Raw genomic sequence first — 66,535 nt, forward strand, 5'->3', positions numbered from 1 at the left:
AGCCTTGTCCAGTGATGTGTTTGTTTGTCTGTCAAAAAAACTAAATAACTACCAAAAACTAAACTTGGTGGAGGGATGTGACGTGAGGACAGAAAGAGACCATTACACTTTGGAGTGGGGTCAATCCAGGAATTGCACTTTCTATAATATTGCAGGACTTCCAGGAATAATTCATGTGTCTTGATGGAAAAAAATGAGGCATGTTAAAGCGACTGCTTTCTATGTTTGTTTAAATTTACTGTGGATCCGAACAGAAATCCAGATCTAGTAGATTTAAATGTGTGGCCCGGGCCTGGAAAGGATCCATTAAAGTTGTGGATACAGATCCAGCATTTCATTTTTTCAATTAATATAACATTAACAAGGCATTTTAATTTTCGATTTTTTCAGGGAAAGATTCACAGATCTTATGATAAGATGATTGTTATGAGTGTGTAGGAAGGCTTGTCCTTGGTGGAGGTGCGTACTGTACTGAGTACCTTTCAAGCTTTATATATATTTTATAGTTTGTATAAAATGAAACTGCTTAGTAAGACACTGTAAGCTTTTGATTTAGGTTTTAATTTGAACTCAACAGTTTTTCCTGCCAATTAAATGGAAAGTGAAGATTTTACCACATTATATATTCTAACAATATAAACACAGTAGGCCTAGTGCTGTGGTATTGTCAATAAAAACCCATTTCATACCTACACTCCATGGATTTCAGAGTGGGCGAGTTTCCGTATTAACCATTGTTGACTCAAGCTTGAGACTATTTGTGGTTTTTAGAAATATGTCAAAGGTGTCCTCACATCATCTCCGCTCACTGTCTGAAGCCGTAATTATCACAGATTTTCCAGTGCTGCTCTGACGTTGCCGACCAGCCGTGCTTGTTATCCTCCGCTGGACGGAATCAAGGCCATCATTTCTTAAGTACACAGCAATTTGCCAGTAAAATAACCAGCTTCTACTCGCCATTCAAATAAATCACTTTAAGCTCCTCCGACACGCCACTGGCTAGACAGTCCCTAATAAATGCTTCAAGTTAACGCACACTCAGCAAGGGATCTGGGTTGCCACACACATCAGACACATTTATACTCATAAGCACATGGGCAGAGACAAGTACACACACAGTCTTCCCCCATCATCCTGTATGGCGTCTCCCTTGATCCCCTCGGCCTAAGCCAGTCTGCTTCTCCTCCCTCTCAACCCAAACAAGCTCACGTTTGGAGAAGAAATTGCTCCAATAAATCAAAATTGAAACCGACACCAGCACCACGCCTGCGTTGCTCTGTCCCACTGACCCCAGGAGCCCCATTAACCAGCACCAGTAAGGCCCACGGAGGAAACGGAGCAGCCTCACCTCCTTCCTCACAACACACGGCGCAGCACGTTTCCCACACACTGTCGGGGTTCACCTCTGACCCCCGACCCCATGCGGCAGGGGGGTGGGTTGGGTTGGGACGGGTTTTGGGGGGGGACCACCCAGTCAGAGCTCTTATGGGGCCCCCTGGGGATGGGAAGGCCGAGCGGTGTGGGGCAAAGGCTTTAGGGGACGGCAGTACGGCAGGTTAGGGAAGGGTAAGAAGATCAGAGACATGTATTTGGAGGTGAGGGGTTGAGCGGAGGATGGGAAAGAAACAGTGAAAGAGGAGGTGAAAGGGGCTTTAAAAGTTGTGAATGGGTGTTGGGGGGGGTTCTCTAAGTACTTCAGTAAAGGACCAGAGGACAAAGAGACAAACACGGGTTAAACAATGACATCTGGGGAAATGCTCTTCCTGAAGCTTATATCTCTCTCGCCACACCTGATGATGACGGTCTTTCATGATTTGTGTGATTTCTCCGCTCTTATCTGAGAGATGAAGAGCTGCACACACTGATGAGAGTTACAGTCGGTGCTGCGGGGCGAAGTGACAACGTTAGTGCAGAGGTGAGTGGGACTGATGGAGTGAAGATAGACTCATTCTGTCCTTCGGTTGTAAATCTCTCTTTATCACCCACCAAATGATGGTCCCCGGGGGGGTTCACAGAGGCAGAGAGTGGCCCAATAAAGCTGCCACATTGTGCCAACACTCCATCAGGCTGTGGGGCTTTACTGGTGTTATCCAATGGTTAGTACAGTTGCTGTCACTCACAATTCACTATTGTTTTTTTGCTGTCATGCTAAGAAATGCTCAAATTCCACCATATTGCTTTCCTGACGTCAGTGTTTTCTCAAGCTATGGACAAGATCTGAGTTTCTGTGACAGAGTGTTAGAGCCACTTACAGATAAATAAATCATAACATTACGAGAATCAAATAATAATTTAGGCTATGTGTCATTTTCTAGAAAAAATTATATTGGTTATCAGGATTTTGAATCCAAAATGAGTAGAACCTTTCCCGTTGTTGCTTATTCACTTGAATTTCCCCATTAAATTAATACTAAATTTTTGTATATTTATGATTTATGAAATTTTTAATATTTTTTGCCATATCGATCTCTACGTTATTTCTTGAGAACAATGTTGAAAAACACCAGAATTCACAATATTGAAGATTGGTTAAAAATTCCTGGATCAGGTTGCTGCGTTCCGGCCCTAATACCATTGTTCATGAAAATTGGCTCAGTAGTGTTTTGTGTTATCCTTCTGACAGACACAAGACAACAGTGACGACAACAACCTTAGAAAAAATTGCTAACTGTTTGATAACGCTCAGTCCCGTTTCACCAGCTCCTGCAACACAGCTACTGTCATGTTGTCCTGACTGTGTGTGTGTGTGTGTGTGTGTCATGCTGTGTGGCAGGTCAGCGGTGGAGGGAGCATAACAGATAACATGAGCAGGAGGGGGGGGAGGAAAAAGGCAAACAAGGTAATGAAGAAAGAGTGACAGTGGAAACAGAGCAACAAAGAGTGTGAACACAAAGAGATTGGACAGGGCCGCGGCAGGAATGTGCCGGCAGGTAGAGCAGGGGCCCAGGAAGCTGCTGGGAGACATGGGAACATTTGGAGAGTGGAACAATAGTGGCGGTGTGTGTGTGTGTGTGTGTGTGTGTCTGTGTGTGTGTGTGTGTGTGTGTGTGTGTGTGTGTGTGTGTGTGTGTGTGTGTGTGTGTGTGTGTGTGTGTGTTTGTGTGTGTGTGTGTGTGTGTGTGTGTGTGTGTGTGTGTGGTTGGGTTAGGAGTTGGAGCGTAGCAGAGCTCAGGGGTAGATCGGTTTACCCACCAGCACCACTTACCTGCTCAGCACAACACTCACACTGGGCCCAGGCCTCAAAGGGAGTCCCATCAATGGCCGCTATTCATATCAGCACAGGAATGTGTACGTACATTTGTGTGTGTGTGTCGAGCTGTTGATTAATTGATGCATAGATAAGGTGTGGAGGAAATCCCGCAGACTTGAGTCAGTTGCATCCTAAAACAAACACCGATGTTTAAATGACGTGTGTGGTGTTTTACAAACTCCAGGTTAAACTCGATCAAACCCTCCGCTCTTTAATTTCTCTAAATCTCAGCGTGGATTAACACGTCTGCTGGCACAGGCACAAAGAGAAGATTAAGTAAGAATGTGTTGTTGAGTTCCTCATCATACACAAACACCACAGTTAAACTTGCGGGTAATGATGCTGGTGTTCAGCTGTGCCCTGCCAGCGAGACGCCTCAGCCAATAATGCGAGGGAATTTGTTTTTCGGGATTTTCTTGAAGAAACAAGGGGGATTTTGGTGAACAACAGAAAGATATTATGTTCCTAATATCTCTCAGATTTGTAAGCAGAGCTGATTCAGATTTTCTTGTATGAGGGCAGCTGTTACTATACAACTAGTTTACTCTAGTTTCAAAATCCCCCTGAAGAAATGTTTTTTTTAGTTTTGTGTCTCATGCTCGTAAAACTCTCCGGATCATTAAAAAACAGAGAACTATGATTTCATAAACTGACATAAATAATGTGTTGAGGAGTTGAATGTGTTGAGCTGCTTGTATTTTCTTTTTTACACTTCGTTATTCCTTTATTCGACTGCGTTTCAAATGGAGTCGCTATCAACTTTGCAGATTAAGATTGTCCGAGGATCATCATTTTTCACATTATAAAATATGATGCATTGTTTAAAATACCCACAATATACTGTATATATCTGCCCAATATCTACGGATTCCTGATTGATTATAACCTAATCATGCATGCTCTTGTTGATAAATGGAATCCAAACATCCAATGGAGATCCTTCCCACCCTGTTTTGGTGTCCATACACTTTTGGCCATGTCTGTATTTTCTCTATGGCTTCAACCAGAAGTAGCTGAACGTGTTCTCTTCTTCTCATTGAGATAAATTGAGACTCTGTTTGTGTGTGTGTGTGTGTGTGTGTGTGTGTGTGTGTGTGTGTGTGTGTGTGTGTGTGTGTGTGTGTGTGTGTGTGTGTATATGTGTGTGTGATGAGCATCCAATGTGGCAGATGTTTGAGAGTAACTTGAACTGAGCTCCAGTTTTCTCCCAAGCGACAGACGACATGAGTCACAGTGACAAAAACAAGTGACCCACGGCAGCTGGGGGGACGTGGTATGTGCGTGTGTGTGCTTTTTTCTTTCTTCATACATGTGCACGTGTAAGTGTGTTGCATACATGTGTGACATATGATAGTGCACCAGGCAGATGCCCTGACACAGAGAGAGCCAGTTGTCTGGGATTCCCACGCTACATCTGAGGAGGAGAAGGGATCGATCAGCGTTCAGTTTGAGTCTTGGCTTTCCCCCGAATCCTTCGATAAGGTGCAAGGAGCTCAAGAAATCTGGGTATCACAGTTGCACAAATGCAAAATCAATGCATTCCTCTCCTCATAAGTCAATGTGAAATGTCAGGATTGTAATTGGATGATCAGTCATGACCAGAAAGACAAAGAAAAAGATTGATGAAGAGAGATGCAGCCAAAACCCTTTTAACATCTCAGATAATAGTGATAGTAGGTGGTCTCTGAGGCACCGCAGTGCTGAGTCATGCCGTCCTGAGCACCCTGCTCCAACACAAACATCCAGTTACACTCCTGCGTCTGTGTCTCCCTGTTTGTGTGACAGAGCCGTCAACACGTGCTTGTGTTTGTGTTTCCGCGAATGCAGCGCTTGCTTGTCCCGTAAGAGGAGGTCACACTGCAAACAGGACGGCGCTGACGCAGTCTTTATATTCCAAACAGAGCACGGAGAGAACAGATCTGTTGAGACTATGTTGAAGAGTGTGTGTGGGGGGGGGGGTCATGGGGCCAAGAATCATTATAATTACAAATCTGAAAACTTACGGGCAGTGTATATCTATCTACAGGACAGATACAGTTTTGGTCGATATCAGACACGTGTCAGTGTTGGTGCCAAACATCAGCCTGAAGGATACGTAGAGCAGAGGGAATATTATTCAATTCAAGACAACTCTATTTGTCCCCCGAGGGCAATTCTAATGACATATAATAATTCTACATACTTGGCCCTGCGATACACCAGAGACCTGTCCAGGGCGTACTCTCGTAATGTCAGCTGGGATTGGCTGCAGCCCCTGCGTGACATTCAAAGCATTAGCGGTATGAATGATGGATGGATAATAATATTCACTGTGATTTATCAGCCTCCCATTGGCAGCTCATCTGTCTGTCATCATATCTAAATCATAGACCGTGCATGAGGATGGACGAGATGACTCTTCCCCTAAAAGTGAAGGCAAAGAATCTGGATCGCCCCCTTGTGGATGGCTGCAGTAAAGGTTGAAAGCCCAGCCTCCTCCATGTTAGTTGATGGGACATGGTACAAATTAAGTCAAATACATTTTTTTCCAGAGAACGCACGTATCAGTGAGACCTTGTAACCTTGAGCTCACTGATTCTTCTGGTTTCCAGGCTTACTATTTTGTAAACACTAAATACAGCTGGACATTTCCCACTTTGATCTCTTCTCACTTTAGACAGAAGTGATATAAAAATATGACTTCACCCTGCTGCCACCGGGACCTCTGGGCACCAACGAGATGAAAGCACAGAGCCCATGTGCTCAGTCAGATGTACAGTTTGTCCTATGTAGACTTAAATCTGATATTTGGCATGAACACCGATATGTGGTTAAATCCCTGAGCCGTGGGATGGAGCTTTAGAATTGGATTGAAAGGGGTCTCAGCATTGTGACATGTCCCTTATTTACCCAGCAGGGGTGTTTAATCTCTCTCCGGCCTCCCCTGGCTCACTACGTCCTCTTCTCAAGAGAGTTGGGTGACAAATGTGAAAGAGTGACGACTTGTGTAAAGCTCGTCCAGACTGAGCTGGGCTAAATTTGAAAGTTTAGTCTGCAGCAGGATCAGCAGCCGACACGACGCCCGGACTCTGAAATTATCACCTCAGTCGCCTCAGCAAGAGTCTGTCCTTCCCCCCATTCTTTTTCGGAGTCTCGTTTTCATTTTATTGTACTGTAACGTCAGATGTGTCGTAAAACTGTGATTTGAGTCGGGTTACCAGCAGCCACCTGTTAAGCGTTCAGGAAACTCAATCAAATCACAATTTTTTTTTTACCTGTTGACCTCAGCAAAGAAAGAAAATTTGTTAAAAATTAGTTGCCAGAATATTATAAAGTAGAAATTTAGACATTTTCCCCGGAACACCCAACATTTTCCTACCTCACATGTATAGAGGCTAATGCTGTGTTGACCCCAAACACAAATTAAATTCTCCTATGAACAGATTACGTACAAAGTCGATAAAATGACGCGAACAGGTGCGATAATTTGATTAACGCCAGACGACTCGAGTGGCAGGACACGATAGAGGCAAAGACACAAAGTTCACCTTTGACCTTTGGGATTTCGAACATGCAACTGCTGACCTTTTACATCGGCTATACATGTCAATGAGAATGGTTTAAAAATACATTTCAAGAGTTTTTATTATATATTATTATTTTAAGAATTAATAGGTGATATGTCTTTGGAAAATAAAGTATTGGACAGTGGGACATCAAACCTACTTCTACATGTCCACACACTAAAGCCTATAGTGGGTGGGATTGTTTGATTATCTGTTTAGTGCACGATGAGAGACAGACTTTCTTTTACAAGCATTTTATTTTTGAAGCGTACTAGGGCCGTTAGTGTTGAAGCAGACACTGATCACTCACACCTCCTTGGGTCGCGCCAGTGTCACTGTGGTTATTCTTGACACCATCTCACAGCACACACACACAGACTCACAAACACACAGCACACACACACACACACACACACACACACACACACACAATATTTACAGTCCAGGTAATTTGTCAGGTTGAGTTGAAAGTTGAAATGTGCCACCACATCTCTGTGGTCACTCAGGTGTGCTGCGTTCGTGTGTGTGTGTGTGAGAGAGTGTGTATATTGTGTGCGTCAGTGAGCTTAAATAAACACAAATGAGCATTGACAGGGATTCCGGAGCTGCCTTTATGTCATGGTCCCATGATCACACTGACACACAAGCCTCTCTGCTCTTATCTTTACCACTGGAAGGAAGGGGCTCCCTCTCTTCCATAGAACAAAGTCCACTGGGTTCACCACCATAACTCTTCAGAGGGAGAGGGAGTATGTGTGTGTTTGAGAGAGTGCTTCCAGTAAATGACCATAGAGTGCCTCACAGCAGCGGCAGCTATGGTAAGCAGGTGTCCTTTGTTCGGCCTAATCCTCACAAACCTCTTAATGAGAGACTCTGACGTCAGAGCTGCTGAGGCCCAACCGAGGCTGAAGTGTTTATTTCACAGCGTTTCACTCTGGGGACAGTTTTTACAGCCTGTATCTGTTTCACTAACACAAGATTTATGCTCAGTTCTCTCTCCCCCGCTCGCTGCTCTTCTCAACACCCAACTTTCCACACAGTTTTTTTTTTTAACTCTATCTCACCTCCCTCCCTTATCTGTCCTCTCTGCCTCCTCTCCTTCGCGTCCCCCCCCCCTTGTATCCGATCCTCCTCTACCTCTCTGTCACACCCCTTTTCCCCCCTCGAGCTCTGGGTGTCTTGCACCACTGTGCTCATCATTTACTTTTTCTACATCCCCCTTGTTATGTCATCCCCTCCGTCTGTAGCTCCGGGGCTTCCGTCAGTCAGCAGGCCATAAAGCAGCACTCATCCGACCCCGCCCTCTTTCCATCTGCTCATGGGCACACACGGTCATCACGCTGTTTTTCGGACCTGTTTTCGATATGTTGTTGGAGTAGTAAGTTGTAAGTGGCTGCAGTCTAATGTCGGGTAGAGAGATGAGGCCTCATTTGCATCAGCCACCAAGTTTTGAATTGGCCGTTGGCTTTATATAACGCAGCAGCGTCATCCAGCAGCTTGTCAGCTCTGTTTATCTCACTGTATTTATGTTTTGCAGGTTGTTCTTGGAGCCTGATTCACTCTGGAGCTTGTGGAGTCCGAAGCAGCTGTGAACACTGTTAATAGATAAAGGAAAGATACTGAGGCAGTTGACATTATGCGGAAAATTATGTGTAAATGTTGGTAAAACACGTAAAGCACTGTATGTACAGCACGTCTGCTTTTGTTTGAAAAAAGTGTGGGTTGTTTTCCCATCAGTCAGTCCATTGTTCACCAGAGTGTGTGTGTGTGGATGAAGTTTGGGGTGGGTGAGATAACGGGGGGGTGATGGAAGGACAGAGTAACGCATAGGGGGCAGACTGAACGCCGTCTCTCCATGCAGAGACATGTTTGGATGAGAGAATGCCGTCTGTTGTTTATCTTTCCCCACAAGTCATCAGTGAAGCTCTTTGACAGAGACACAGACACGCTGTGTGTCGTCCGTCAACCTGCCGCTCACTCCTCCCACCGACCCCTGCACCCGGGGCGCGTCCCACCTCCATTAAACAAGACAAAATGTCCATTCTCAAACCCGCACATACTGGGAATAATATTTTTGGTAAACAGCGTCCCACCCGTAACACGTAGGAGGGTCCTGTTGTTCTACGGTTTTTTGTTCCACAAACTCTCACATGTTCCACTGCCTGCCTGTATAATTTTAGATAAGAGATTATGAGCCAGTTTGGTTGAATAGAGACACATTGTTAGTCACACAGATTTGGCTGGAGCGGCAGACAGTTACTGTGATGACAACACCTTTTAAACAGATGTCAGGTGCCACTTGGACTCAGGTTTTCCACGCAGACAGAACTCCAGCTCGGCAATAACTCACTCAGTGGCAACGTGATACTAAAGAAAACAATCAGGTTACTATGGCATTCAATACCGTGATGTACAATCTGACTTCATGCATGACTCTGACTGTAGAGTTATAAATGGTCAAGTGACAGGCCGTGGAAGCATGCACTCATGTTTTCATGTGCCGTCATATGGAGTATACCCCCTGACTGTGCAACATTTCTGCTGTGTGTAGCCAGTCGCTGATTTCAGCCTGCGGGTCCAGAGTGATTCTATCTATAGGCCCACGAGACATCTGCAGCAGCCGGCCAAAGCAGTCACCAGGCAAAGATTCATTTTAGGCAGTAGACAGATCCACAGACAGGCAGGACGTCCAAATGAGAGAGAAGGAGTAGACGGGAAATTGTTCTGACTGGGGGAGACATGAGACGTGTGGAGAGGTAAAACCTACTGTTAAGGCAAACAGGGAAATGAATGAGATGGAGAATGAGCCGCAAATGAGATAATTCAATATAATTAAGCCAACTAAAAGGGTGAAGACAATGACAGGAGGTGTGTGGAACTTTTTGTTAAGAAATGCCCAGTGATAAATAAAGGAAAATGTAAATTAAAGGGAGGTGAAGCAGCACAGTGAACAAACATAAAGCACTACCGAAGCAATCCTCACAATAACATGCATAGAGTGAATCTTGCAATGTTGAAGAACGTTATAATGAATTCCTGGATCCGCCCCTTCGTCCAGATCCATGCCAAAATGAAACGGCCTCCTTCTTGGCCCATGTTCCATCCTTCACTAAGATGCAAGGAAATCTGATCAATAGGGCTAGGGTTATCTTGTGTAATCCTGGTGACAAACAACAATCAAATCCACCCAAATAAACAAATAAACAAACAAATGGACATGGGCAAAACACAACAAAGTATCAACTTAAATTCAAACCAAATTTTCTCATTAAACTACAGAAGAGCAGCTGGTTTATTGTGTAACCTCACAAACTAGTGTTTTTAAATGAAGAAGTGAGTCAACAATAATTATAGCTGGGATTTGATTCCATGCAGCATAGTGTCATTAGTTTCCCAGCCAATAGCAGGACACATTTAATAAAGTTGGATCCGTCATACCTCAAAACATCACTGAAGAAATTTACAAAAGTAACTAAATTAATATAGCATACAGATGTATACATTTGCCTGATAAACCTCACACACAATAATCAAGGACAAAGATAAAGGTGAGTTGACATTGAAAACAGAATGACTGTTTCATTCAGAAAAAGAGAAACAAGAGCCATTAATAAGAAAGAGAAAAGAAACAGGAAGATAAGAAGAAAGAGAAAAGAACTGAACAAAGATGGAGAAAGATGGATGGATTTTGTGATGGCCAGGAATGTTGTGAATGATGTGTGATTGCAGAACAGTTGTTCATGCTGGATTGAAACAGCCCGAGTTGTGTGTGAGCCGGGATTGGTGACCGGCCTCGGGGACCAGCCAGTGTGTGTGACAGCAGAGGAACAAGCTGTACAACTGCATGGTGCACACTGTGTTCCTGTTGTCGCTGCTGTGGTGAGGAGGAATGTGCATTTGTATTTCAGTGCTTGAAGAGAAGGAAGATGTACAAGTTACTGTCCTGAGCCTCAGTCAGTCTGGGAAACATACAAATGTTTAATCCAGTTTTCTAATCCAGGGCTCAGACGCCAGATCTTGTAGTTTTCATTTTAAGAGACACACTGGACATGGAAGTAGATTCTGTGTCAGTGAACCAGGTCCATGGTAGATGGATCATCTCAAACTCCCACAGGCAAACTCAAAACATGCTTTCAGAGGTGCATGATGAGCCGAGGATAACACAAAACAAATAAATATGCTGACAATGAAATACTGTAAAGTACATTCTAAAAGCTATAATAACAATCAAGACCATATTCAAAAATAGTACAACAAACAGAAGGAATAAAAGGTCAATTAAATGGGACACGAAGATGATACATATCCAATGTCTGAGTTTGTTACTCCAGACATTTTCCAGCTCCTTCATAAAATGTCTGGAAATTGTCAGAGTGGTAATTACACAGCCGGGACGTGGGTGTGTTGATGACGTTTCAAATGATAGACGCAAAACCGGAGAAAACAAACAGAATACAAATATCTCAGTATGAAAAAGAGGAGCCACACACGTAGACGACGCAGATGAAGTTGTTATCTTGGAAAGCCGACAAGATTCGAGAGCTTTTGACAATAAGGGCCGACGTACTTGTTGATGTGATGTAAACAGAAGCATGTGACTTCCACATCATTTCCGACTCCTGCTGCTCTACCCATGTCCCCCCCCCCTCAACTGATTGTTGTAAATGTGTCTGACTTGGACAATAACCTTCTGCGTTCTTCATATGTGAAAGGCAAATCCCCGAAAAAATGTCCAGAACCCATTATAGAGACATTTTACAAATTAACGTCTGAAAACCACTATAGAAACCCAAAAGCACAATGAACACACTGGTTGACAGAGAGAGTGGTTGTTCCTCCTTGTCCTCCCTTGGCCCGCAGCTCTGAGATGCCATGGTTCTATATTTCAAAGGCCAAGGTCAGAGCGGCCCGCATTCACCAGGAAGTTACAGAGTAATGAGAGCAATTAGGAGGCTGCTGCAAGGAGGTATTCAATCTCTATCCTCCTCCGTCTCACCCTCTCTGTCTCCATCCCTCGCTCAAATCCCACCAGGGATAAAGCCCCACTTTGTCCTCGGAAATGATTCCACATTTTGACTAAAACCCTAAAAACAATAAATACAGCTTCTCCTTGAAGTTTGGCAGTTGGCTGTGGTTGTCATGTGACTCTTTTCCCACAGCCGGGCAAAATGGCACTGCTTTCCATTCACTCTCATTTTTACTCTCATCTCACTCCCTCACTGTCGGCTCTGCTCCGTCTCTCCCTCCCCTCGGTCTCTCCCAGACCTTACCTCCCTCTGTCCTTGTCTCTCTGTGCTTCACTCCCATCAGCTTGGTGTCCCATGTGAGAGATCACACCACACACAAACACACACACACACACACACACACACACACACACACACACACACACACACACACACACACACACACACACACACACACACACACACACACATACACACAAACACCATTAACAGCCATGTGTGTTCAACCTTGAGTGAGACAATGAACTTCGGTCACTTCATCAACCACAAGTAAAATACTAACAAAGCTGTACATGGACTTCTATTCAAATATTTATACCACAGTAAAAAAAGTATCTAAGTGTTTAAGTTAACTTTAACAATTACACTTAAAGTATACTTAAAGTATTCAAGTTTAAAGAATTTGACATAAATTTTATAGCAAAATGATCACTGTTATTTTATTTTCATTGAAGATAATTATCTAGAAATTACCTTATTGATTCATTAGGGAAAAAAATCATGAAAGTTAGCAATATTCTGCCAAGAGATTGATCCATACACAAACTAAAGAGTAAAAGCAACAACTTTGGGGAATTATCCATTAACTTTATAATCCATTTATTATCCAATTATGTTCGGGTTTGGTTAGGTGTTAGGTTGCTGTGACTTCCTCAAGTCATGTTGGTCGGTGAACTGCTCATTAAAGTCTCTAATGGAGAGGGGGTCAATTCAATCCTATTTAAAGCCTGTTTAAAAAAGGTTGCAACAAATTATCCCTGAATATCACTTGCAGACTAATTACACTGTTTACACTGCACTCTTTGTAGAGAGTGCAAAACACAACTAACCCATTAGCAATACAGGAACATAAATAAAGTGAGGTCTATGTTGATAAATTCTATACTAATCCTACTTTCCTACTAAAGCGCTTTGAGGGGTCATCAAGACTAAAAAAGCGCTACATAAATAAATAAGTAAAAAATATAAATACTATTCTCAATATTCATGCAAATCCTTATCTGCAAAGTAACAGTAATTGTCAGATGCAGGGGTATTAAAAGGTACAGTTCTTCCCTATGTAAAGGCAATAGAAGAGTGGAAGAAAATAAAAATGTATTAAAACTTGTTTAACTCAACGCTGTTCAGTAATACCAGAGTAAACATGATCGAATCCCTTCCACAACCATCCCCAATTCATCCTGGATCTTAAACTGGATGAACTGTAAAAATTGAATTAAACTGGACTCTCCTTAAAAACTAAACCAGAGAATTAAAAAGAACACAATCCAAAGATTTCACAATATTATCATCTGGACCTAAACTAATCCAGGGGATTGGTAATGCTTCCATTACCAGACCAACACATGAAGTTATCTAACTGTATGGACTCCTGCAGCAGGTCTTTGTCCTCATTCTTCTGGTGGTGAAAGCAGCTTTACTGCTGACACACACCAGACCACGTTCCCAACATGTCCCGACCCTCGCCCTGTTCACAACAACTCAGCTCTTCCTGATCGTTTGCTGGCTGATGCTCTGCAGCCCTACAAAGAAAAGGATCAACAGTCCAACCTGAAATGCAACGGGACAAAAACATCTCTGTCAAAGGCATCAAAGCCGTTTTCTGAGCTGAATAGAAAAGCATGGATGTGGGTTTGACAACACGTCGGTGGTGCACTCCGAGGAAAGCCTTGGCTAAATAGAGAGACAAAGGCAAATGGATGGTGTGGATTTGCATTCACCATAGGCATCACAAAGAGAGTTTGTTCTTATAAACTTTACTGGCAGTGACTGGCTACATTCATAACGTGGAGGATGGGAAATGGCAAAGAGTGGGTGGAAGACGACACTGAAAAGAATAGAAAACAATGTGAGGGTGAGAGTAAAGGTTACAAAACACAAATATGATGAAAGTTTATTAGGAAACAAAAGTATGTCAAAACCTACTATACACTTTAGATCTGTTCCACATATAGTTAATGCTCCTACTCTGTTCTCACAGATACAGTATTAAATAAAGTCCTGGTGAAGTTGTTCTCATCTCTTTGTCTGTCTTCAGACAACAGATCAGGTAATGAAATAATAACTCACGGCCCATTAGGACAAAATGCTCCAAGCTGCTGCTCTGCTCGAATCACATCCTGAGTCTATGACCGCAACGTTTGCCTGACAAATTCACTGCACGAGGCGATTTGGTTTAATTTGCTTGTAAATCGATCGAGAGAGAAAGTTTGCATCTCAGTCAGCTGAGGAGCTGTCGATTGAATGAGAGAATAAGAGTTTTGGAAAATGCCTGGACGTAGTTCTTCATTCATGGATCTTGATTAAAAAAAAGTCTGGTATATCTAGGAGACTGATAATAGTGAGTGTTTGCAATTTGGTGCCGATCTGAATACAAATCTTGAGGTAGTGAATTTAAATGTTGTTTCATGAAGATTGTTGGGCCTGGGTGGGGATTTAGTGACATTCTAGTGCCACATCTGAACATTTTCAAGGCCCAAAGAGGTTAAACGACAAAGCAAGGAATGGAGCGCACAATTATATATGTAAACCATCTCATTATGTGATTCATGAACCCATCGGGTTTATCATGTGACCCGGCAGAAGGTCGCGACCCCCAGGTTAGCAATCCCTGACATAAGACACAGACAGGCTGGAACGAGAGAAGATGTTGCGTTCATGCAAATAAACCCGACACATTCTAAAAATAATCAATCGATTTTAAAACAAAAGTTACTGATTATGTTGTTGACACTCAACTAATCAATTAAGTGATCGATTCAGTTAAACAAGATAGGAAGTGAACAAACACTGATCGTTCTTTCCTTTATCTGAACCTCTTACATCTTATTGTCAGTTTGTGCCTTCACCCTGACGCTCTCAGATCAGGTTGGTCCAGACACCTAGTCTGGACAGTGTCTGGGGTCAAGGCCCTCCTACAGAGCTCCTCTTATAGGTCACATCCTGTCCGAAGGGGGAGAGAGAGCGGGCTCCTCTTACCGTGGGAGGAGGGAGGCTGGAGGTCGGAGGTCAGGGCTGCTTTCTCAAGTTTCAAAAGCTTGTTGGGAGCTGAGGTCACAGGGTCACACTGGGCATTTCAGCTCTAGTTAGGGCCGCTGCATCTTTGTGAATCCCGGTAATGGCTTCCGCAATCAAACTCAAGAAAAAAAAAATGGAAGTATTTATATCCTCTGGTGATGATTGTCAAACTGCTGTTTGGGACAATCAGGTGATCTGTCTCTGGGGGCTCCTTACCTGCTGTGCAGAGCCGGACACACCAACACACTGGCTTCAGTGTGCGTTGTGTTGTTGCTGTGGAATTACAGAGCAATCAATCATGGAGGGCAGCTCTCCTTTTGACTTCAGTGGACAAACACAGTCTCAGTGTGAGTTCACTGTTGAGAATAAAATGAGTCTGGCAGATTCCGGAGTGTGCGCACGTGTGTTAGTGATTTTGCTGTTGGTGACGGAGGATGGAGTGATAATGACTATTGTAGTTTAAAGAAGGGTGACAAGAAGGAATAGGACAACTGAGAGTGACAAAAAGTTTAGATGAGTGAGCGATAAAACAATTGAAAAAAACATTAAAAACATTTGTGAACTGGACAGAGCGCCTGCCTCCGCCAAGGCCCCTCAAGTTCAATCAAGCTGCACCAAATTCCACAAACTCATATCAGACCTCTAACTCTGTCTTTTTTTCAAGATCCATGAATTTCTTTCTGGGAATTTTGTGAAAATATCAAAAACCAATGATAAATAAAAAAATCTGGATCTATCCTTTTGTCCAGATCGATGCCAAAAATGAATTTGAATTGTCCACCCGGTTTCAAGTAAAATCGGGCCAGTAGTTCATGCATAATTTTGCTAACAAACAGCAATAAAAACATTACCTCTTTGGTAGAGATAAAAAACCCTGAAACCTGAAGAAACCTTGAGCTGGAGAGAAACAAAAAGAAATGGAAAAACAAGGGGACTGTGATGGTGGAGAGGGAAGGTAACGGTCCCTCTGGGGGCCAAAAGAATAAGTCTTTGTTTTCCGTGTTCGATTGGGGAAGTGGATGCAGATATTCAGAAGTGGGATGAAGTGCAACATTAGAAAAGAGAGCAGAGTGTGGGGTTAAAGACGGAGATGCGTGTGGAAGAAACAAAAGAGGACAGAGGAACGACTGCCAAGTGTGAGGAGGATAAAGAGGGTGAGACAGAGTGCACGAGTACACAAATCAAAGAGCCTGCAACAATGTGCAAAAAGAAAAAGAGGGGAGGACATGGACGTGCGTCAAAAGCACAAGTTGAATCTTGCTGTTCTTCAGCGGGATGTAAATTTGCTCCACTGCGCAGGGACAGCCAAGTGGAACGCGTCTGCAGGTGTTATCTCAGTTACCGATAAAGAGGCTTATGCATAGCGTGGCGTGAGGCGAGGAGCCGGGTCTCATAGGGAGAGAAGAGACGGGCTTACATAACTGTCCCTGTTCCTGTCAACAGCTGGATCGGACTTGGCTTATATCACGTTTAAAGCCTCACAGGGGCCCAGATCCAGATTTCATGTGTCCAACAGATTTCATGCGTCCACCGGTTAAGTAGCCTGCAATCGAGTGGAGAGGACAGACCTGGTTCTGTTTCCTGTCGAGATGAGTCTGCTCAGTTTGAGCAGGAGAGCATATGTGTTGATCTGGAGCCAAGAACTGAGTCTGAGACACGCACAGCCACTTGCACTGATCCACTTAGTGATTTCAAACAGTTTGAAACAAATAGCAAGGCGATAAAACACTTCTCAGTTTCAGGTTATTAAAATGTATGAACTGTGCATCTTCACTGCATCGAAGAAAGATGAAGAAATGAGGATTCAAGGACCTGAGGAAAGGAAAAATGATTCCATCAAACCTGCATTAAAGAACAAGAGTTTCCACTAGATATTAAGTTTCAGTTAATAACAGTTCCGACAAGTAAAAAAATATAATTTGTGGTCCAGACCAACACATGCAAGCGTTTCCTGATTGGATGCTGCTACGGTTAGGGATTGGTTAGGTTTAGGCAGAACACACGTGTGGTAAGGATCAGGGGAAGATCGTGGTCTGGGTTATAATTACTGCTACTACCGCTAGGGTCAAGGTTAAGGAAACATCAAGGTTTGGTTTTAAATCACTTTTATTGAGGTTAGAAGACCATTATCATCATGGTTAGACAAAACCGGTGTCATGGTCCAAAGTATTGGACAAAGGTAAACGTTGGATGGTGTTAAATGAAAAGAGGATCAGAGATGTGAATAGAATTCACCCTGAGGGCAACAAACATATCTGAACCACGGACTGTAAATCAAGATAGACGCCCAGTCTCCACTTCTTTCTATTTTCCAGAACTGAGGCCAAAATATCCCTGAGGCAGGCTCTGCAATCTTGCTCCAGCGCTTTCATTTTTAGCCAGAATCTGTGCAGTTGTGATCGTGTTGTTGAGCTTCAGTATCGAGGTCCAGCTGGTGCATGTGCTCCACCAAATGAGAGTCAGTCTCAGCATTTTTCTTTAGCTCTCATTCTTTCTCTCATGCACACTTAAGGGCTCGATTACAATGCCGCACAATTTCCTCGTTTGCACCTGATGCACAAAAGTCTGAATCCTACAGCCGCTAGATGGTTTTTGGGATTTGAAATAGTGTCACTGTTTCTCTGAATCACAAGGCTCAGTCAGTCTTGCATGTGTGGAACAAAATGATCCACCATTACTTTTACAACCAGGAACGCTTTGGTCCATGTGCCCTGTTGAACTGAGGCCTCTCACGGGTCACAGGGGTCAAGTCAATAATCAGCTCCGACATTATCGCTCACCGCTGAACCTGTGGACTGATTTCACCGCTGTTTGTTTATTTAAGGAAAGAAAATGGTACTTTTGTTGATAATGCGAGTCCTACGTGCGGATGTTTGAATGTTCCCAGTCAGTGTGAGTGATCGATATTGAAACCTTTGAGTCACCTAGGTGTTATCTAAGGTGCTTTTGTCCTTTGTAAATCAGTCAACCCGAAGGCTATTGGATTTGCAGTCCAAATAGTGGTAAAGCACGCAATTCATGAAGGCCAGCGGAAAACAGGGCCTAAATGAGGGTGTAGGGATAAAAGAACATACACACACACACACAACCTGAACCCTTATCTGTTCCGTGTGAGGGATCAAAGCATCTCCGGCTGTCAGCAATCAAACAGAGGATGGAGGGAACACCAACAGAATCAACTGATAAACAGAGAGCAAGTGATAACGGCAGCAGAGAGAGGGGTCGAGCGATGGATATAAACAAGAGCGACAGGGGGGGGGGGAGGAGGGAGGAAAAGAGTAGAAAACATTCACATACGTCCCAGAGCAAATGAGGTCACTACAGCCAAGAGCCATTGCTACACAGAGAACAATGCACGTCTCAGGAGGCCAATCAGATAACATCAGCCAAGTGGGCTGCAGCTGTGAGCCAATCACAGTCTCCGTCAGTGACATCAGACGTACAGTTGGATTCAAACCGGAGAGAATATGATCTGCCGAGGGAAGAAAAACTTTAGAAAAAAAAAGAAATCACATCCTTATTGAGTTAGAGCCTGCAGCCTCTCCTCCTGTGCTCCAGTTACATCAGCCATATCGCTTTCTATAGAATCAGAGAAGCACTGCTTTTCATGCCCTGGATTCAACTTGGCACTAAATGGGGAAAGCGAGTAAAGTGCCGGCAACTTGAGACATTACGCAAGCAGCAGATGCTCTCTCCTTATCAACATCTGGTTAGTGTCTGCTGAAATCCAGAGAGGATAAATCCCAAAATATTTACAGCTTGAGCCTCAGAGACAACATGTGAAGTCCTGACATAAGTGGAGCTAATTATTAACAGCAATCCTCAGTGGAGTTTCTATTGTGCTGCAGAGGTGCAGATAAGGAGCAGATATGGAGCCACGTCTGTCATCTCCATCCATCTGTAACAGCTCAATTATCGTGTCAGCTGTGTGCTCGACCATAAACCACGAAGTTACGCAACCTCCTTCCTTGTTTACCTCTTTAAAAACAATGTATCATAAAAGGTACATGTGACAAGCTCACACATGTATGTGTGTGTATTCGGGCATGAAGCAGTAAAAGGGATGAGTCCTTGGCATGTTTGTTTAATCCTCTACTTTCACAACTCAGAGAACATGCCTCTCCCAAAGGTCCCCTTATGAAACCACATTTTAATTCATTATATCGGGATTTTTATTTGGATCTGCACCAAATTGCATACAGTCCTAATTAGAATTCCCCTAAATGTGTGTGTTTCATCAAGACCCATGAATTATTCGCTGAGAAATCAATGAAAATAGTTGGAAAACACCCTATTTCACAATACTTCACATCCCCCTCTGATCCAGAACCAAATTTAATAGATTCCCTCCTGACCCATAACATATGCTTCAACCATATTATGTAATAATCTATCCAGTTGTTTTTACATGATCTGGCTACAGAGGGACAAACAAACAAACGCAGATGAAAGGATAACCCCCTTGGCTGAGGAAACTTATTGGATCAAAGAGAAAAGCGACATTTTCTGACTAAAACAAGGCCGATGTTTTTACATTCCATCTCAGAGCAATTGTTTTTAAGTCAAGCTACTTTAAAGGAGGAACATAATGGTCATATTCAGGTTCATAACGGTTTACATACTCTAATGTTAAGAGATCGATTTCCTTATACTGTCCATTACTGCAGATCCTCATTTCAGCCTCTGTCTTAAATGGTTGGTTTTAAGTCCCTGTCTCTTTAAGGTCTTTAAGGTCCCCCTCCCCAATAGTCTGCTCTGATTGGCCAGCTTGACCACTAGGTTCTGATTGGCCAACAGCTTCCAGTGCATTTGAGAAATTCCTGCCATCACTTTACCTGCCTTTGGAAAGGAGCGTGCCAGACCGGCAGCTACAGCATGTATCAGAAGTATCAGCTGCACTACTCACGAGGCGTTTCAGGAGCTTAACTTTTGCATAACTTTCACATACCAGAGGAAAGAAAAAACGAATAAGCATAATTTGTCTCCTTTAAAAGCCAGCCAAACTATAAGTTATATAAGAGTGGTACTGAAGCCGACATTTCTAATATCGACTAATACCATTTATGTGATGACTGCAACAAGAACAGAGATTACCTCTGAATGCCAGCAAAGGTCATACAAGGGACGGGCAGTCGGCTATTCAAAGGTTTCAGGGAATGCACTGGGAGATATCAAAAAATACCAAAACTAAAACCAGAACAAGGTGGCAAACTTACAGGGAACAGGCCGTGTCGGAAACACAAAAACTGTGGTTGTGTACACGAGGAGTGAACCCCAGACAGCTCGACATCACAAAGCCACAGAGACAATCTGTCTGGGACGTCGTGCGTGAGCAGGTGTATTTATAAATACTGGGTGATCTATGATAGGGTGCGGGTGAGATGAGTACAATGACGGGAAACTGAACAATGGGAGGAAGTGAAGCTGGAGTCCATGAACAGAGTGAGTGAAAAATACAATAAAACCGGAAGTGAGAGTTCAGTCCAGATGGCGATGAACTCCCCACAGACGACCAGGAGCTCACACGGTATTCAAGGACGAGCCAGAACAAGAAGATTTAGATTCAACTTCCATTTGTTCAGAATCGCAGAAAAGATCGAGTTTAAAAACATTGTTTAGTTTATTTTCGTCATGTTGTGACTTTTAAGTATTTAAATCCTTAACATAGATAAAAACACAAGACAGTAACACAAACAAACTGATAGGATATAACACTATCCTGAGTGTTGTCAGACACTGCTAATGGGAGACATTGATTTGGATGAATGCCCGGTGGTGTTGCAGAGTTTTCAGGTAAACAATCCAGATCAATAGTGGACTTTTTGCAAATATTTGTCCCTATCAATCATTTACAGATAAGGCTGAGGTACAAAACTCCTGGAACTATCATCTAAACAAGACCACGAGTCATGTGAGTCAATATGTCAACCAATGCTTGGAGCTAAGTGCTAATGTCTCCATGCCAACATCTTCATGATGACAATACTGAAACGCTGATTTTACTGTGGTTAGTCAGCACTTAACACAGAGTCAGCTGAGGTTGTTGTTGGTTATAAGTAAAAGTATTGGTCAAGTAGTGTAGAATTCAACAAATGTTCTACTCCCCCCTACTCACACCTATGCCGATGAAGGGGTGGGTGATGTGTTTGAGTCCACAAAATACTTCTGGAGTTTAAGCAATGATTAGTTTTGCAGCCAAATCCAATACACTTGAATTAAATAGCAACCACTTCTTAAAATGTAAAAATAAAAACAGAAAAAAACAGAAAAAGCCTCCACACTGCTCCTGTGGCGTCAGCCAGTGTCCCTAAGTCCCATTGTGTGTGAACTATCCCTTAAAGTCAGTAAGATTTATCATCTGAGAGCATGAACATTATAAGGACAACAAGGACACACAATGAAAGACAAGCACATAGAGACAGACTAAAGACTAAGCCAGGCTCCAGGACACTAAGAAGAGAAGAAAACTGAGGGGGAAAGGACAAAGGACTGAGGTACATCAGGTTGACAAATGTCGAGATTAGTGGTGCAAATAATTTGCTTTACCCTGTACTTTATTGTGACTTTTACAGATACCTCTTCCTTAAGGCAACAGCTAAACCAACTACAGTACACATAAAAACAACGCACATGTGCAAGTGCAACGATATAAAGATGTGCACGTCCACACAGTGTGCCTGCAGGAGAGACACGTGTTCCACAGACCACAGGACAGATGTTCTCAAGGCAGAGATGGGCCTCTGCATAGCAAAACAATGAGTTGCTCCAAGAGACCCCGCTGACCCAGAGACAGAGCGACTCAATTAGCTTCACATAATGAGACCGCACTGTGGGGGGTGTTTACATAAGCTTATTAAAACATAATCCCGCGAGCAACGCCATACTGTAGCATGCAACGAGTGTGTTAGCTAACAGACGGTTACATGTTTTATTCACATGTCCACATGAACATCAAGGCAGATCCTATCTGTTGTGGCTAAAACCAGATTTCACTCTTCAGATCTCTCTCCACGTTACAAACATTTTCAAACTGTCTTCCCTTCACTCTTCACAAATGGTTGCATATGCTCAAACTTTTCTGTTCAAAGCAGATGAGTTTCAGGAGAATTGGAAACATGACTTAAAAGTGACCTTGTGGCAACCGTCGTCTGTACAGCAGATACTTGACGTCACATGATATCCTCTCATGTTTCTGGAAATCTGGTGAATATAAGTTTCGATGCTTGAGGGAAACTTCAGGCTCATTAGTTCCCTGTGGTGGCCAGCTAGTCACAAACTGTATCTGTCCATTAGTCTTTTCTCAGAAAACTGCCACTTGATGCTAGAAATCATTGGTTAAAGCGACAGGTGAACTAAAACAGTAACGTTTTTGGCTGTAAAAACCAAAACACACACAGAGAAGACACTGAAACTGAGGATCAGATTTTTTTTTCTGAGAGATCACTTCGCTTTCCGTGTAAGGAATCACTTGACGTCACCATTTGTTTTTATAAATAACACAGTGAAAAAGATATGAGATCACATTCAAGAATAGATATTAAAGCAGACCTACAGAGATGCCCAAATGCACTCAGGATTTATTTTAGAACTCGCCACAAGGCCATGATTCATCCTTACTCTATTCTCGCCTCTCAGTAAACCGATGGGTCATAATCACATTGAGGTCCTGACACATTTAACAGGATCCAGTCAACATAGGAGAGGAAGGGAACAACTATTGTAAGGGCAGATTTTTCTCAAGAAAAACGAACTGCACTAAATTACTGCTTAAATCTGTGTCATTTAATCAGGGCCTCAGACGTATTGCATTGCATTACAAGAGCTTGGGCGGCAGCTAATCCTAAAGACAATGTACAAAGTGGACCTCAGTCTGCTGCTTGGATCCCTTCGCACCCCACAGACCCGCTTGACATGATTTATGTTCCCCGGTAATCCCGCCCGATGGGCTGAGCTCCAGCGTGGGTAATTATCTGAGGGGGGCCGAGAAATCCTTCAGCAACTTTAAGACATCAAAACTGATTATGGAGCAGCTCTTTCATGTGGAGTCAGAGTTCAGTTGTTACCTAAATGATTCTCAGAAGTTACGTAAGGTGGAGGGTTTACAGGACTGAAAAGTTCAACGACCATTTGAGTTTCAACAGGCTTCGGTTGACACGGCCACCCATTTCACACCATTATCTCACCGAGCATTCATGTAAGAAGGTTCTCTTCAGCCTTGATCCATGCGGGGCTGTAGCTGCCGGGGATACTTTTTTAAACAGTCTGAGAGGTTTGCAAGACAGCAAGGAGAGTTTATAATATATTACAATAACACACACGTTACACATGCTGCTTTTATTTTAGCCAGATTGTGTGTTCATGTGGTGTCCGAATAATCTGAAAAACGTGTTCCCGCCTGGGAGAAATTCATACAAACACCATCGACAAGTCGTAAACAACAGTGTCTGAAGGTTTTGGTTCACAAGTTGTTGGGTTGCTGACGTCATTGTTTATAAACCAATACATTCCTGGGTCTTGACTGGTTTGTTTGTTTAATCTATAAAAAAAGTGTACATCGGCCATTTTTTAAAAGGATATTAGGTGCTGGGTAGACGGAAGCTAATTATTTCCCACTTTACAGTTGAATGGACAGATTCTATGAAAGTGGCATTAGGAGTATTTAAGATAATAGTGTTAACCACTACAATACCAGCCTGCATGTAAAGAATACCGTAAAAAAAAAAAACACTTACACGATCCTGTGAGATCAAAATGTACAAAAAACATTTGAGGGCTTTGAATTACAAAAGTTATTTAAAAGGCCTTATTCACTCGTGCTTTCGGGATTTAGACTCATGACCTCAACATTTCTACAATACTGGTTTTCCCCTTCAAACTGAGGACAGATATTAGAGCTGCAGACCCGGAGAGAGACAGAGCAGCTCCATGGGCAAAGATAGTGGAAGCATCGGATTGAATGTCGGAGGTCATGTAAACGTTGGTTTGTTGCCTCAATAACCACTAAATGGCTCCAATGCATGAAGAATAGTTAGATTACCACAGGATCTACACACACTCCATGGCCTTAAAGGGTTTGATGATGTTGGCACATTGGTGTGTTTTATATTTACACATGGCTACACAAATACCCCATATATATTTAGTCAGAACTGAGCTCTTCTGATTTATATGTAACCTATAATATAAATTCTACCTCAGAGACAGTATTGCTGTTTGGATTAAGTAGTTTGAATAAGTACAGAGAGACTTGCTCATGGACAAAGACTCTCGCCGGGAAATTTGAGAGCGGCGACGACCTCGTCCCTTTTAAATCTCCTGACTCATGACTGACGGCTCCAAATTCTTGCCGCAGACAATAACCTGTACTTCGGGCTGACAGGTAGATATTAAAGTCTAACACACAAGCCGCAAAGCTAAATCAGGGGACGTCTCGCAAGATGGCTGCCTTGCCGAGACTCAACAATGGGTTATTTCCTGCTGAAATATTGGTGGAAAGTGGAGCCACCTCGACTGTCGTAATGAGACCACGTTGGCACCGCTCCTTAATTAGGTTCAGCCGCTCTGAGGCTGGACAACGAGCTGATCTGCAGTCTGCCAGACGACACAAACTCCCTTTCAGCTGCCAGCCCTATCATTAGTGCTTCTAAACAAGCACAGGATACCTAGCTGACTCTCATTCTCGGCCCATTGTTGTACGCTGCGGTGTAGACACATAGCTATGAATAGAAGGAAAAGCCTATTTTAGGCAATTACAATCATATGATCCTGCATAGTTAGAAGTCTCGGTGCCGACAAAACCTCTGAGGCGAAAACTTTGAAGTCGCATTTAACTCTTTACCAACTTTATAAAAATGTAGTCTTTTGTCAACACGAGTCAATCCTATTTATAGGTTTAACTTTAGTGTCTTTTTTGTATTGTACAATACCCTTTATCCTGTGTTGTAAATTAACTGGAGCAAAATATATAGAGTATAATAATTCTAAGGAGGCATTTGTGACCATGCCATAGGATGACAAATATATTTATGTGTAGCAACAGCCATCCAATCACCTTTGAAGTATTCTTTGAAAGAGCCAGCCCCTTCTGCTTATCAGTTTCCAGAAAGCCCTTCGAGATGTGATAAGTGATCATGTGTTCTGTCAAAACACCTATCCCTTCGCTCATAACCTTTGACCCTAGACAATGCACAAATAAGCCCCCCTCCTCCCTTATCTCCATATCCTCAACAGTCACTGCGGTTACATGTGTCCGATTGAAACCCGATTTCTGGCGTTGTCCGGTTTCAATCGAAGATCCATGTCATGTAACTCCGCAAATCTAGATTTCTTGTGTCCGACTGAAGTCGGATAACCACCCCCAGATAAGTAGATCGGATTTGGCTGTATATCGGACAACGCGCGCATGTAACTCTGGAAGCTAGACAACAACTGGAGAAGACGTCTTTGCGCATGCTTGAGATCCTGCCCCCCCTCCCTCCTCCCTCCCTCCCTCCCTGGCCGTGGCCCGGAAGTCGACACGTAGATAAAATGTCGCTGCCCGGTGCCGGCCGGCACTCGCCATTACCATTCTAATCAAATGCGCCGTTCGCATTCGCAGTACTCCTAGAAACATGCACAACATCATGTAGAGGGACGTAGCTTCACCTTGCTCTCCGTTCGTCATCTTTCTCGCATGCTGAGTTGAAGGCTGTTGTTGTTTATGGTTGCTAGTGGTGACGAGGTCAAGCGGAAATGGCTGTATCACCACTAGCTGTAATGAAAACAGCGCCACCTATCGTAGCGGGGTATGAAATGCTTTCGGACAAGAGTCGGATTTCTCAGTGCCATGTACCCTGAGATAGAGCAGTTAACCCCCCATGGATAGAGAAACCCGATTTCGGCCGAAATCGGGTTTTTGCCATCATGTAAACGTAGTGAGTGTGACAGTCGAGATATAATCTCCATGGAAGCATCAACAGTAAAACAAAAACAGGTTAAATATTTCACATTTTATTTTGTTCCGCTCATACAGCTCAACAAAATCATTTCACGCCAGAATCAGACACCAACTGAGACGCTCACACCGTTAAAAGTACCGTTTAGAGTCGGACAGCTCAGGTGACATTAAAACATCTTAAGTGATTACTATGTAACATACATAATGACATGTTGTGTGTTTTCATACATCTGCTCTGTATCGCTGTTGATCGCTTATCGGCCCAGAAGGAACAGATAAGTGGACAGAGCTGAGTTGACGTGCTTCTGAAAAATAAGAAGCAAAACATAAGAGTCAGTCTCTTTGGTGATTTCACCTGGTTCACTTTATGATTAGGGAAATAAAGACAGATCAGGATCTGTTTAAGGCGGCGACTACAAGGAAAGACCCTGTGATCGTCTAAACCAGTGGTGTGTAGTGCGGATCGGCCATTTCGGATTTACGTCACAAGCAGCACAAGTTTCCACACCACCGGTACAAAGGCCATTGCATGGCAAGACTTCAGTGATATGTTTGGACTGTTTGATAAGGACAATGTACAGCGGAAACCAGAAGGCCTGAAAATGAAGAAACAGTTTTCAGTCAAAGTGTTTAAACCCTACAGCAGACACGTGTTCCACGCTGCAGGTTGTGTATTGGTGAGGAGCTTACAGAACTCTGACTGTGTGGTTGACCAACAGTGCGACAGCTGAATCAACATGTGGCACAGACACAAGCGGGGGGGAGGGGGGGGGGGCAAACTGATGTGACAGCTCCCAAACAAGATCCACCGCTCAAACCAGTCGTTCCTCAACAACTCATCGATTTCACATAAATTCATACTCGTGTACATTTGATTGTGATTCAACAGTGAATGAGTTACAATAGTTCAAATCTGATTCTTACCAAACTGTCATTGAAGTTTTACTTGGATTTTGAAAATGTGCACTTAAATTTTTTAGTATCTCTGATTTAAGATGAGCCTCCATCAGAAGTGTTTGGTGCGCGATTACAGTGTAGAACATAAAGTAATATACTTTTTTTTAAAGTAAGGCATCAAATCAGAATAAAAAGGAGGAGTATACTTTTAGTACATAACATCGCCGCCTCAATGTCCAGCTCACATTTCCTTTGGACCAGATCAGTACGATGTGCAGTCCATGTGCCGTAAATATTTATTAGCTCCATAATTTTTGGTTGAGCGCTGGTCACAGTCATATTTAACAGTTGAGTCTGGCTCTGAGCAGCAGACAGTGGTTACAGCCTCATGGTCTCTGTCTTTCAGGCATCTACTGGAGTTTAATGGTCAGGGAGAAGCCATGCCAGAGCTGAAACCACTCTGCAGCTCAGAGAGGCCGCTCCGCCTCTGTTCATCTGTTCTTCCACTGAGTTAAAGCTGCTCTGGCCGGCACATCTGGGCTCGTCCAGTTGTATGTAGAAATAGAAGTTCGTACATCCATGTTAGCCCTCCAGACAAGTCAGCAGTTCCAGTTTTTGTATCGGTCACAGGAAAATGAATCTCCTCCGTCCCTATTGGACGCACACGTACTTTTTCCACCAGGACTTGGAGAGCATCTTCATCTTATCAGCCGTGCTGCGGACCTTCCTCTCCCGTCGGGCTCTCCTGTCGGAGTGCCGCAGCCCCACGGCGATGGCCGCGTCGAACACCTCCTTCAGATTCTTTTGCGTCAGTGCCGAACACTCAATGTACGTCACAGCTCCTACTTTCTCCGCCAGCGCTCTGGCGTCTTCCTCCTGCACCGGCAGCTCCCTCCGCCTCGCCAGCTCGATCAGCACCTTGACGTCCTGCCGCAGGTCGCACTGCGTTCCCACGAGGATGACGGGCGTGAGAGGGCAGCGGCGTCGGATCTCGGGCACCCACTTCTCCCAGACGTTCTGAAAGGAGGCCGGGCTGACCACGCTGAAGCACAGCAGCAAGGCGTCCGTCCGACTGTAGCAGAAGTGCCGGAGTTTGTCAAACTCGTCCTGATGGAGACAGAAACAGAAAGTTAGAAATGTGGAGATGTTCCAGGTCGTGATATTTTCCATTGGGCTCTGATCAAAGTCTTTCCTTTGTGATTATGTCCCTCGACTTCCCACACAGACAGACCACAGACACAACCCACTGTCAGTCGTCACCTCACTGGTCAACACACTCAAGCACCAAGACACCAGAAAAAAAACAATTGTTTGATGCCAAACTGTCTAAACAGTGTTTATATTGGGCTAATACACATCATACAAAGCCCTAACCCTTTATTTATATCATCTACAGCAAATGTCTTAAATTAACAGTTTGGAGCCACACAGCTGTGACGAACAAGGACCTCCCACATCCTTGGGTACACAGATTAAAGCCGGCTCTCCTCTCTAAACTCTTTCCTTCCCAGGGCACATCTCCTGATCCCTACACAATGCCCTGTGCCAACTCCTTTGTAATTCAAAAACACAACTCAAATCTGCAGACACAACCAGTTACTCAAACCGTCAACATGTGGAAAACTGTTGAGGCTCAACAAACGCCGCGGACACTTATCAGCTTGTTCTTTCCCCCCCCGCACAAACTTTGGCTATGCTCTGTGATCCCATGACGTGGATCCATCTGCATCACGTACAGACGTATCAACATCTCTGCGTACGGAGCAGCTTTGTTTATCAGCTCTGGCGGCAGCTGTTATCGTCTTTCTCCAGACGTTCTCCATCTTTTCTGTGTTGCCTCACTCGCTCTATCGCTCTCTACCTCGCTCTTTCTTTGTCATCTTTTCTTTCTTTTTTGGCACACCCCGACCTATTTCTGGCACAAGCTCGCCTCTTATGAAATTGCATCAGTACACTAAGTGTTTGTGGACTTTTATCCGCCCATATTTGCCCAAGCTTGTCGGAGTGTGGGTTCGGGAGTGTGTGTTTGTGTGTGTGTGTGTGAGTTCAGCTTTAACACTGTGTGCAGCTTGCAACATGCTGTGAGGTTTTACATGTATTATGGGCTTGTACAAATGCCTCGTTCCACTTTACTGCCAAAGTCTCTTTGATTGTGCGTAGAACTGGCAGTTCCTTCGCAGTGTTTGTGAATTTCAAATATGCTGCTGCTCCCGGGGGCAGGGCTCCATTAGGTTGGATATCTAACCACCCATGCCCCGAAGAAATTCACACACAAATTTCACAAGCTGTTCCCCATCAATATAATGAGTCAATAACTTTGCCTGGCAAGTTGGACCATAACAGTGGAGACAGAAAGAAACAGTTTTTTCTATATCACCTCCTGTCCTGTCTCCACCAGGAGATACTAGCAACATTATGACACAAAAGCAGCTGCTGTTGGACCGATTGATAATAAAAAAATCCATACAGATTCAACTTGTATTTCTTTTTCCATTAAATCAAATTCTTTGTTTAATAAGACTGCATTTATAAAGCGCTTTTCTAGTCCCAGCAAACATTTAACGTCTTATTCACCCATTTACATACAGTACATTTATACAATTTGGGATTTAGTATGTTGACCAACACTTCTCAATGTGGAGTGGACGAACCGGGGATCGAACCTCCAACATTCCAATTAAAAGACAACCCACCTCATGTCCTGAGCCACAGCCGCCCATGCAACCCAATTAAATATCCACAAACAGTTGAAATGACCCTCAAATTCCGTTTGTTTGATTTTAAAATGTATAAAAATAGAGAAATCCAACAAATGAGGGGTTGGAAGAGGCAAATGTTTGGAATGTATTGCTTAATAAAATCATCTAAAAGATTAATAAATGGTACAAATTTACATAAGAATTCATCCAACAGTGTTTGACGTAGTTCAGTGTCAGCCAGAGATATGGATGATACACTGTCATTGATAAAATGTGACATTTACTGTAAGTGGAGCAAAGGTTGATAGACATGTGGGCCATACACAGTGTCTGTGTGTGTGCGTGTGTGTGTGCGTACGTGTAATAACTCACCTGTCCTGCAGTGTCACACAGCTGTAGTCTCACCGGGTTTCCATCCACCTGAACCACAGCTGTTGACATAGAAACAGACAGAGAGAGAAAAACATTAGACTCTAAACTCTGTGCATCAGCCTCCACCTGCCCCTTCTGTAGTTAACACACTACACACACACAACCACCCACCCACCACAATCTTCTCTGGAGTAAACAAAAGCCAGCCAGTTGCAAACACAAAGACCCCCTGCTGTGCTCCTGCAGCTCACAGACGGCCCGCTCCGTCTCGCCCACCCACTCTGCCAGTTACTGTCGGGACCATAACACACTTTACTGTTCCTGAGCTTTGTTCTCTGTTGTGTTTTGACAGAGGCCCACTCCGAGGCTGACTAACAGATGAGTTTAAGGAAAAAGAAAAAAGAAGCAGATTTTGTTTGCCCTGTGACTCTCTTCCAATCAGCCTCAATTCCAGATTGGAGAAGTGGATGAGTCACCTTCCAGCCGGTTTCATTATAGGGCCATTTATTCTCCGCTGCACAATGCAGAGCAGCAGGCACATGGAAACATTTACACTACGCCTGGAGTGGTTGGTCATAGCACCTGATCAAAGAGCCTGCTGGAACTGGTCATGTAAGAAGACAGGCATGTGGCACACAATGCTTTTATAAGAGAAAGAGAAGGAGCAGAAAGAGAGGAGAGGAAGAAAGGAAAGAGAGAATGAGAGAGAAAGCGAGAGCTGTCAGGGTGTAATCAGCTCCTAATCCCTGACATATGATAGCTCTTTGATTTCCAGGACCAAAACTCCCCTCTCATCGTCCCCTCTCCCAGCCTCCCTGCTCCTCTGCGTCTCTGCCACCTGTGGCATTGCGTAAGTGCTCAGAAGTAAGCTTTCTCAAGAGGACACTATGATCCCGGGCACGGAGAGATGACATCACCAGCGAGGGCCCCAACTGCACAATCGCTCTCTGTCAGGCCACGGCGAAAGACAATCCCTGCCTCAGAGCCACTGCGACAGATGTGCCCATTCCAGTGTAGAGGAGAGGGCTCGCGGGTCAAGGCTGACAACAATAGGCCGAGTTGTGCAATCCAAAACCCCTGAACCAGAGAGCGGCCTGTATGGGAGGGTTGAGCCAGGGTTTGTCTGAGGGCGGTGTGTGTGTGTGTGTGTGTGTGTGTGTGTGTGTGTGTGTGTGTGTGTGTGTGTGTGTGTGTGTGTGTGTGTGTTCCCAGTGAGTGTTTTACAGGATTTGTTTTGACTAAGTTTTTCCTGGATTTCAGAGTAACGTCAGAGAATTAACTTAGATTATTGACACAAACACTGAGGTGTGCATGGAGACAATGCCAAGTAATGTTTCCTAAATTCTAGATAAGAATAAACATCTATCATCTGTGTGATGCAGTGGTATCACATCTTATTCTCTTCTCTTATACATCCTGTAGAGTCTCTCAAGAGTTTCCCAAAGAGATATGATCATGAAGCCAAGGAGGTGATCAACAGGTCACAGGTGTATTATCTCTTCGTGCCAGCTCGGATCGGTTTAAAACACGTGTCCCCATTGGAAGGACTTTCTTCACTCTTCCTATGTTTCATGGAACAAAACCTGCTGGGACTAGTGAGACCGTTTGGAAAAAAGGAGCCGTGCCAAATGGAAACCTTGGCTACATCCAGGGAGGAAAACCCGGCTGTCCATCAACACTGATGGGAGAGAGATAGTGTAGGAAACAAGAACAAATCTATAACAACAGTGGAATAATAGGAGGGGTTGGCAGAGTGGACGGGTGGGAGTTATTCTTTAACTCGTGTCAGATGGAACTGAGTCAGGCAGGTAGGAAGAAACCGATTTACCTCTGAAAAACGCGTTTCTACACTACATGTTCCCCTGCTTGCAATTAAATCATTATGCGTAAAGTACAGAAAAATGGCAGTAGATTCTGATTATTTACCCGAGAAGTCATCAAACGCAGTGGGGACATATCTGGTCGGGTATCCGTTCGTGGTGTAGCTGACCACCAGGCTGGTTTTGCCCACCGCTCCGTCGCCGAGCAGGACGCACTTCAGCAGCCGCTCCTGGGGCGTCGTGCCCGGCCGGGCGGGCTGCGGGCTGAGCGGGTTGTGGGGGGGCACCGGGGGGGCCATGGCCTTTCCGTAATCCATGGAGAGCGGCGGAGGTGACATTCAATCGGCCAGTGCTTCACCGGCGGAGGAAGCAGCCACCATGAGACCCGGGCTCCTGCTCTGGCTCGGGTAAGGCCAAATGTTGCTGGTGCGTAAAGCTGCTCCTCTCGCTGTCAGATCCAGAGACTCCTCTCACCATCCCGACCTAAGCCCGACTGCAACCCCGAGCTGTGAGCTTCTGAGGGCGGATCCAAACCGGGGATATATCCACTCATGGATTTGACTAATCCCACCCACTTCCCTCCCAGCAGAGGAGGGCTGAGCACAGGTTGAAGTTGGAAATGAGTGCCAACAAGTTTTCTTTTATTATACACTATGTGAGATTATTTGTGCTTTACTCTTTGGAGAAATCATATTGTTATAGAAATGATATTGTTTATTTTATTATTGCCTGTTATTTTTATTATTTATATTATGTATCTGCTCAGTTCAGTGTGTGCGACCCTGTGCCAGAGAGTAAACCTGACACATAAATTACTTAAATTTCAAACCCAGTCAGACCACCTGACCTACTTTATTCTGTGGCCAGCTGAGTCTGGAAGATGCAGCCAAACTGTAGTTGCTGCATAGAACAAAATATGAGATCACAGCTCAGCCACAAGATGTTTGTATGAGACAGATTCAAACTTAACTTTCCTCCTGATTGGGTAGTTTTTTCAAACTGACCAGTGACCAGCGAGATGTTGTTTCTCAGAACTAAAAGAAAAGCCAGACTCAGTTAACAGCTGGAAAATGGGAAGGAGGCGATGTCTTGCCTGTTGTCGTCCCCTTGTGGACAAGAGGAAGAGCAAAGAGTGAGCAAGTGAGGCCTGTGAAGGGCCCAGAATCCACAGCTCCACAGGTTTCATGTGGAAATGCATATGTGTGACCTTTACCTTAAATCTGAGAATATAAATACACACATAAAGTACCATTTGACCCTCTGTTGTATATTTACAATCACAAGTTCCTTAATGATGGGAAATATAATTTCCTGATATGACCTCACATCATGAGGAAAATTATATTATATAATGTGTGTTTTTCTGAAACCTACGAGCACATCTTTGGGTAATGCAGGCTGATTGAATTATAGATTTGATTTATGTGCCTTTAATAAGGGGATTTCAAAAACAATGAAGTTCCAGTTCCAGCTCAGCTCATCAGGTGAGATACGATAAAGTCCTTAATTTCAGTCTAGTTGCTTTTACACTCATTGAGCACTTTATTGGGAACACCATGTTAATAATGGGCAGGGCCTCCCATTGCTCTGAAAACAGCCTCAGTTCATCCCCACGATGTTGGAGATTTTCCTTTCAGATTCTGCTTAATGTTGCAGTGATCACATCAGATAATTCCCAGAGATCTGACAGACACATGCTTATGTTACCAATCTCCTGTTTTACCATCATACAGGTGTTGGATTCACATCTTGGGACGGTGGCGGCATCTGAAGTTCACTGAACTGTTCATGAAGCCGATGACTTTCTCTTTGTGACATGCTTCAACCGTCATGCTAAAAGTAACCATTAGAAAAGGGAAAATCGTGGACATATAGGGTAACATATAAACAGCAACATTCACACAGGCTGTGACAGTCATGATTGATTAGTATTAAGGGGGCCAGAGTTGGACAAAAAGCAGATTCTGTCTATGGATTCTGATCAGATCATCTGCAGCCTCAGCAGAAATCCAGATCCTTCGGGTCTTACTTATTTTTAATTTGCATCTGTCCAGTGTTTCTGATCCTGTGTCCACCTCAGCTTCATTCCCCTCAAGCTTCAACGCGTTAAAGTGTTTTTCTGCTCTCACAGTTGAAACGAGTGGTTCTCTGAGTGACTGTGACCTTTCTGTCAGCTCCAACAAGTTTGGACGTTCTCCTCTGACCCCTGTCTTTCATCAACAAGGTGTTTCTGTGCGTAGATGTGCAGCTCAGTGGAGGTTCGTTTTCTTTCAATTTGGGATCAAACTGTAGAGACAGCTTTGTGTGAGAATTCCAGGTGATCAGCAGTTTCAGAAAAACTCGAACCAGCCCATCCGACTCCAACAATCATGTCACAATCAAAGTCATTTATCCTTATTCTCATGATTAATGTGAACCTTAACAGAAGCTCCTGACCTGTATCTACAATTCAATGCATTGCACTGCTGCTTCATGATTGGCTGATTGGATACCAACCTCAATCCTGAATCAGTACTGACTCATCCACTTCTCCAATGCAAAGCAATAATTACCACTTGTATTTTGTATTTTTGTGTATTTGTAAGCACCGGACATCCTACTGTAATTACACTAGTCTTTACTGTATTTAATTTCATTCTGAATTTATTCTGTATTGGACATCGACAGATTTTATGGGGTTATGTGTTTGTTTTCTTTTCTTGTTATGTGTTATGTTGTGTTTTTTGTCTCATTATGGGCAAATTCCAAATAACTAAGTTGTGTGGTAATAAAGTATAGATTCTAATGAATAAATAGATTTACAGGTATTTCTATCAAAGTGCTTGTTGACTATCAATTCTAAAAAAAAAATATTCACACTATCCTTGTTTTATCTTTTCAGCGTGTTTATTTATCCAAGATTCAAACTCTAGCTATTTTAACAAATACAATATAGTCAGGCTACTGCTATAATGTGTGTAAGAACTTTGATTTTGATTAATTTTAAAGAGTTAAATAATTTGTGAGTGTCAACTCTGCTGCTGCTCCCAGGGGCTGTTCATTTCATAATTGCTCCACCAATATAATGAGTCAATAAATTTGCCTGACAGGTTCGACCTTAACAGTGGAGACAGAAATAAACAGTTTCTTTCTGTATCACCTCCAGACTTGTCTCCACCAAGAGGTACTGCAATCCTAATCCGGCAGCAAGAGGAGACATTACTGTGACACAAAAGCAGCTGCAATTAGGTTGAATAATAATAAAAAAACACTACAGATTCCTTTATCCATTAAATCTAATTCTTTGTTTAAATTGACTGCATCTATATAGTGCTTTTCTAGTCTCAGCAAACACTACAAGTCTTAATCACCCATTTACAGTCATTTGATTTAATATCATTCACAAAAGCAATATAAAAATGTGGAAATCTAGAATTAGTTCTGATGACTTTGACTTTGATTAAAAAAGCTGTTCTGTTGAAATATGATTTCACGAGACAAGTGACAGAAAGTCAGTGAATTAATCTTTTCTATGTGCCAAGCTGTGCGGGTAGACAAGGGAATTTAATGTCATCGCTATCTTCATTCACATCACTGAAGTTCCCTTCGGAAGAAAGACAAAATAATAATCTCTATTAGTAGGGAAATCTGCTGTGCGTGCAGCTACTGTAGGTCCAACACTTAGCAGCACATGTCACGTGTTAGGATGTTAATGATCACGTCTGCTAACATAACAAGGCTTTCACTGCAGGACAAGGGGGAATCGAACAATAATAATAAGGCTTTAAAACAGATACATGTTTGGAGAGAGCATTAAAAGCAACAGCTAAAAGGAAAATGTATATCCTGAATAACTTGTATTAATCCTAAAATTGATCGACTTACAATTCTGGATAAGATACCCTCGTCATGTACTTTCACACAAGTATTGTACACGTACAAAAAAACAGCGTTGTCAGGGAGTCTATGTGCAGGTGAACGTGAGACGTGGTTTGTTATGGGGGGGGGGGGGCGGGGGGGAGTGGCTGTCAGCAGCTGTAAATACTGTGAATCACATCATGCTCTGGAACCTGCAGTTAAAAAGGCACCTGCTGTGTTTCATTCCCTCATTCCTTCACAGGTTTTCCTACGAGGCTGCAGATCAACGCATCAAGAGAAACAGCAATCTGACTTTTAACACACACACAAAAAAATCTATTTACTCGGCGACCTCCGATGCTCCGTCAGTGATGAGCCTCCTGTCATGTCACCTGATACCATGTTTAAGTTTTGAACTTGTGAAAAGAACTCACTCGTCTTACTAAGTATTCATGCTTCAACTTTGCACTCAGTGTCAGTGTGAACAACAGAGCATAGCAGTGACCACCCACTTTCAGAAAGGGCTCTGGTTCCAGAAGTAAATTTCGAATTCATTTTCTTCATTGACGTTTCAGAAAATCCTTTTGAGTGGAGTTTTAAGCCTAAAACCAGGCCGAGCAGCTACGAAATGAATAGTAATGGTAAAACTTAATAAAATAAGGGTTCAAGATTGTGTTCATAATTATTTCAAGACTAAAGAAACTATCCCATAAACTATTGCAAATAACTCCTCCAACGACTTCCTGTGCGTCTTCTTGAATTTAGTTGTGTAGTAGTGATTTTTCGCTCATAGCACACTCTTTTCTTCCTCTTGAAAAAAATGTAGCTGGCCTGATTTTCATGCTGGTGATTAACATTTCCATGGTAATAGAAAGCTCAACCAATCAAGGACGTTGCAATTACACCTGAGGATTATGGGTAGTGTAGTACTTCTTTTTGGTGAATAAAACACTAACTAAAACATTTTTTCTTAAAATGTAGTTAATACCATAGGAATCTATGGCTTCTGGGAAGTCTGCCTTGGATGGTTAAAATATTTTGGTTGATCATTAAAATCTCTATTCAGAAAATTACTTCAGTAACCACACTGTTGAGCTCTAAAGGCCAGACTCACACGACGACCATTTCCTCCTGACTTCACGCTCTGGATGAGGGGTCAAATTATTGTTATGAACAGAATTATGTTGTACTGCTTTGATCTAGTTTTATAAGTCATCTAAATACAGATAATCTGTTTTCATTTCACTGCTTCACCACCCTGAGCATGAGGTCAGAGGAAAATGGCCGCTGTGTGAATACGGTCAATGAAGAAATGTGAGAAAACACGATCAGGAGAAAGTGAAAATGATCACGTGAGTGAAAGTGAATGTTGGTGTGAATGTTGGTGCGGATGAGAAGAAACTGAAAGTTTTAGAAAATAAAGAAGAAATGCGACTTTAATTGCTCGTAGGTAATATTTCAGCAAGCGGTATGTCAGGAATTCCACGCACGCAAACACATTCATACTTGCATACACACAGATAAACTGTCATGAGAATGAATATGCATCTACAAAAGTACATGTGCCGACACATGCATTCTTATTTGCCAGTTCTATGCTGCCATGAATAATAATGACCTGTAATTTTTTCTCAACCCTTTGAAAACTGACGTCCCTTTTCTCAGGCGTCAGTGTGGGAACTCCCTGTTTCTGGTCTTAGTCGCTCATTTGGACTAAAGCTCAATCTAAGACACTTATTAGTCATTATTACATTTTTAAAAACGAGTGTTTCCAAAGATGGTCACACGGGACGAGCTGTATCGTCTCTGACATCAGCAGCAAAAGTCTCATCCAGAATTCATTCACCTTGATTTCACCTTGATTCATTTTAACCCAACCCCAACCTACGACCCCATAACTTAAATACAGTTAGAGTTTAAAGTACCATGCTCATCGTCATCGTCCTTTTAAGTAAAATCCCTTCCCCCAGTCTCTGGAGCTCTGTTCTCTGAGCCCTGAGCACAGACTGCTGGATAAGACATCTGAGTGACAGCCTGTAACTCTGGGAGCTTGTCTGAAAGTTCTTGTTCATCCGTTTTTACTGGAAATTGGGTTTGGCGCCACCAGGAGTTGGGTCGGAAGGAGGGCCACCGCCTTGGGCAAGTCTTACAAAGCTGCGGAGGAGAAAGAGAGGAGAGTTCAGCCCTCAACACATATAGGGATCGTCCAAATACCCACATCGTGACTTCAGCTGTACAGTAAATATATATGTAATTGTCGACAAGTGTTACTGCAGAATCGGGAAGGAGGCAAACGTAATCCCCTGAATTAGCTAGTTCTGTTGTGTTATTTATGAATATGTTCCATTCATGACCTTATATGTCAACCTGGTTCCAGACGTCCAGCTCACAACCCACTTGTATGATTTGTCCAGTGATTGAAATTAGTGAATGAACAGAGGGAGACTCCATTATCTACAGTATGTGTCCATGCTTTCAAATAGTTTAATGTCTTTATCAAATGCATTGCTTTAGTTTTGTCTCACAACTACAAGTGTGGGTTTTCAGACAGATCCTGTTGATGGCACCGTTTTACCACAAGATGGAGCCATACTCACATGTCCTTGATGTTGTCAACTCTAGCCTGGATATTTGCAAAGAACTTGTCCACTTGCTCCTGTGACAGAACAGAAACAAAGATTCAATTCGAGTCAAACGGAGGGCAATTCTAAAATATAAATGAAGGACTAATTAAAGTTATGATAAAGATAATGAAGTGACAGAGGTATCACCTGGCGTTGTCTGTAGAAAAGTGGCAGGGAAAAGAGAGCAATCACACCTGGAGGAGAAAGAAAAGTAGAGAAGTTAAAAATGATATAGAGACTTATAGAGGGGGTTAACAGATTGCAGATTTCCAGCCGGTAATGTGTTCCTCACAGATGATGAACACAGTAAGGCCATTGCACAGGGCTCCAAGGAACGTCACGAGGTACATCAGAACCAGGAACTAGGACCAAGAAAAACAGAAACAGAGACACAGCTGCAGAGAGTTAGTTTAACTCCCATTGATGATCCGTCCAAAGATCAAGAAAACGCTGCAGCCCTGCCACATGTGGTTCTCATTCTTTCAGGAAGCAGTAAATCAAACTCGTGTTCGTCATGTAACTGCACTGTGTCATAAGGCCTCATACAACACTCAATAAAAAGATCCTTCACTGACTTCATTTACTTTTTGATGATGGAAAGTTGCTCCAAGTGTATGACTCCCAATATAGTTTTATATCAGGGGGCTGGGTGTCTGGGGGATCCAGTGTTGCCCTGATATGGGACAGCCCTGTCTCTGATGTAAAGAGACCCCAGGCCATCCCAGGCGTTCCTGTGCACAGCGTCCAGTGGGTCATGGTACATGCCGGACAGGTCAGGGGCCTGAGGTTCAGGGGCTCAGTTACCTCACACTGACTCAACATTCACTGTGAACTGTCTGTTGCTCATTACTGTGAATATATTACAGGTCAACTGCTGCAAAATGACGTGCAGTCATTTATATGATTCTTTATAAATATACATGTATTTAGAATTGTGTGTCAAATTCTACAACACATTTCAAATTAACTTAACGACACATGTAATATTGGAATATCTTGATTTTACAGGTTGGAGTCAAGAGGATCCTTCAGATATTTCACATAAATGAGATATTGACCCTGCAAGATATTTTTTCCACATATCGCTGCGTCCTTTAATACTTTTCTTGTAATTGAATAGACTAAATGATTGCTTGACATTTAAACAGTTTTTTTAAATCATTTTGTCTGGCATGGCACTGTAAAGTTTTTTTATACTTTACAATGTTTACTATTATTATGGACATGACTTTATTCTTATATTTATATACAAATGTATGAACATATGGTAGGAATGATTACATAATGACGTCAATATGAAGACAAAACGACATCAGTGCTTTAACATCATTATGACATTACATTATTACAATATAAACCTGTTACCAGTGCATGAGTGGGGAACATACAGCACGTGCACATGTATGCAAGTGTAGTAAGTCATTTTCACAGATCACATTGTTAAATGATACCCAGCATATTACCTCAATTACTTTATAGAATAGTATAGATTTACTACTTTATAAGTTTTTATAAGAGTATATTGCTATCTTGTTTACAAATGTACACATTCAATATAATGGTCGGCATCATGGCGTTACGATAATTTGTAAAATTTGCCATTTTAATTTACAACGAAATGCTACTGCTACAATTAATGGCTGCCTCTTAATCACCTGAACTACAGCCTTAATGTGATTGAAAATAGAATTGTGCAGATGTCGTGTCATCACAAGTTATTGACAATTACAGAACTGTAGGAATTCGATTTTAGGGACATAACATTAAGAATTGTTTAAAAGGCAAACAAAAACAAAAAAAAACATAAATAAGAATGAATGATGTTTGTACCAATTAAAATGATTTTTTAAAGACTTCTTCCCCCATGATTACTTTCCACATGATCACCCAAAATATGTTACTGAGACTGACAGGAAGTGATGTTGCCAATATTTATGAGAAGAGTCTTCAGCTCTGAGTTTGTGCACTGAGAGAGACGGTTGGCATGGCGATGACGGAGGGAGGGAGATGACAGATGATGGAGAGAAATAAGAGAAAGCAGAGACAGACTAATGCTTGAGTTAATGAGGGGGAGAGGCTCTGGACAGAGGGAGTCCAATCTTTAAGGACAGGTTATTAAGCGAGTAAACAAGTGCGGCCTGCACACACAAACACACACTGACACACACACTGACATACACATACACACACTGACTTGGCTCACCTTGAGGGAGTCAAAAAGGTTTCCCACAAAGACCAGTCTCTTCAGAGTGTCAACAGCCGACAGCGTCATGACAATGGCTTTCTGCATATTGAGTTCAGCCTGTTCTCCACTGAAGCTGATGTCCAGGTCCAAGTACGACCTGGGAGAAACACGAGACGACAAAGAGAAACGACAGGAGAGGTTGAAAGATTTAAGTATAGACCATAAACACAGAAATGTTTTCTCCTGCCTCTCGGTAGAATTGATTTCACATCTTCCTTTACTGTTTAACAAATAATGATGGTAAACAACAGTGATTCATGATCATTGACTGCAACCTTTCAAACCCAAAGACAAATCTCATCCTCTAGCTGCTTCAGTGTTCAAAGGTCACAGAACAAACTAATGCATGAAAAGCCAAGCACAGACACAGTGAAACAGCAGGTTGCTTATGAGCCTTATTTAAACACTGATTTAATTGTATGAACTTCAACATAACCCCAGCTTTGCTAACAGAACCCCCAACCAAATAATAACCAATATTACTGGACTAATAATAATACACAATAGTACAATAAAGAATAACATCTGTTATTTATATAGCACTTATTAAAACAGCGCTACAAAGTGGTGTGCATATATAAAAACAGAACTATCTCACAATGTTAGAGAATGTGAAAATAGATTCCTCGATCAGCCACCTGATCCCGTTTCTACACCCCAATTGAATGTGTTCTTCCCTTAAAATTTCATGGAAATCGAATGTCTAGTTTCTGTAAACTCCTGCTAATTAACAAACACAGACAAAGCCTCTTTGGAGGTTATTAAACAAACCGACTCAAATGTTTTGAGCATTGATTTAACCTGTGGCAGAGAATCCATGTCTGATCTCATCGGGCAGAGCAAAGTCTGAGGTCTCTAACAGCAAAAGTCACCAAGAACAGTGCATTTTAAAATGAGCTGGACTGAAAGAGGCCTTTGACAGAATAAATTCAGGCACCTTGGTTTAGACAAAACATTTAATGGGGTAGATTTAAATGTTATATCCTTTTTCTCCTCCCTGTCCAAAAAGAAGTGTGCCCTGTCCTACATAAATCAAAACATGTTCATCTTACTTGAAGGGGTGATCTCCATCGCCCCACTTGAGGGCGTGGAGGACATGGTAGTAGATGCGCATTGAGATGGTGACGCACACGACAGCCAGGGAGGCGGTGGAGAGTACGGTGATGATGCTGAGCTGGAACAAGGTCAGCAGGCCCACCACCAGGCCTGTCAACACCATGCCTGTTCGCTCTGTGTCCTTCCAGTAGATCAGGTCCATCACTGAAACACAAGGAAGATAGGTGGATGAAGAAAGAGGTATAGAAATAAAAAAGAAATGAAACACCCGTCCAAAAAAAATAATTTTAATATCTAAATTTCAGTGCGAATGAATGAAATGCGGAGATTGAGCCGGGGTAGAGAGAGCATACTGAATTATTCACAGAGTGAAGGCACCGGATCCATCACCACACTTAGGTAACAAGGATAACACTCTAGTAGAGTAGAAATCCGTTCAGTAGATTTTGCGAATCCTGCAGACAATAAACCAACCAACCAACCTACAAACAAACGGGCTGAAAACCTTAACTCGTAAGCAGAGGTTAAATAAAATCTATATTTAGTTGGGTCTTGAATTCAGGCGTTTGGTTTTCTAGCTTTGCACATCTGATTGCATTGTGAATCACTGCCAGGACCAGATGCAGCAGCATCCCCGCTCAGCCTCCTCAGCTTCTGGAGGATGAGTGGCAGGAAGACGGATGGAATAGGAAGTGGATGGGAAGTGAGAGCAGTGGATCAGGGAGTGGATCCAGCATTCAGCATGAGGACAGACACACAGCAGCTATGAGGACACGTCAGGATACGGCCCGGGCTAAATTTAGCCCTGGGATGAAAGAGGTGTAGGATAATTTAGACTCAGGCTTTTAACAGCACCTGCTGACAGACGTCAGACCCTCAGCCGCCCCCTTTCCACACCCTGTTGGTTTCCCTCTCCCTCTGTCACCCGGCAACAGCTGCTGTGGAGACTGAGGCGTCCATAGAGTCGTGCTTAACTAGAGCGGATAAATGTAGTATATACAGTAGAATATATATTTGTATAGCTTGAATTCTTTCAAGGTGACATTTTTATCCTTATACAACAATAAAGAATGTATAGCACACAGCCAGTACACTAGTTCTGTTGTCTGGTGATGGACAAGCAGGCAGTATAAGTTTTTGTGCTTTATTGAAATGTTAAGTTCAATACACTGTCCAGGCATGGACAGTGTAATACCTGCCCGCACTCTGCATTCATCCTTTAGTTGCCCAGGATTTTCTAAACACAATGGTTACAATGCAACAGCTCTGCAGGAAACATGTACTGCATTCTTTTTTGCAAAGCTAAGCTAAGATGAGCTAAGCTAAGCAGCTGCTGGTGGTAGCTTTATTATTAAACATTGAGATATTAGAGTAGTTCTCCATCTTATTTTTGGCAAGAATTTTCTTTCAGTTTTTCATTAAAGTCCACACATATGATCATATTCAAATCCTTAAGTTAACAAGCAGCTAAATTTTAGTATTTCTGCAGTATTTCTGTAACACTAATTGCGACCTCTAGCTTAACTCATTCTGCTGTATTAACATTACTTCAATTGGAACTCTTGTGCAGCAATTTTCATAGATACGTTATAGTAAATGACTCAAATATGAGTGACTCAAGGTATTTGGCTCTTGTAAGGAGGCAGTACTACTCCACTGCATTGAATGCCTACCATTTAAAACACTGTTTATTCTCTCATCTCTATACCACAATTACAATATGAATCCTTTAACTTTGTTCTATACTACATAAATGAACCAAATGGGGAGCAGTGCATGAAGAAAACAGTGATCCAATCAAGCAATGGACTGACCAGCCAATAAGGAAATAAATTAGAGTTTCTCCCAACCATGACCCAATTTCAATATCCATTTCACTTGGCCCACGTCGTGTCAGATCATCCGGTGGGACTGGAGTCAGAAATGTCAGAGAATCCAGCCAAGATATTACGCACAACAACAATAATCTGCAAACCGCATACCCCAAGATCAGACGTCGTTATCCTTTGAATGGCTGGTGCTAATTTAAATCAAGGCAACTGATACGGAGACTGGAGCTGACGGAAGCTGCCGTCTCCAGAGACCCTGCTCGTGAAAGTGATCAGAGACAAAATAGGAAATCCTGACAGCTTTGAACTTCTCTTTACTACAACAAAGGCACACATGCTGAAGAGTTTACTACAAAGGACTACAAGGGATTTCCACCCATTAACATTTAACTTTTCTGTGGTTTTCCTCTCCTGTCACCCACAGCACTTTGCATTAGCTGACTGTCATCAAATACTCAGACATCATCGACGTATGTGCACACTGTTGTCTCAAACTATCCTCTTTTTCGCTTAAAGCTCAGTGTCTCACCTTTACTGGCCATTTTGGTCGTTGCTCCAGTGTTCACCCCTCACGCCCTCTTGTCCCTGTCTCTGTCCTGCTCTGCTCCCCTCGTCCCTCTGAGCTGTTTTTGGCCACCCCTGCTCACTCAGCAGTCCAAAGGCCTAAGAGCCCAAAATAATCTTGTTTGCTGCACCGCCCACCACGCTTCAAGACTCCAAGAGCTTCACAAATACAGAGAGGATTCACGGCAATCGCACAAAAATATCAAAACCACTCGACCTTCTCCCTGAAAGCAAACATTCACTCTTCAGCAGAATTCATTCATCGGGTAGCTTTGAACTTAAAAAGTTATATAAGAGTTGTGTGCACATTTATGTCTCATGCGACAACTGAAACAGGAGAAGCAAGATTTATTTTCTGCTGTGTCACCAAGACAAATCGTTTGGAGCCACCCCCCCCCCCCCTGGAAAAAGCTGAGGCCCTCCTAAAGGAACTATATGCATCCATAAAAATAGAATACATATATACATAACTGGCCATTTGTGTGTGGAATTTGTATGTTGAACTCCCACAGATTGGTGTGAGGTTAACTGGAGACTTTAAATTGACTGGAGGTGTGAAGGTGAGAATGAATAGTTGCTTGTCTCTGAATGTCGGGCCTGCGACACGCTGGCAAACTGTCCGAGCTGTGCCCTGCCTCTTGAAACGCGACCCTCAAAAGGATAGGGGGTTTACATAATGGGTGGTTTGAGTTATTACATAACTATATATCTTTTATTTTGTTTTTATGCTCATGATGATGACGTTGACCTTTGCTGCTTGGTCTGTGATCCCTTTGATTGGTTTGTTTGTATCATTTCATGTAAGACGTAAGCAGTCCAAGCAGTTTATAGTCTGCAGTTTTGACTGTTTGTTCTACTGTGTTTAAGCCAACTAGCATAAGTTAAATAGGTCAAGCTGAGGGGTAACTTATTTTTTAAATTTTTTCTGATTTCTTCATCTGTTTGGAGATCTGAGGGCAAACAACTAAATGTTTTTGTATCTGTAGATTTGGACGAGACTTACTTGACCTGTTTACCTGGACTATAAGACAGTAGCATGCAATTACCAGCTGAAATGCACGGATTTAGGTTAGAGCAAAAAGAAACATCAAGCAGGATTTAAAAAACTTTAAAAAACTTTGATGCAAATGCTAAACTTATACATGTTGTGCAAAGAAACATGTTTCATTTGACAAGAGCTTTGGCTGTTCAAGAACTTTACTCGAGGAAGATAGCTTCTAAAACTTAAATTATAAAATTTAAATAAAATGATACCTGATAGATAAAGAAAGAACAAGTGTTGAATCTAACCTAGTTATCAATCACAGAAAAAAACATGATGTTCTAATAGAAGCATGCGTTCTATTTATTCAGGACACCCTAAACTCTGTCATCGGCTTTACCACACATCAATCAACAGTCTGGGGGTTTACTGCCCCCCCCCCACCCTCACATCAACTAAAATAAGACTGAGCTCCACTCTGACTGAAAGTCCACTTAAAGTGCCATCAAGCTGGAAGAGTTTATCTTTGTCTCACTCACTCCTTCAGTGTCAACAAAGTCCCATTATCCTGCATATAAAACTACACACACACGAAAAAAGAGACAGGTGTGTGTCTGTAACTGGAACACACTCTGATATCGTGAGAGTGAGAGTTACTATGTAGACAAAATGGACATGCAGCACATCCGGGTTTGGGGTGGGATGAGTGGGGGGATGCATTTGTCTCCTTGCTCTTGAAGGTCCACCCTGAAATCTGATATTTTCTTTATTTAAAGTATTGATCAATGAGCTGAGCGAGAGGATCCCACTCAGCAAGGAGCCACAGAAGGAGAAGGAGGATAAAGGAAGAAGGACAGAGGAGAGGTGAGGAATGAAGAGAATGTAAAGATAACGGGGGGGGGGGGGGGGTCTTGTACCTGCTATATGGATGCATACTGTCAGGTCCTCTGATAGGTTAAGTGCTGAAAACCAGTGACCGCTGACCAGCTGTTCCTGAGAGTTGAGACTGACGGTGGCAGGAGGCGAGGACCCCGGGACACTGGGTCGTCCAGATGTGAGCAGCTTGACTGAGATGGTTTCTCTAATGACGGGGGTCTCGGGCTCAGGGGACAGCGAGGCTGCCGCTGCTGGGAAACAGAAAGTGAGGTCACCGTCGTGATGACACCATCACTACTGACACTACTAACATTCTCAGCTTAAACGAAAACTTTGATATGAAATCAGAAGTGCTTAGACTGAAAAGTGGTTTAATTGAAATTTCTTATATATTCCTTATTGTAAGCATTTCTTACAAAAAGAAATGAGCATTATTATTAATAATCATATACTGTTTTTGTTCTTTACCAATTCTAGAATGTGTCATTTTAAGGTTTTGAGTACATTATTAAAAAGCTTTTTCTCTGTATTAAGGTATAAACATGGCTGGGTATAATTTGTTACATCTTGCTTTATCTCATAAGTTATCATAACGCTTACCTGTGTAAAGATAAAGTGAGGAATTCTAATTTCTTCCTCATACATGAAAGTATTTACATATATCTATCTGAAGAAACCTAAATATTTGTACATAAAAAAAGATCATAAAATACCTCTGATTAAAAAAGGTCCCACTGATTTTTGCCCACCATTACATTTCTTTCTTAATTATCCTCCACTACTTGGTTCCCATAATAATTTGTCATCATTTCTGTCTCAGTGCCACATCACATCAAGTGCAGCTATATGAAAGATCATCATAAATCAGACTATGTAATCAGCTGTAGGCTGGATTGATGCTTACAGGTTGAGAAGAGGGAGGAACCATGAGGAGGGGAACATACTGGCTTTGTGGAATCATCAGCTCAGTCCCGAAGAATCCTCTGAAAATATTCTCAACCAGATGCCTCTCAGACTGATGAGCAAACTAACGAACTTGAGGGAGAGATCTTTAAATCTACAGGTCTATGCAGCCCACTTGAAACGATGCATCACTTGTTAAGAAGCAAAGACACTCAGGTTTGTCTCACCGTCCAGTAGCTGTGTAGAATGGGGCTGGACGATCTGGGTCGTCCTGCTGTCACTCTCCTCTCTTTGGATTCCTGCGTCTCTCCCCTGAGTCTCCGTGTCCAGGTTTTGGGGCGAGGGCTGAATTGTAATAGTCTCAGGTTGTCTGTCCTGCTCCCTTTCCATCCGTCCAGCTGCGCTCGCCATCCTCATCTCCTCTCTGTTTTCTGACGCTTCCTGTTCCTCCTCTTGATTGAGGAAGACTTGAGGGTCCCAATCTACATCGGGGGAGTCCAACAGTGTTTCCAAGGTGTCCGTGCGGATCAGAGTGATGCGGCTTCCCCGTGAGCCGGCCCGGCGCCGGTCGCGGTGGTGTCGTGAGGCTCCCACCGACTCGGCCTCTGCGATGGCGATGTAAGAGAAAGTCAGCTCGTTGGAGGTCTGACGCGGCGTGCCCCAGATGGACGGGGATGAAGCCAGTCCATCGTCATCATCTGGATCTCCGTCTTCATCCTCCTCGTCTTCAGACCACTCCCTGGCTGTCTGCAGCTCGTACATCTCCGACTCATCGTTTCCGCCTGAATGGAAACAGGACAGAGAAAGATGGGGGAGTAAATAAACAAAAGTGTAAACACTGGGTGGGGAAGCAAATCACAACACTTAGCGATTCATTTAATTATAGAAACTTACAATGGGCTGATTAGTTCTGTGTGGTAAAAAGAGTGGAAATAAATAAGTCAGTTGGAAGCAGCCGAGTGTGTCATTTGATGTCTGGGAGAAAAAGGTGTGTGACATCTAAAGAGGAAACCCTCTTTGATTTGAGCACAAACAATAACGGCTTCCTCTCAAACCTGTGGATCTTCATATCAAAGGAGTTAAATAACCGAGGACAGCGTTCGGCTGAACTAATTTTAAAGATATTTTGAATTCAAAGATGTGTCACAAAGCATTTAAGGAATCTTTTGTATTTGAAGTGTTTTGTGAGCGTGTGTTCATACCATCGGTGCACGGAGGCGTAGAGTCTGGAGTGGACGCCACAGAGCCATATTCCTCTGGAAGAAAAGAACATTGTATTTTAATCTGCTCATAAAACCTGCTGCAGCAAAACAAACAAAGTGTGTTGTTGCTGCTTCTTCTTGAAACAAACTCATTCCTCTCACTGGCTCACATAAATGATGAATGAGACAAACTCAACAAACACTTGAGCACCTTATTCAGTGTGATTTCAAAACTGAGCTTTATGTGACTGAATACCCAAGGCCCAGCAGTCCCCTTATGAAACCCAATCTAAATTAACTGGATCTGGATTTTCATTCTGATCTGAACCAAACTCATAAATACCCATCTCCTAAATATGCCTGATTTCTTTCATCAAATTCCACAAATTATTCCCTGAGAAAATGCTAAAAAATGCACTTCTTCCAATCTTCCAATTTCATCAATAATTCCTGGATCTGCCAGTTTATTCAGATCTGCACCAACATTTAATGGATGCTTCCTTGGCCCATGTCCCATCCTTTCAATGCGTTTTGTTGAAATCCTTTCAGTTGTTGTTGTGTCTGTAATCTTGTTTACAAACCAACCCACAAACAAACAGACAGGGGTGTAAACATGAGCTCTTTGCTGTTCCTTCTTGGTGGAGGTAATAGGATAAAATCCCCAACTAACACTGCAGTACCTTGTTCAGATTCATTCAAAAAGCTATAACAGGGAACTGAGCTTTATGTGATTTAATAATCACAGAATACACTAGAAACCTTCACTGTATTTTTTGTAGAAAATATTTTCAATAACCCAAGTAATGAAATGTTACACCTTAAAACAAAATAACATTACATGTCATTAAACATAAAACTTGTATTTTATCATAATATATATGGTGTATATAATATACTACAGTACTATAGTATATCGGCTACAGATCACAGGTACAGGACATGTTTGGTTGCACACTTTAGGTCAGTGAATCTCCATCCAGAGCCAAAGTGGCATCAGCAAAGGCCTACACTACATTAGATAGCCAAATGATATTAGCTAATGCATCAATCCAGGATGAGCAATGACTGCAGCATTATCTCTACTGTATATAAATATGAACACATGCAAATACTCATATCAATGCCATTCAAATGTAGAGAATATCAGGCGAATGTTGAGGCAGGAAGATGAAATGAAACACAAGCATGGAAGAATAACAGAAGCCTGGAGGTTGGAATAACTTGCATCGTAGAAGTGCCGGCTCGCACAAATCCACGGAAACATCTGCAAATCATCAACGAGCCGCTGTGATGATTCTGCATCTGTCCGTTCAGCCATGTGTTTATTAAAGGCTGAGGCAGGAGAGAGGGATGGAGAGGAGGCAGGAAGAGGAGAGAGGGGGGGGTGTGGGCTAGCAGCAGTTAGCAAGGAAACATGATACGAGCTGGAACATGCATGACGCTGGTGTAGTGAGAGAATCGAATGCAGACCTCTCGCACAGTAGCAAACAGCAGGAGGAGAAATAAAAAAAAAGCAGACTCACGGCAGTGGGAGAATCCTAAAACCTGGCCCATACTCCATCAAGGCATAGCTGGGCCCATCCAGTCAGACCCCCCCCTCCCTCCACTGCTGCCAGCAATCAAACCCTGTGGATGCACACACTCCCTCCTTCTCTCTCTCCTCCTCCTCCCTCTGTTTCTTGGTCGTCTGTTGAGCAGCCTCCTCCTCTCTCTCTCTCCTGTCCTCCGCTCTGTCACTCAGCAGCCCCGCCCTGCCTCGCTCCAGCATCCTCCCTCCTCCTCTTCCTCTTCAGCTGCTTGTGTGACTGCAGGAGCGGTGGTGGTGCTGTACACTACAGCAAGAGAGAGAGAGACAGAGAGAGAGAGAGAGTGAGAGAGAAGCATGAGTGTGTACGCTGTGTCTGTCTGAGCCGGTTGTCATCGCCCATTCATGGTTTATCTTTGTCTGTCTCTCCCTCATCTTGTGATTCCATCTCTGGCTCCTGTTGCCTCAGGCTGTAAGAGAAGCAGTTATGTCATTAATAATGTATAATGTATATAAACACTATATGCGCACATACATATGGTTCATCGTTACCAGAATGTGAGGTTTGTCGGCTTAAATATCTTTTAGATTTACAAATCTTTTCCAAATTCGTAGTGAATAAATCCTAATAATAATCATAACAATTATGAAAAAAAGATTATTATAATGCATATTACAATTAATGTCATATTCATTATGAGATTGATGATAAAAGTTGGAGGGAAAATAATGTGCAGACTCAACTAAAAGCTTTTTTATCACAGGAAGTGAGGCCTGTTACATCTTATGGTTACGTCAGTAAATTTACCATGGTGATGTGTGTAATGTGGAGGGTTTATTATTGTCAATGTGCAGATTATTTGGGTTGTTCACCGGTTTAAAAACCAAAATAAAATACTCACAAACAAAAGGAAGTGAGTCCTGTGCAGCAGTGAAACATAGGGGGCAGCAGTGTTCATCTGTAAAACTGATGCTGTTCCACTGGTAAGTGATCTAAATTCACTGCCTCACAGTTTTATGATTCTACCGACCATTCAAGTGTCCAAGCTTATATAACGAATATAATTGAATCATATAAAACAAAACATGAATACACACATTTTTTGCGTTAATGCGAAAAATTTGTTCTAGCTCCTTTTTTTGGCTCTGGCTTGTTCTAGAATAATTAGAAGGGACAAAACATATTGAAAACATACAACGTGGCCTCTGTTGTCACCATTTCTGTAAAATGTTGCCTCTTTTACATTTTTAAACTCAATTTAAAGATTTTCAGAGTTGGAGCAGGTGTTACATGTTGTCGTAACTTCTTACAGTGTTGCATAATAACTAACTTTGGCTGTATTGATGTCGTGAACCTCTGAGAGCTGCCATTAGGAAAACAACAAATCTGCCATGTTGGAAGGAATGACTGAGTATATGGGGTTCTGTTAGGAATTATATAGATCCATTTATAGATTTCACTACACATAAAGTGTTTAAAGAGAGACAGACTCTACCCGTCCTCTGGTCACTGTTTCAAATGTAGTCAAGCAACTCCATACTCATGATAAATCAAGAGCGTCTTCGAGAGGATGCACTTCCTGTGTCATGCTGTTTTTTACGCTATGGTTCTGGGAGAAACCACCATCAGCTGATACAAGGTTTAGTCCCAACTATGACTGGATGGGAACCAACTTAGTATAACACATATAGTCCTTAACGCTATTAAATCCCAGTGGCTGCATGTAAACCAGGTCAGCGGCTCCAAATACACAGAAGGTAATGAGATAAGGACATGACACGCTGGGACCACAGGGGATCGACGAGTCACTGAACCAGTACAAGGGTTGAGCCAGTGTGTCGACACATGACACAACTATTAACTCAGAGAATTTACTTTTTATTCCTTCTTTTTATCTTGTTTTCATCTTGTTGTAAGGTGCAATAGTCTGACAAGTATTAAAGTCACTTAAAAGGGAAGAAAATGTTGATTTCATAATATTTTTTAAATAAAGTTGTAATATTACGGGAATATCGGGCTAATTTCAGGCTACAAATCATGTTAGAGGGGGAATGTCAGTGACAAATTAACATAAGTATCAGAACTTTGAAAATATTGTTGAAGAAACTGTGTCTTATCAGAAAGACACACAGCCACCCAGACTTGGAGGATATATACGAGGGTGTGTGACAGGTTATTGTTGGTGATACTGTGCTGTGGAAGGGGTTTTGTACTTTTTCAAGAAGCAATGACATTGGTAATCAAAGGTTTGGATCTAGATATATACATATGTCTATTTAGACTCCACTGACTATGAGATACCTCTGTGTCTGTGTTGTGTAAAGCGTTGTGCTCATAATCCGTGTGCAGAGACCGGTCATGTAGGCCACCTTGAAGCCCGGGTGATTATGCAGCAGTGTTGCACAGAGAGAGGGACAATCAGAGAGAGAAGAGGGGGGGGGGGGGGGGGGGGAGTGCAGTAGGTGGGGCAAAGCAGAGGGATAAATCTACACAAATAGATGGACCAATAGAAGAGCAGGGCTGATACAGGAGGGCAACTACAGAGAAGGAGGGAGACACATAATCAGAGAGTTAGACAGAGAAAGACGTCTTATTCTCTTATTCTCAAAAACAGGACAGAGGACGGATTCTCGGACTCCACAAGCAGGCTGAGGGAGGCAAAATGGCTCTGATCATATTAAACGGAAAAAACAGTTTAAAGTTTTTTTCTTTAACAGGTTCCTTTTGAGTGTAAATTAACTTGGTTTACCTGCCGGAGTGACACAGCTTAACTGCTGAGCTGGACCTGCTGAGGAAAACGCAGGGCCGGAGGAGGGGCACCAGGAGGAGACGGGCGGCGGCCAGGTCCAGCAGGAAGCTTGAGCACCGGCTCCGCGGGGTGATGAGGACGGCCAGGCGGGCGAGCAATGTGGAGGTGCCCTCTTTCCTCCGGCATCTGGTCAAAGAGACCGAGAAGATGGTCACCTTCTTCTTCAAGGGGGGGATCAGGGAGGAAGGGTCCGGGGAGGAGGACAGTCTGGACGAGGAGGACTTCATGCCGAGCCCGTACCTGGACCGTCCCATCCTGGAGAAGCATGTGGCGGAGGGGGGGTCGCAGTCTGGGATGAACTACGCTGTGGCGAGCATGCAGGGCTGGAGGGCTCAGATGGAGGATGCTCACACCTGCATGCCCCAGCTGAAGGGGGAGCTGACAGAGTGGGGGTACTATGCTGTGTTTGACGGACATGCAGGGTCAAACGTGGCACAGTACTGCTCCAGGAACCTGCTGGATCACGTCCTGGCAACAGGTACAGTACAAGAAGTGACCAATGAGATCAGTGTAATTAATTTATAGCACTGAATGTTCTGTAGTTATTGGTTGTGAGGGAATCACATCTATCTCTTAAATACATTCACTGTTAGTCACTTTGGTCCGAATCATCAAATTAATGAATTAAATGAAAGACAGATAATGTTTTAATTGAACAATTAATAATGTATGTTGTGCTGCTAATAAGATTTTGATGTACTATATTCAAAATTAAACAAATAATGATCGACTATAAGGAATTTATGTAAAAAGATGTCTCTGCTTTAAGCAAAGAAACAGACTTGAAACCTGAACAAGTCTGATTACGAAGTGATTCACAGTGATTAAGAAGGTTCAGAGGTCAAAGGGGGCGGAGTCAGAACAGATCGTAGCTGCTGAGGCTCAGTCAGACGTCAGGTTTCACACCTGACGTCTTGAGGAGTGAACTGAAAGTCAATCTGTCCGTCCATCATCTACGCTGCTCATACTTCTTAAGGGTTGTGGGGAACCAATCCCCGGTTGTCATTTGGCGAGAGGAAGGGTACACCCTGGACAGAGATAGAATCAAAATTCACATAAATATAAAAAGAAAATCAACAAATCACAAGTTCCTGAAAGGCTTGAATAAACTCTTGATACAGCTGCTAATCAGACACTTATTGTGTTTCTTAGATAAATACATTTTAACTGTGAGTGCTGTTCGGCTTCTCTATAATATTATGAGATCTCAACCTTTTACGCTATTTAAAGTGCCATGAAGCATTGTGTGTTGTGATTTGGTGCTTTGTAAATAAGAATGAATTAAAATTGAACTGATCAAATTCAGCTCAAGTTTCTTACTGCACTTTATAAAATCAGAAGCCTGTGTCGGCCGTGTTATTAAACTGAGCCACAGTTAATCCAACTTCTTTGCACTGTTGGTTTTAGTTCTCTGATCCCAGCACAACACCCCTAAATTATATTTCATGTACGTTGACCACCTGACCAACATGGCGCCACCAGAAACTACAGCATGTGTGTAAAATCTTAAAACCAAATGGTCCACAGGTGTGGTTAAAGCCAGCGAGGACCCCGAGCAGATGAAGGAGGGGATCCGGGAGGGCTTCCTGGACATCGATCGCCACATGCACAAACTGACTCGCCAGGACAACTGGGAACGAAGCGGCTCCACTGCAGCAGCCGTCATGATCTCACCACGTTACATTTACTTTATCAACTGTGGGGACTCGCGCACTCTGCTCTGCCGCAACAGCCGGGTGGGCTTCTACACGGAGGACCACAAGCCGTTCAATCCCAGGGAAAAGGAGCGCATCCAGAACGCCGGAGGCTCGGTGACCCTGCAGAGGGTCAATGGCTCGCTGGCTGTTTCCAGGTCACTGGGGGACTTTGACTTCAAGGAGGTGGACTGGAGGCCGCAGACTGAGCAGCTCGTGTCACCGGAGCCGGAGGTGTACGAGCTAGAGAGGACGCCTGAAGACGAGTTCCTAATCCTGGCATGTGACGGCGTGTGGGACGCCATCTGCAATGAGGAATTGTGTGCCTTTGTGCGCAGCCGTCTGCAGGTGTGCGATGACCTGAGAGAGATTTGTACCCAAGTCCTTGACCTATGCCTTTACAAGGTGAGACATGGGCCACAGAACGCTAATTACATAAAGGTGCATGTATAAGAATTAATCAGGAAAAAAACACACAACGGTTTTGATAAAAACAATCTGAAACTGATAGATACATTCAAACCCCAGGGTGGTTAATGATTTTACAAATAGAGAAACATTCACTCAGATTTGATTTTTCAACGTTGCACCAGGAAAAAAGGAAAAGACTGAAAACAAACTGGAAAACTGTGCAAATGGTTGAGGAATAAAAATAATCTGACAGAAACGTGATTTACCAGTGTTCCCTCAGCACGAAGGCAGCTAAATAAGTTTCATCAGTACCATTGGTTGGCATGGATACAAATTCGAGATCCAATTCTAAACTTCTGTTCCCTTTCCCGGTTGAAATAAGCGATTTCAAGCTTTCACCTTTTCAATCAATTAAGACAATAATCACTTAATTGTCAATAATGAGAGGAAATATTTAGGGACAATCCCAACTACTAATTATAAGAAAGGTGGTGAAAGCAGGGAGGAAATATATTAAATACCTACATTGTATCTTCAGATTAATACAGAAACAAATAGAAAACCACCCTGTGAATACTTTGGGAATATAAACCGAACTCTGATTCTTATTTCTCACAACAAGCACAGATTCCTGTCCTGTCAATTTAAATTGAGCTGCTTATTTCCTGTGCACGTGTGTTCATGTCTTAGCTCAGCAGAACTCCCTCTGTTTTCTCCACACTCAGCTCATTGGACTGTGATGTAGGAGACAGGGTTACAGCAGGTGGGTTCATGAAGGGAAAGCTTTACATTAAAGAGGGAGGGTAGAGGGCTGGGTCTCAGTGAGGAGGAATTACACTGAGGTTGTTATGCAAGTGTTTTCTCTCCTGTCTTCTTAATGCTTGTTAGGAACCGTCTGTCTATAAATAAATGTATTAAAGCATCCAGGGTCACGGGTTGTGAGGGAGCTGCAGCTACACATGGCTCGGATTAGGACCGAGTGTGCTCTGTACACACAGCAGCTCAGAGGTGTTATCCTGGCTGCTATGTATTTCACCTATAAGGCTTAAAGCACCTGCTCAAAGACTGCATGTCCCAGTACATGATGAACATCTCTGTTTGCATCTCGGATGTTATGACCAATGGACAGATGGTTTTAAGAAGGGGTTTAAAAGTAGTACCAGATGCAGAACTACTCATTTCAGCTGGTAGTCATTCCAACGTTTGGGGGCTCATGGCAGAGTCATAAGAAGTCAATCCTTGACATACACACTTATACTGATTTAAAGTAGAGGCAGCATTTTAATGTAATAACTGGTTGGGTGCAGAAAATGTAAACTTTTTATATTTTAACATATATGTGTAATTTATACCCTAAATATATAAAGAAGTAAGGGTAGTGAAGTGAGGGAACAAGTTCAATATTTGCCTCTGAGGTGTAGTACAGGAAAGGTCTACAGCAGCATGAAATGGAAAACAAAAAAATTATATAAATACTCCTACAACTTTCTATTAAAAACTGTTGGACTGATGATCCTGTGTCTCCCTCCTCAGGGCAGCTTGGACAACATGAGCATCATCATCATCTGTTTCCCTGGCGCCCCCAAAGTGTCACAAGAGGCACTGAAGCAGGAGGCAGCGCTGGAGCAGCAGATCGATGTGAAAGTGGGAGGTGAGTTATTCAAACCTCCAGTGCAAAACACACTAACCCTCTGTTATCTCCCTCTACTTATATATTGTTATGACTATCTCCCTTGACAGAAATTATCCAGATGATGAGGTCCAGAGATGAGGACCCTGACCTTCTTTATGTGATCAAATTCCTGGCTGCAGAGGAGATGCCAGGACTTCCACCAGGAGGCGGCATCACCAGCAAGTAAGTCTGATCCATCAGCCCCTAAATAATACACAGATGATTTATCATGGATAAGTAAGGGGAAACTCTTATTAATGTGCTACCACTGATTCTTTCTTTGCAGACGAGAATGTATTATTGCTGCGTATCAGAAACACATCATGACTGTTAAACCCCAGGAGCCAATGGTAAGATACACTTCATTCAGTCACCATATGATGATAATAATAATAATAATAATAATAATAATAATAATAATTTACAGTTTGAAAATGACAATAATCATTATTAAAGCTGAACAGTAAATTGATCAATTGATTTATTGCTTAGGTTATTGTTCAAACTAAATTAATGACATCTTTACAAGTTCTAGCTTCTTAGGAATAAAGTTTTGCAGTGTTATAATCTTGACAATCACTGTTTTAAAATTTATGAAAAAGGTGTTCAACATATTTAGAATGAAGCAAAGCAACAAATCAACACATTTTAGAAGCTAGAAAAAGAAATATTTAACTTTCTTGTGAAATCTCTCAACTTTTACCTTTTTACCTCTTGTAAAATTGAACTAACATTAAGTTGCACCTATAAGTCATTAAACATGCTTTTTAAACATACATTCTCATTCTTGTTTTATCCTCCTCAAACATGAAGTTATATGAAGAAAGCACAACAGTTTTGATAACAGCTAAATTATGCTTGTTGTCTTGTGATATTTCAGGACATGGAAGGATCGGAGGACTCATCACCGGCTTCACCATCTCCCCGGAGACCAGTTTAGACACCGTGTTCATTTTAGATGAGCAGTAAGCTAATGAAAAGTCTTCATGTAATATATTCTCTTTGAGTTTTTGCTTTCTGGTGAATAAAAGTCAAACTTAAGTGAAAAAACCTGCTGTTGTTGTGATTGATAATATTTTACTCGTGCAGAAATACACTGATGGATGTGTATGACATGAGGCAGCTCATTGACATTACTGTGTGATACTGTACACAACATGCAAACACCAAAATAGAATTACAAAAATAACTTGGACTTCATGTGAATTGTAGTCTCGTGATGGAACTCAGGGTCTCCCAGTAAATATTTAGTTTGCACGCCGCTGCCAAGGAGCAAAGGTGAACTGGACCACAATGACGTGTTATTAAAACATGAACGTTTGCCACGAGAGAAAAAAGCCAGAGGAAGAGGGAGCTACCAGGGGGAGGGGTGACTAAGGGGAGTTATTTCCAGGAATAAGAACACACTGCTCATTACACGTGCACGTTAGAGTGGACGTGTGATGTGCTGCATCAGCATGTGAGTTAAACGCTGTTCCCCTGCAGATCTCTTCAGCCTGATGAAGCCCACTCATACGTTTGTCCCACGATTATTAATATAAAATGATAGATAGATCTTGAATATAAAAGGAATCCATCACCAGTGGGTTTTTTCATAAATCTTTCTGTTTTCAACATTAGTTTTTTGATATTTAGAGCCACTTATTTTGAATATATAATACGAGTTGTTGAGATGTATAGTGGCTCCTCTGTTAATTAATTTCACAAGTATAAGAGTAACTGTAAAATGGCTGCTCTGAGATTAAGTTTATCATCGTTAAAAATACTTAAAGATGTATTTGTAGGGAAATAATTTCAGCTCTTGATAAAGCTGATTTTCTTTCGTTTTCTTATGAAATAGATAAATTGTGTTTTTTCTTAAAAGGCAATAGCTAACAATCTTGATCTCTTGTCTTTTGGCCACGTCTCAAAATATAAAGGCTCTTGTTAAATCTGCACGTTTGTATTTGAATGCACCAGAGTCTGCACCAAAATGTGACTTAAATGCAAACTTCAAAAACGCACAAGCAAATACATCACTGTCAATACAGTCTAAAGTCAAATGAGGGTCTTTAGGGGGCTCTCGTCATGTGATCTTCAGAATGTGTTGCCAGTGTATGAGGCTCAGCACCTCTGTATTAACTCTCTGAGCAGAGCATTTATTGGACAGTGTCCTTCTCAACTCGACGAGTCAGACCACTCAAACATTCAACAGAGACAGCGGTGCTCTGTAAACGCTTGTGGACCAAGTCAAAGAAGAAGTGGAGACGGAGAAGAAGAAGAAAAAAGGACGAACAGCAAAGACAAGAAAAAGTAAGTCTGTCTTTGGGAGGAATTTAGATGAGAAAGCAACCTGTCAGCTGTTTAGTAGTCAGTGCTGGTCAGAAGGCCCCTAAACTAAAAACTGCTGTGGGTTGAAAACCTTTTAAACCTGTAAACCTTTTATTGGAACTTTAGTTACATAAATATCTTTGCTTTGATTGATTGATGGAGGAATTTTTGGCGTTTTCATGTAATGTTTAGTGAGTCTAATCTGCTGACACATTCAAATCTAGATTTTGACTTAATTTTAGTGCTGCACCGACATGGTCTTTTGTACAGGAGCCTTATACAATGAAAATTCCTAATCAATAGGAAGTTATAAAGAAATATTAAAACACACACTAGAGGCCGATGCAAGCCTTTTACAGAGATATCAGAGATGATGGCTTACGGTATTTAATCTTTTAAAGGTTGATTATTGATTATTTCTGTCTATTTGCTTTTTACATATTCATATCTAAATGTATATACACAGAGGCTTCACAGAGATGTTGTACCTGATCTGCTAGAGCCACTCTCACAGTTTGGGGGTCACAGCCTCTAATGTTCCTACTACCACTGGGACCACATTGCATTTCACCCTCCACATCTGTTCTTTCAGCCCTTGGTACTTCTCAATCTTCTCATGCTAATTTTCCCTGATGTTACTATCCGCTGGGATTGCCACATCTATAGATGTGGAAATATATATATATATTTCCATATCTATATGTAAAGTGTGGGTTTAATGTGGGGTAGTTGGATCACTCTTAATGTAAAGGAACAACAGGATGGAGACGGATCACTTTCCTCTTCTCCACATGTCTCATCTACATCAGCCACAAACACTTCCTGCTTCTCAATCTTATGTCACTGAACTAACCAATAAGAAGCCAGGGAGGCCTCCGACTCAGGTGAATGTGAAAGAACTAGAGGCAGATTGAACACATCAGCACTGTTTCTATGATGTAGATATTTAAATATGTAAATAATTAATGTGTAAACATAAATATGTAAATAACTTCCCGGTAAACATTATAAAAAGAGCATTTTCGTAAATTAACATTAAACATGAGTGAACTTACCTTTAAACTTGTATATAATGTATTATTGTGAATATTATATTGAGAAGTTTCATATAATACAAGAGGCTCCTCTCATTCTCCGTGTACAGTCTTTCTATCTGAAAGATACTGACATGACTTTCAGTCCCAACCTGAGATCAATTAGCCAATCAGAGGCCAGTATGAGGCTGTCAGCTGACCTGGATCATGTCAGAAACCAGGTGATGTAACCACGTGTAAAGCTGCTCTTGGCTGATCTGCACATTGAGGGGAGCAGCAGCTGGAAACATCTGTAAACCGTAGACTGTGTGCTGTACACATGGAGCACCCAAAGGAGACAGACACCCTGGTACACACACACACACACACACACACACACACACACACACACACACACACACACGCACACAGAAACACACTTTCCTGCTTCCACAAAGTCACCTGAATCTCTCTCTTGTCTCCGCTGCAGACGGACAGGATGCCGCTGGACGCCGGGGACACCGGGTACGGCAGCGTGGTGGGCCCGGGCCTGCTGGGTGGGGGGGGCGGCTCGGAGGCGGCGCCGCTGCTGATCCCGGAGCCGGAGCCCGAGGTGCGGTGGCAGCCGCTGAGCAAGGCGGAGCTGGAGGCCGTGGCAGGAGGCCCGTGGTGGAGGAGGCTGCGCTGCTACCTGGTGGTGCTGTTCTGGATGTCCTGGCTCGCCATGCTGGCCGGCTCCATCGCCATCATCGTGACCAGTCCCCGGCCAGTGGCCACTCCGCTGCGGTGGTGGCAGAAGACTCTGTTCCAGCAGCTGCAGCCCAACATGGAGGCGGAGGGGTCAGAGGGCATCACCGGTGAGCAGACCAGGCCTAAAAAACACAAACTTTATTTACAATACAAAAAAACTATCAAGAGGTAAATACAAAGACAGAATATTACACCACACACCAATATATCAAACTTACACATAGTTTGGTTTAGTTTTAGTTCAGACTCAGGTCCATATTTATATATTTATTAAAAGAAATAATAAAATTTATAAATTACTAACTGTGCAACAACTTTACAAACCCAATCCATCAGTCCAATCCAATATTTAGACCTATAACATTTAGACTTTTGTTCAAGTGTCTCCAACAACAAGATTACTCTTTTGAGTTAGTTAATTGAAACCTTTTTTTTAAATATGATTTAAATCTCTTTCTAATTTACTTTAAAAAATCACTAAAATGGTTGTCTTGAATTCATAAATTTGGATCTTTGTAAAAACTATTTTGCCACAATTTGAGGAAACATTTTAACCATTAAAAAACTATATTTTAGATTTACTTTTGCTTGAGCTCCAAGCAAAGTGTGCTGCTACATTTCTTACACATTGAGGATTCAATAGGTTTGACTGGCCTGGCGTGTTGGAGGCATGGCGATTTCTCCAGATTTACAGTATCTTACATTCATGCAGTGTATTTTCAGAAAAACTTTAAAGGCTGCAAGATACTTTTTAAGGGTTGTTATGACCATTTTTGTAAACCTTTGCAAGAAAAATAATTGTAGAATACTTAATTTTTCTGTTTTGCAATCTGTAAATTTGATCCCAACTCTTTGGCTTCAATTTTGGAGTTGTCAAGGCTTCTTGAGGCCTAGTGAGATTTCCTCAATTCCGTTTGCTCTGTAACGTTGCCAGTTTATAAACATTCATTAGTGGAGAGTCACGCTGACATAGTAAAGACAACATTCATTCTCTCAGCAATGGGAATTTTCACAACTGCCGTACCAGTTCCCGATAACTGAAAGAAAACTTACTTCAGGGCCAAATTCTTTTACACTTCATTTAGACCAGTCGGCAGATGATCCCTATCACACAGAAAAGTGATCTGTTTCCACAGAATTGCAACAAATGATTAAAGAGATTTCAAAAGCACTGATTTGTAAGAGGAAATGACCGGCTTGTGTTTCTTGACATCAGTTCTGCAGAACTGTGTGCGTGTGAATGTTTGTCTATGATGTTGGCCCTGTGGTACGCTGGGGAGCTGCGGGAGGTTTCTCGCCCAATGTCAGCAGGCATTGGCTCCAGCCCCCTCCAGCGATATAGATAATTGAATGGATACCTGGGTAAATATCTCTAACTTTGTAATGTCTTCTGTCTCAAGCACTGTGTGAGCAGCTTCCTTACTTCAAGTCCCTGGGTATAGGGGCTCTCATCCTGGAGGGCCTGTTCCATAAAGAGCCGTCTCCTTTAAACGTCACTGCGCCCGGGGGAAGTTTAGGGACCTTGCCTCAGATCCAACATCTTCTCGCAGAGAGCAACAAAGCAGGTGAGCAAATTGACAACCTGCGTATGTCTACTCTGAGGTTCTTCCTGCCTGATTTGATGATTCATCTTTTTATACTGGATTTGCAGGTCTCAAAGTGGTGTTAGATTTCTGTAAACTGGATCTATATGCAGCGGGAAATAAACCGACAAACCTCTCAGCCCCAGTCGAGGTGAAACCCACTCTCGGCTCAGGTTACTATTCATGTAAGGTTCTCAGATGTGCTCGATTTCTCAAACATGACCTTATTATTTCCACAGAATTCACTGCAGTTCTGGTTGGAGCAGGGTGTGGCAGGATTCGCCATCTGTGATACAGATGCCGCATATTCGGAAAAGGTCGACTGATGGTTGATTAATGTTTTTGATATTCCATTTAAGCAACAGCATTTCCAATAAAATATTGACCTTTCAGATTCTGCTGGAGTGGAGAGGTCTCTTCAGGGAGTTTAGCACTCAGGAGGAGGAGGAGAGGTATTGTGTGTGTGTGTGTGCATGCAGATGTGGGCCGATGTGTTGTCCTTAAACGATGAGGGTCATTGTAAGTGTGCGTCTCTTCAGGATTGTGGTGGTGAAACAAACGCAAGACTTCCTGCCAGCTCTGAGAAACACGACACTGGTTGATGTGGTCATGAGGTCAATTCTGCCATCGTCACAACAGCCCCTGTCTGCACAGGAAGTCGCCAACGCTATAGAGACACACCTGCTAACGAGAGAACAGGAGACATGGCCGAGCTGGACAGTAAGAGACATGCATTCTACAGTCAGTGGGCAGTTAATTAGGTACACCTAGCTGAAACTAATGCAGCACCATATAAGAATACACCAGTCTAACGTTGAACTGCCTGTGAGAAACTTAGGAAAGTTTTGTAAGCGTTTTTATCGTTATAGTTTTAACTGAATTGCATATAATTCCATTGTCCTTTGGTTTAGACATAGTGTTATTATCAAACTTTGTTTCTGCAGATCGGAGGAGAACCTCCTCGTGAGCTAAAGAAATTACTCCTGGTGTTGATGATGACTCTGCCAGGATCACCCACAGTCCAGTATGATGAGGACATCGACCAACCACAGGTAAACAAACAGACCAACAAACACCATTTTAAAAAGTTGCTGATACCAAATAAAAGCTTTCTGCCACAGAATGCGTCTCTGAACATCGGCTCATCACACGGACAGAAGAATGAACCATCAGACACTGATACAGTGAGTAATAAAACCAGCGCTCCCTCTACAAATACCTCTCAGTCTTATCCGCTGTGACTTGTTAAACAAATGAGTCATGGAAAGCTGCACTTGGAGTAACAAAGGATCACTTGAGTTAATATTTAACTTTCTGACACCATCCCTCTCACAGGACAAGGAGAAGGCAAGGCGTGCAGCCGTGGCTCTTTTTACTTCCCTCAGTAACTCCAGAGCCAGAGAGGAAGCTCTTCTCTACGGCACCTTCACCTTCCTCCCCTTCAACACCTCCACCAACTCTTCCTCCTCATCCTCCTCCAACTCCACTCTCACCTCTCCTTCATCTCCCACCGCCCTGGCCTTCCTGCGATCCTGGGGCTGCGTCCACTTCCTCGTTCTGCTCAACCTCGGGCCTGAGATTCACACTCTGGATCCGGCCTGGGCCCCGAGTCTTCCCGTGGCCGGAGTGTTTATATCCAGCACAGGAATGGACCGCATGGGGCCTATAACGCTCTCCACGCTGGAACTGCAGCCCCACGAGGCCATCGTCATCAAACTGTTTGAGGCAGGAAGTTACTCGTAAATATCTGACAGATATGTGAAGATATCGGTGCTGGGAGTTTTCTTTTCACAGAATAGGTTCTCATTGTCAGAGATACCTGCAAATAAAATATTGAACTTGTATTCTGTGTTTCGCATTATTTCTTCTTTTCACACCATAGGTCAAATTTGTGCAGACCAGTTTGTGTGGCACAATAGTAAAGACAGTCTGATCTACAGAGGTAATAATAATTTCCTCCAGAGTAATGATACAAGCTTTGTAATCCCAGAGAAACTCTGAAATGGTTAATTTATAACAATGACGGCATGTTTTTTGGTATAGCTCATCTTGAAAAGGATTCAAAATGCTTCACAAGAGTAAAACAATAGAAATAAACAAAACTTTAATTCGTCATTAAATGTCATTGAAACGCATCAACATTCACCCAGGCTGATGACGGCTTTCTTTAATAAAAACCTATTTAAGAGGGACTTTCTAAGCAGTGACAGATGTAGCTGATCTCCAATTCTAAGTCTTTCCAGCAGCTGGAACTGCAAACGCACGACAGCCTCCGGTCTCCAGTCTCCAATTAGGCTCTGGGAACTACCAGCAGACGATCAGCTGGTCTAAATGTCGTGTCGCATCACGGGAGTCAAGAAATCTTTGATGTACACAGGGGCTTGGTTGTGTCAAGCTTTAAAAGTCGTCATTGTAACTAAATATTAACATGTGTGATGAAGTGAAAACTGCAGTGGCACCACAATCACTCACTTGGGACATTTCTCTCTTTTCTGCAAATTAAGCTTCGCAGTGACTTACAGAGCTTTAACAAAATCCTTTATTATAAAGGACAAGATATAAATAAAGTCACAAGATCTATAAAGTATTAATACTTAAATGAATAGAACAAATAAAAGCGTGTGATGCAAAATGCTTTATATATTTCTATATTTATTTAAAAAGAAGGTTGAGTACTTCATTCTGTTGAGAGTAATTGCCTGTGGTGTAACTTTAGTTGGTGTACACTGGTTCACCACACAGTGGCGCTACAGCAATGGTCTCTACTCTGTTGCTCTGACAAGACCTAAACTTTTATATGAGACTAGGATTTCAATATTTAACTAATGGCAAACCGATACAAATACATCAAATTATACCAGTTACATAAACTGTCATCATTTGGCTCTTGAATGTATTATTGCTAACATTACACGTCATTTTTAATTGAATAGATCCACATTTCCTGCACGAACATGCAATTTGAATTGTAAATATTTACCTGTATTAACACTTGGGCTGTCTATTGCCATGAATCACATCTGTCAGTGTTTTAACTAAGGTAATATTTTTTTTAAATCAACAATCTCTTACTTCTCAAGGAACGATATTGGCTGACATCAACTCGGTTGTTCCTTTTTGTCATCACACAAAAACATTTTGTTAATCAAAACAAACTGTTGAAAAACGCCCTCTACAATATCACACTATGTTTTCTGTTTTTCATTTGTTCCCCCCCCCCCCTGTATCTCAAGTCTCACATTTCTAAGGAAGATGTGATTTACAACATGATGACCTCAAATTTGTCCAAATTGTTTCTCAGAAGTAACATCCACACTCTCAAGCGTCTCAAATAAATGTCACTTATTCTTTCAATATTTTATTTTACATGAACAAAATGTGTACCATATTGTTAACAATAAAATGTATTTCTTTATTACAATGGATAAAAATCTCAATAATGTATGCCCCCGAAGAACAAAATGTGCAAGTGATAAGTATCTGATTTACGCCAGGTCACACGTGACTGAGCATCAAAGACTTTAAAGCGCAACACATCTGGAAAAACTGAAAACACCCCGTCTGTTGTCACCGTTATATCTACACTGAATCACAATCCAGCACAAGCATGAGGATGCACAACATCACAGCACGGTGAAAAAGCATAAATACATACATTCATACATCTAAATGCGGACACGGCATTGGTCACGACAACAAAAGATTCACTTTCAGTGCATTTTGCAGCAGCAGTTTCTTTTTTCTTGAAAGCAAGTGGCTATAAAGAGAACATTCACAGACGATCATCACAGGTAGCTTAGAAATCAGTGAGGTGCAATCCAATGTTCATGCAATAATGCAATGCAATAATATGATGAGCTGGACACAAACAGGAATTTAGTTTGAGACTTTTAAACCTGAATAACTCAATTCTCAGACACAGTTTGGAAAAGTCCTGAATTTAGGACTAAAGGACAGAGGTTATAATTCAGAAAGATACAGTTGAAAGGACCATTTCCAAGATCACTTTCCAAGATCACTTTCACAGGAACAATATAAATGTAACACAGCTGGAACCCAGACTTGGTGAGATCAAGATCTGCGTTGTGTCATTCATGCTCCAGAGAAGACCATGCTTAGCACTGACTCTTGGTGACCTCCTGATTTTTCCTCTCATGCATGAGGTTGATCTTCTTGGTTTTTAATGAAATGTTTTGACGTCTAATGTGCAGAGATCTGGTACATTGATATGGGGATTTATATATTGTGCTAACTTTGCTAACCTCAAAACGATTAATTTAGCACCATCATCAAGTTAAGTGGATTCACATGCATCCATTCCATTGGTTCATGACGTACCTCCGGTGAGCAACATTCCCATCAGACTCCTCTATACTTTGTTTACTCCTAATTATGTTAGTATGTAAACACACTCAAGTAAGATGGTGAACATTGTCAACATCGTACCTGTTAGATACGTAGACCAAAAATGGACGACATCGAAGATCCCTCAAAGTGAAGCCAAAGTACAATATTATCAAATACATTTTTCTCAAAGATGGCTGCTGCTACTTTAAGTGTTTTTTGTTTTGTTTGTTCAAGTGTTTAATTTTGGATTTGTACCCCTTCTTGTTGTACACAAAAATACCAGTGGTTTTGCAAAATAATGACAACTTTAAATTAATAAAATATGTGTCTCTCTTTTAGATGAAACCCACATTATAACTCTGGTCGGCGGAAATGAATTAACGTGTCCTGATGACTGTTACTGAAATAAGCTGCAGGTCATCTTCAAGTCGAGTGTCACTGGGTTCAAAGATGCTGTAGATGAGGCGAGTCCATGATCCTGGAGTCACGTGGCTGTGTCCCAAAGAAAAGGCGGATTGA

General features: G+C 42.4%; 4 protein-coding genes across 4 annotated transcripts; 2 read left to right on the forward strand and 2 right to left on the reverse strand.

Annotated features, from left to right (window-relative positions):
• Positions 1-26,032: 26,032 nt before the first annotated feature.
• On the reverse strand, positions 26,033-32,286 carry rhoub (ras homolog family member Ub). Its single transcript, XM_061072761.1, has 3 exons — positions 31,890-32,286; positions 29,964-30,022; positions 26,033-27,999 (listed from the first exon to the last, which is right to left on the reverse strand). Exons 1-3 carry the CDS (start codon positions 32,119-32,121, stop codon positions 27,544-27,546), a joined length of 747 nt encoding a protein of 248 aa, XP_060928744.1. The 5' UTR covers positions 32,122-32,286; the 3' UTR covers positions 26,033-27,543.
• Positions 32,287-37,698: 5,412 nt separating this feature from the next.
• On the reverse strand, positions 37,699-43,916 carry rtn2a (reticulon 2a). The gene is made up of 7 exons (XM_061073710.1): positions 43,904-43,916; positions 41,542-41,749; positions 40,448-40,586; positions 38,537-38,606; positions 38,392-38,438; positions 38,218-38,276; positions 37,699-37,774 (listed from the first exon to the last, which is right to left on the reverse strand). The coding sequence occupies exons 1-7, from the start codon at positions 43,914-43,916 to the stop codon at positions 37,699-37,701; spliced, it is 612 nt and encodes a 203-aa protein (XP_060929693.1).
• An 8,392-nt stretch (positions 43,917-52,308) lies between these two features.
• On the forward strand, positions 52,309-56,200 carry ppm1na (protein phosphatase, Mg2+/Mn2+ dependent, 1Na (putative)). Its single transcript, XM_061073544.1, has 4 exons — positions 52,309-52,714; positions 53,764-54,335; positions 55,875-55,992; positions 56,082-56,200. Exons 1-4 carry the CDS (start codon positions 52,309-52,311, stop codon positions 56,198-56,200), a joined length of 1,215 nt encoding a protein of 404 aa, XP_060929527.1.
• A 3,476-nt stretch (positions 56,201-59,676) lies between these two features.
• Positions 59,677-63,412, forward strand: si:dkey-202g17.3 (amino acid transporter heavy chain SLC3A2). Its single transcript, XM_061072436.1, has 10 exons — positions 59,677-59,706; positions 59,827-60,193; positions 61,487-61,651; positions 61,738-61,820; positions 61,909-61,986; positions 62,063-62,121; positions 62,209-62,389; positions 62,614-62,721; positions 62,791-62,853; positions 63,005-63,412. Exons 1-10 carry the CDS (start codon positions 59,677-59,679, stop codon positions 63,410-63,412), a joined length of 1,542 nt encoding a protein of 513 aa, XP_060928419.1.
• Positions 63,413-66,535: the final 3,123 nt, after the last annotated feature.

The sequence above is a fragment of the Limanda limanda genome, chromosome 6, assembly GCF_963576545.1.
Source record: "Limanda limanda chromosome 6, fLimLim1.1, whole genome shotgun sequence".
In the NCBI taxonomy this organism is placed as follows: Eukaryota; Metazoa; Chordata; class Actinopteri; order Pleuronectiformes; family Pleuronectidae; genus Limanda; species Limanda limanda.

What these genes read in the sequence shown, in the direction of transcription:
- rhoub (XM_061072761.1), bottom strand. Translation starts at nt 32,121, where the DNA reads ATGTCACCTCCGCCGCTCTCCATGGATTACGGAAAGGCCATGGCCCCC. An exon ending in TGCGTTTGATGACTTCTCGG is followed by an intron (nt 30,023 to 31,889) that starts GTAAATAATCAG and finishes CTATGTCAACAG; the next exon opens with CTGTGGTTCAGGTGGATGGA. An exon ending in TGTGTGACACTGCAGGACAG is followed by an intron (nt 28,000 to 29,963) that starts GTGAGTTATTAC and finishes TGTCTCCATCAG; the next exon opens with GACGAGTTTGACAAACTCCG.
- rtn2a (XM_061073710.1), bottom strand. An exon ending in CCTTACTGTGTTCATCATCT is followed by an intron (nt 38,439 to 38,536) that starts GTGAGGAACACA and finishes TTTCTCCTCCAG; the next exon opens with GTGTGATTGCTCTCTTTTCC. An exon ending in TTTTCTACAGACAACGCCAG is followed by an intron (nt 38,277 to 38,391) that starts GTGATACCTCTG and finishes GTTCTGTCACAG; the next exon opens with GAGCAAGTGGACAAGTTCTT.
- ppm1na (XM_061073544.1), top strand. Translation starts at nt 52,309, where the DNA reads ATGAGGACGGCCAGGCGGGCGAGCAATGTGGAGGTGCCCTCTTTCCTC. An exon ending in GGATCACGTCCTGGCAACAG is followed by an intron (nt 52,715 to 53,763) that starts GTACAGTACAAG and finishes AATGGTCCACAG; the next exon opens with GTGTGGTTAAAGCCAGCGAG. An exon ending in GATCGATGTGAAAGTGGGAG is followed by an intron (nt 55,993 to 56,081) that starts GTGAGTTATTCA and finishes CTCCCTTGACAG; the next exon opens with AAATTATCCAGATGATGAGG.
- si:dkey-202g17.3 (XM_061072436.1), top strand. Translation starts at nt 59,677, where the DNA reads ATGGAGCACCCAAAGGAGACAGACACCCTG. An exon ending in GGGGTCAGAGGGCATCACCG is followed by an intron (nt 60,194 to 61,486) that starts GTGAGCAGACCA and finishes TTCTGTCTCAAG; the next exon opens with CACTGTGTGAGCAGCTTCCT. An exon ending in AACCATCAGACACTGATACA is followed by an intron (nt 62,854 to 63,004) that starts GTGAGTAATAAA and finishes TCCCTCTCACAG; the next exon opens with GACAAGGAGAAGGCAAGGCG.